This window comes from Pinus tabuliformis, chromosome 5_2 (genome assembly GCF_031772625.1).
Source record: "Pinus tabuliformis cultivar Carrire ecotype Pingquan chromosome 5_2, CPIR1, whole genome shotgun sequence".
Taxonomy (NCBI): domain Eukaryota; kingdom Viridiplantae; phylum Streptophyta; class Pinopsida; order Pinales; family Pinaceae; genus Pinus; species Pinus tabuliformis.
In genome coordinates, this window is record NC_142306.1 from 745737853 (window position 1) to 745809941 (window position 72089).

General features: G+C 37.9%; 1 protein-coding gene and 2 pseudogenes across 2 annotated transcripts; 2 read left to right on the top strand and 1 right to left on the bottom strand.

Annotated features, from left to right (window-relative positions):
- Positions 1 to 1186: 1186 nt before the first annotated feature.
- Positions 1187 to 31820, top strand: LOC149161387 (ultraviolet-B receptor UVR8-like; annotated as a pseudogene). Its single transcript, XR_016261880.1, has 6 exons — positions 1187 to 2575; positions 3322 to 3531; positions 3667 to 3777; positions 8465 to 8833; positions 30828 to 30935; positions 31045 to 31820. The product of XR_016261880.1 is annotated as an ultraviolet-B receptor UVR8-like (transcript).
- LOC149161388 (uncharacterized) lies at positions 27548 to 28313 on the top strand. Its single transcript, XM_089437610.1, has 2 exons — positions 27548 to 27693; positions 27818 to 28313. Exons 1-2 carry the CDS (start codon positions 27566 to 27568, stop codon positions 28311 to 28313), a joined length of 624 nt encoding a protein of 207 aa, XP_089293736.1. The 5' UTR covers positions 27548 to 27565.
- A 26311-nt stretch (positions 31821 to 58131) lies between the features above and the next one.
- On the bottom strand, positions 58132 to 58545 carry LOC149161389 (general transcription and DNA repair factor IIH helicase subunit XPD pseudogene; annotated as a pseudogene).
- Positions 58546 to 72089: the final 13544 nt, after the last annotated feature.

Genomic DNA, 72089 nt, shown 5'->3' on the forward strand with positions numbered 1-72089 from the left:
TTAAAACAATTAATTTGTAAAATTATATTAATATATTTAAATTATAAAATACTAAATTAAACATTTATCAAAATATTTGAGAAAAGAATCCTATTATTAATAAAAATTTAACCTTAAAATTATAATCTTAATAATAATTTAACCTTAAAATTATAATCATATATAAATAATTTAAATGAACATTAAATTTGGAATATTATACACCATATTAAATTTAAAATCAACTAAATCAACTATAATATAAAGTAAATTTAATAGTTTAAAAAATAAGATATATAGTAAATTTAATAGTTTAAAAAATAAGATATATACTAAATTTAATAGTTTAAAAAATACGATATATGAATAAGATGTATTGTGAGTCTCTTTAAACTATATTGAGTTAAATGTATTTTTTGAATTAAAATTGATTTTAAAATATAATTTGAGATGGAGTATAATACAAAAATATATTTAATAATTTGTAAGTAAAATAGATCAATAATTTAGTTGGTGGAGAAATTTCATTGAACTTTATTAAAGTTAATAGGCGGAGAAATTTCCTTGAACTTTATTACATTTTTTTTTTTGTAAGCTGGGGTGGGACTCATACATCATTACTAGCCTGCCTCGGCAGGATTTGAACCTGGGTGACGGGTGCTACAGCGCACCGCCCTCACCATTACATCGTGCACCGAAGTGCTTGAACTTTATTACATTGAGTCAAACTATTTATTGAAATTAAAGTTGATACTTAGAATTAAAATTGATAAAAAAATGAAAAAACAAATTCAACCACTTAATCTACTAATATTAAATATAACAATCACTTATATACATCTAATAACTTATAAGTTAAATATATCAATAACACTATAAAATAAATATACCAATAACTTTATAAAATAACAAAATTTTCTTAAAACTTACTTATTACAACTTATAAATTACATATATCAATAAGTATAAAATAAATATACCAATAACTTTATAAAATAACAAAATTTCCTTTAAACTTACTTATTACATCGATTAGGAAATTTCCTTGAAACTTATTTCATTGATTTCAGAAATTTCCTTGAAACTTATGACGTTGATTCAAACAACTCCCTTGAAATAGAAGTTAATAAAAGAAGGAAAAAACAAACTCACTCCCCACCAGTCAAATGCACTAACAGTAGATATAACGATCCCTTACACACACCATCTGAGGTGATTCATACAGATATGAATCGTCAGCTAAATGCTGTACTGCGTATGGTCCATTTCACAAGCACCCACGTCATTGGTAAATATTGAAGCATAACATGGACACCACAAAGGAACTTGGACTGACCAGACCGGGGTGGGTGAAAATCAGTGTGTTTTTTTGTCAGGGTAAAAGGAAAGAGAGAAATAATATACAGAGCACAGTTTGCTTAGGGTTAGTTGATTGGTGCGGAGGGAATGAATACTAAGTCCCAAGGGCGCTGGTTGCTTCTTTACTTGAAGTTGGTTGCAGCAGCTCACAAATCTCTCTTGGGCAGGAATCTTCCTTCCATTCTTATAATAGTGAGTGGCGGAAAGGTAAAGGATAGGTAAAGGATATTTGGCCGGCATTAAAGTTGCAGGATCTGATACCAATACCTACAGAGAATCAGAAAACTACTAAGGGCATGGATTTCAGCATCCTATAAATCCAACTCTGCCCAATTCATTTCGAATTCAAATCGTTTCATAATTCTGATACCTTCAAGGTACATATTGCGTCCTAATTATGTATTTTTAGAGGAGCTTCTTTCAGTTCGATGGTAAATAATAAGTTTGTAGACTTTCCTTTATATTGTTTTGGATGGAGGTTTATTCAGGTCCAAACCCCAAAAATATTTGAGGTTGGCGTCTGATCAAAGGGTTTTCAAATCTCTCTCCATGCGATTGAAATAAGTTGTTTGGGACTGGGAAATTGTTGCCCAATTATTTCTGGGTGTTGGTGTGGCTATGGCTATAGCTATGGAGCACCCAATTCAGGACATTCTCCGAATAAATAAATTGACAATGTCAATGCCGATAAGGAGTCTCTGCATTATTGGTAGTAATATCATCATTGTTTTCTGAAGTTTAGTAAAGAAGATGCTTGGTTTCTTCTCTGCCACATCTAAGTGTTAGTGTCAGGGCAAAAGTTCAAACCCAAATCCCCAAAACCAACACTAGTTGCTTAGTGGAAGTAAGGGGAATATTATAAGGTCAAGAAGAAAGCTCTATGGCTGAGGAGCGCAGGCTGCGTTCTTTGGAAGAGCTGCCAACCCATCTGCTTGAGGAGATATTGAGCAGTGGGCAACTGAGTGCTGCAGACTTGGCGAGGTTGGAGGCATCCTGCTATACGTTCCGGGCGTCATATGGGAATGGGCATGGGTTTGTGACATATAGAGGAGGATTGAAGTCCATGCCGGAGCTGGCAGCGTTTCAGTCATGTCTTGCGGATAGGATATTCTCGGCGATGCCGTTGTCTTGCCAGACCGAGCTTGTGAACCGATGCAGAGGGAATTGGAAGCTATTTTTGAGGTTTTTGCAATCTGTGCACCAAGCCTTTGCCTCGGTGGACACTCCAAAAGGCAATGTACTACTTAGCAAGCGGTTTGGTTTTGCATTTGAGTTTGCTATCACTTTGTAATATGTATTTTGGTTCAGCAGATTGTTATTCATATTTTCATAGGAGCAACTATCTCATTCTAGAGGCTAGAATTACAGTGAAATCCCTTAAAGCTGATTTTGTTTAACTGATTTTATTTATAGTAACATTGCAACGAAGTGGGTTTAGTATGGTGGTGAAGTATCAGTAAGCTGTGTTACATACTGGCTAGTTTCATTTTTTTGGTGTCAATGTAATCATTACTCCACTAGAAACCACTAGAAAACAGACCCATTTGGAATTCCAAGCCCACTCTTTAACACCTGGAGAAGTAAAATCATGGTTGCCTACTAGTAGTTTTCTAGACTCTATACAAACACTACTGTTGTAGATGAATCATTTGGTGGATTACTACTCAAGGTCAACCTTGATTTTATCTAATCCAGGTAATGAGTGGCTTCGTTTCTCAAATACGATATCCTTCGAAGGAGTGGGGTCCCATTCTAACTCTGTGAGGATGGAACTCATCCTATAACTTGTATCTTGCTGCCATTACACCTACTCAGTGTGGGACATAAGCAGCTATGAAAAGCGGATTGAAAGATAAATGAAAAAACTTAGTCTGCAAGTCTTATATCATTGCTTTGACCCTTACTTATCTGCTGTTATTTAGAAGGATCATCCTCTGTGTGTTATTACATGAGGTACTAATTGAAATAGAATTGCATGGGCAGGTCCAAGTTACCACTGGAAAATATCACACGCTTCTGGTTGAAGATGGGTCATTGTATACATGTGGATCAAGTATATGTGGAGTTCTGGGGCATGGGCCAGAAATCACTCAGTGTGGGGCATTGACTCGGGTTGAATTTCCCTTGGGTTTGAGCGTGGCTCAAGTATCAGGCTCTCATAATCATGCTGCTCTTGTGACTCAGAATGGAGAAGTTAGTAAATTTGTTGGAGAGCTTACAGTCATAACTTATTGAATGCATTTATGAATTTGAATGTGATCTGTTAAAAGTACACATTTTTTTTCAAAATTTTGGAATTTTTGACTAGTTTGTTCTGTTCCATGGCAGGTTTTTACGTGGGGAGATAACTCTTCTTTTTGTTGTGGCCATGGAGAAGTCGGGTGTGTTATTTTCAAACCTACACGTGTTGAAGCTCTCAAGGGGATCTTTTGCAAGCAGGTAGTTCCACAATTCTTAGAACTTTCTATGTTGGTAGAACTGTATTGAATTTCTCTTAGAGCACGTTTACCTGAAGTCTGGTCGTCTATAGTTGGTGGTTTGCTATATTTTAATGATTTTCCAGTCATGTCACGCATAGACATGAAATTGGCTCCGAAGTTGCATTAGAATCCCACATACCTTATAAGTTACAGCATATGTGTCATGGCTTAGGTTCATTTGTGTAAAGTTTAACTTTAAACCATGCATGGGACAACATAGTTGCTAGGCAGCAACATGACTATCAACCTCTGGTCATTGTTGGGGAGCAAGGTTGACTATCATTCAAAGGTTCCTAGATAATAGTGGCTTGCTTTCCTAGTTAAAATTTCTCAGAATTCCGACTTATGAACTATCATGCTTGCATATCTGAGACTACCACAGAGGATAGAATGGGAGCTATAAGAAAAGTTAGCCTTTGTCCTAGAACCTGCCATACCCTTGGTTGAAATGTGGGACGATATTCACATATGCCAGACATTAAGGCTGTTGGAGAATGAGTTGTGGCATTTTTAAAATTTTTCTTCTTTTCCTTTTACTTTACTGGTCTGATATATGACCTGAAGAATGAAATAAGGACTTAGATTCTCTCGAGTATTAGCTGTTTAGTACCCTTGAGAAAGGTTTTCCTTGCAGCTGTTCTTTGACTTTGGCCATGAGGTCTGTTGGGGTTTATCACAAGACTTGGCAATTCAAGGATCTAAATATTTTATTCTTTCTAGTTATCTACATTTCTTCATATAAAGACAATATATACTTGCTTATTCTCTCCATCCGTATATCCTCATCTCTTCTTCTAGTGGGCTCATCTCATGGATGCAGAAGATGTTATCCATGCAGACTTGCATGGCATAAACAGTGGGGGTCCAAACAGTTGCCCATAATGTCTTGAGAGCTTACACGGTATAACGACCAGGGTGACATTGAATAACTAATCTTTTGCATTAAGTATCAAGTCATGTTGACTGGTTGACATGGGCTATTGCATTTCCAAAATTCCACATATATAGATACCCACATACACATATATACAATGGTATTTGAGTTTGCTGTCAGAAAGATGTGACCAAGCCTGTAAGTTGAGCTTAATGTTTGCTGACTCTTCTAAAAGCCCAGTTTAGAGATGCTGGCCCTACCTTAAGAATTGCATAGACAAGAATACAAGAAGACTAAGTGTTTCAATTTGTTTGCTTTGCTGAGTAATATCCATGCTCTAACACATTGTTTTGAATGTGGAGAGTCTCGAACTTGGGTGTTAGGATTGGGCTGTGGCATGCTTGTATGCAAAGTGGCATTACTATTGCAAACACACTAATGTAACTGGAAATTGTAACAGAGATAATCTCAAAACAGCAGAAGTAAAAAGCTAAAAGCAGACATTCAAGGGGATTGCAATTTGCACTTGCAAATCCACATGTATGGAGGAAGACTTCTCCAAGAAGGAAGAAAAAAGAATTGTATTAATGTTTACATATGACCAAAATGGTCAATGGGACAAGAATGTACATATCATTGTAGCAATGTGGCAGTGCCAAAGACAAGTCCTACCTGCAAAAATAAGTAAAAATAAAAGTGAAGTGCCAATGGGGGCTTGGCTTGTGGCTTCCCTCCACTATATTTCATTTCCCCTCTAGCACATGTTTGCCCCTTTGGGTGGCTGCCATGGTCATAAAAGATCGTAGGGTTTATGTGTAAGACTTTGGGATCCTATTAAAGGATTCCATCAACTTATTTTCCTTGGTGTTGTGAGGGTGGTATTCATCAAGAGTCAAATGAAGCTTTGTAAAACAAAGAAAAGAAAAAGATAAAGACTAAAAAGGGTTTAACACAAGAGGTGAACCCTACTTATTGAAATAGAGATAGGTAAAATTTTGCATCAAGAGAAGCACTAAGGTCCACTAGAAATAAAAGAGGAATTAGTGCCATCGTCATCATGCTCAACCATTGTGTGAAGGTATTGGAATTTGGTACAACACCTAAGAATGTCCTCTAGGGAATGTCCTAGGCTAAGTGGACCAAGCTTGCTAATACTAGGTTGGGGGGTGAGGATGACAAGTGCTACCTGTAGGAACCATACCATTAGGAAAAAATAATCAATTTCATTCATGGACATTTTTCTTTTAATTGATGCTCTTCCATTAACTATGATTGCCAGATATCAACCAACTTCCATGGCCATGACAAACTATGAGTGGCTAACTTGTGCAAAAGGGAATTGAGGCTTGGGCAGGGGGATATCAACACTCTCCTTTATTAACCTGCTAGGTCCCCATTCATCATAGTTGATGTATAAGATAGCTTTAGTTTATTAATATTCTCTACGATAATCACTTTCATCTTTTGCCAACTAGGAAGGAGGTGACCAAGGGCATCAAAAGAGTATTTGAATAGGGGAAGTTGATCCATCAATATGCAAGCTGTTTGAAATTAACATGAAACATTTGAAAACTACCAGTGAACTCTCCTCATTTGGCAGGGAGGGGGGGTGAATTGGGAAATGGCCTTTGAGAATTAGAGGGTAAGATATGTTTAATAGTTTTTGTTGGCAACGAAGTCCATAAAGCTTTGGAGGTGATGCAGCAACTCAGTCAATCCAAAAAAAATCTATATTCGAAATGTTGTGTTACAAGCTGTGCCCAAATAATGGGCTAGGATGACATCCTCTTGCATTTGATGATGCGATGAAGTAATAGGGTCTAGACTCTTTGGCCTAGGTCCATTTAGACTCAAGAAGGATAAATATTAAAACCCCATACTTTTAGACCATACAGGACCATGTGTCTATTGAAGGAGTTCATGAGGTCTAAATTAGATTAGATGTCTTGGAAATGGTGTTCAAAGTGTTGTTGCTCTAGGAGGCCAACGAATCCATACTCCTTATCAACTTGGGGTTGGATAGCTGGCCCCAAGCCAACCCTAGGTCCTAAAATCTAAAACCCCAAATAAGTGTTTTGTGGTAATTGCAACCTCCACACCCTTGAATTAGAAATGAAAATATGATATAGTCTTCTTCCAATAGACGATAATAAAACCACATCATTCGCAAAGCGAAGTATAGAGATTAGGACATGGTGGGTGGAGCTAACTCTCACCTAGTTGGACATGCTCATGCAAGAATGACTCTAACTCGTCAATGTAGATCTTGAATAAGGGTGGTGACGATGGACATCCTTGCTTCACCTTGATTGTGCCCTTGATGAAATCTAACAATTCTTGTGTTGTGCGATCCTGAATAAGGTTGGTGAGGGGGCACATCCTTGCTTTACGATGGTACTTCTGATGAAATCTAACAATGCATGTGTTGTGTAGAGGTGGTCAAGGATGCCCTCTTAGAGATGCCTAATCTCAGTGATGAGAGTTTTTGAGATATCAATGTCTCTAATCCTTTAGAAGAGGGATTCCCTTGGAAGTTGGAATAAAGTCAAAATCCTTCCAAAAATATACAATGCAATATAAGACTTTCAAAGAGTAGTGCTTTGCCTCCTTAATATTGGCTTGTAGAGTGAGGATTTGGTCCATTGTTTGATACCTTGGTCTAAAATTTGCCTATCCTCTACCCCAAATATCTCTCCTCTCCATGTCCTCAAAGAATATCAAGTGAAGAGTTGTGACACAGAGCTTCAAGATAGCATGTCCTGCCATAATCGTTTTGTGGTTGTTTGTGTTAGTGCAAGGACTCAACTTATGAATTAAGTGGGTAAGATGGTGGGACCAGGTCAGTGGAAACCCTAAGTGCACAACATGATTAAATAAGTCGGTAATGTGATGTGCTAGTGAATGTATACCATTCTTGAAGAGATTTGCCTAGAACCTTGCATCATTTGTAGCCCTCAGCATTGCGTTAGCTTTAATATTGAATTTCTGATTTGTAGTCTCCTATTGGCTAATTCCATTGTAGAATCTATTAGGACTTGTCCTTTTCTCCACCTTTGTTTTGGTTTGCACATAATCTCGCTGTACCTATTGCTCAAATATGTCATTCATTGCTTTTTCTTGAATTTCTTTAGCTCTGCTGTTTTATATTTATTAAATATTTGCAATACTGGGGATAATAGGACAATTATAAATTGTTTGGACTGTTCTTTACTGCTATATCTATTGACAATTCAATTACAGTCTGGTGTACCTTGAGAAACTTATTATTAATCTATATTTTTCTTTGTTTATAGCTAGAGTGCTGAGATGTTGGTGTGACGAGAAATAAATGGGTGGGATCTCTCTCAAAATGCTTACTGTATTTCCAAGATTTCTTGAGGATCACCGAGTCAATTACCTTTAGTGTCATAGTCTAATCTGTTTATCTTAATCACTGTTTTTTTACCAAATGTCCTTCGTTATTCTTAAGTGGAGAAGTGATAAAGATGTAATTGCGCAAGTAGAAGTGCACAGATTAATTGAGGAGTTTGTCTTGAGATCTTTGGTTTTGCCAGGCTTGACATGGCATATTTTTTACGATGCAAATCTTACTTTTACTTTTCCCAGAAATAAAGTTTTCTACTGGAAATTATAAGTGAAACCTTTTGTTTTTTATTTATTTTTATCTCTAATTCAAATTTAATTGTTATTATTATAAAGGTGTGGAAGGAAGTTTATCAATACTAAATAGCATAACTGGTTATAATAGAAGGTATGCTATTTGCTTTTGCAGGTTGCAACAGGTCTCAGTTTCACTGTCATTCTTACAAGGCACGGGCAAGTTTACACATGCGGCAGCAACTCACATGGTCAGTTGGGGCATGGTGATACTCTAGAGAGACCTATTCCAAGGAAGGTTGAGAGATTCAGTAGTCTTGGTCCTGTTGTTCAAATTTCTGCAGGTGTCAGTCATACTATGGCAGTTACTGAGGATGGTACATTATATTCTTTTGGTTATGGTTCCAATTTCTGTCTTGGCCATGGCGATCCACGAGATGTGCTGCAACCACAGGCAGTTCAAGCTTTCAAAAGGAATAATATTCATGTAATTCGTGTATCTGCTGGAGATGAACATTCGGTTGCACTTGACTCTAATGGATATGTGAGTTTCCATAACTTGTCATTTCTAACATGGTTTACTTTTAACTATATCTGCGCTTTACAGTTCTTGGTTATAATTCCTTAATGGGTTCATAACATCCTTCTTGGTTAGATTTTTCATTTTTGAAGTATGCATCAATTAATCATTGCTCTTTTGGAGGTAATGATATACTTTCACACAATGTTCCACCACGTTTCTGGGATAAGGGGACACAAGAACGGGGAGTTGCACAAGGGGGATGTGTGGGAGCATCCCCAAATTTTAGGGAAATTCATTGGGAACAGGGGGACGTTGGGGTTTATATATATATAAACCCCAGCATCTGTTCCCCCTATATATGTGATTCAAATTTAATAATGGAATATAGTGTTTCATACATCATAAATGATGCAATAGTAGATACTAAAGTCTGAAGACTGGAATAGTAAATTGAAATTACTCAAAGTAAAAAATAGTAAAAAAGTGAAGAGTCAAAGACTCTGTCTAAAGTCATCAGTATCTAAAGTCAAGACTCAAAAGTTAAAACTGAAAATGAATAATGGACAATGAACTAATGTTATCAGAACTGGAATGGTCATCAAACTAGTTGACCCCAAAACTAAGAACAGGAAAAAAATCGGACTAAAAAACTGATCAACCAAAAAACACATAAATATTCAAAATTGAAAAAAATATGCAAACATTCATGTGCATCGATATGAATCCAAACCATTATACACAAATATGTAAAGTTTCTCATATATATATAGCAATGGTGCATATAACCAAAATAACATCGAGTGCAATCCATCTTTTAACCAAAATTACATCAACAAATAGACTTTAGATGGACCCTATAGTCCAAAAAAAATCACACTACAACAAATACCTACATATCGTCAAAACCATTGTCTATATTGGGATCATCATCAACAATATCACCATTTCAGCATTAAAATAAGATAGAAAAAGCTTAACATGTCAAATCGAGAATTTGTTTGAGTGGTAGTTACTATTTTATTAGGATCATTATAGAGGATTTCAATAGTCACTGCCACCAACATCGAGGTACATAGAGGGCTTGGTGCTCTTGATTAAATGCTTGTTCCATACCCTCATACATGATAGAATCCAATGGAAACGTTGCAATCCCTCCTCCATTCCTAAAATCTTGAAAACTGCGAAGTATGTTGGATTTTGAGTGGGATCTAAAATGCTATTTTCTCCATATGAAATCCAACGAGGTTGGAACCATTCTCAAACATCTCGAGTCAATTAATGGTAATGTTAAAAATTAAGTAAAAGGATGAAATTGAAAGTCACTTCAATTTCATCCTTTTACTTTAAGAATTTAACATTACCAATAATTACATAGCATAAGTAGGGGCCTAGGGTTGAATATCAAGCTTTCCCACTCATTGATTTTTGTTTTGGGAAAACTTCAGTGGGGATGCCCAACCCTTCTTGAGGGGTGATGTCCAAAAGCACTTATAGTTTTAAAACTTAGACTCGGACTCGGAATCGACCGAGGGTCAACTCCGACTCAGTATTGACTCAAACTATGGATTCCAATGACTCGGCCTTTGTAAAAAGTACATTAAATATTTTTTTTATTATGAAAAAACATATTTTTAAAGATTTTCATTAATGTTTCCAAACTCAAAGCATTAGAGTAATAGAAAGAAGACAACATATTATTAAAGTACGCTCATGAATATATCTATTATATCAAAATGGCACCCAGTGCACTGCCCAATACATGTAATATATAAATATTAGAACAAAAACACATAACCAAGGAGGCTCTAAATGGCCTCTACAACAAAACAATACAACTGCAACACCACAAGTCACTGTTAGACCAGGAGTAACTCCAGACTTGGCAGAAAAAGTGATTCCTCTATTTCATTAGGTAGCTATGGTTATATACATGAATGTGACTGATTAGTTCATCTTCTTGATGACTGTTCACATTCAAAATTCACCCAATCGCAGAGGATTAAGTGTCAACATTCCCCCCCTTAATCTGAAGGGATGTTGGTGAGTCCAAGCATTGTTCTGAATCTTTCAAGCTTTTCTCTTCCAAGCGCTTTGGTGAAGATGTCTGCAATTTGCTCATTTGTGGAACAATGACGGAGATGGATTGTTTTGGCCTCAACATGATGTCGGATCAGATGATATTTAGTATTGATGTGCTTTGTACGATCATGGAACTTTGGGTTCTAGGCCAACTTTATTGCAGAGGTGTTGTCAATCATGAGTGGAGTTGATTGTACTTGTTTTACCTGCAAATCTTCAAGAATTTTCCTGAGCCACACAATTTCTTTCGTTGCTTCAGCTGCTGCCACATATTCTGCTTCTGTTGTGGAATCTGCTGGAACTGATTGTTTGCGTGATCTCCAAGAGACAGCTCCTGATCCAAGACTCATAGCATATCCTGAAGTAGATACTCCAGTTTCTTTGTCTCCATCGAAGTCTGAATCAGAGTATCCAATCAAGCTGAAGTCGTCCACCTGTGTATACTTGATTCCAAGGTCTTGAGTTCCCTTCAAGTACCTTAGAACTCTTTTTGCAGCAGACCAATGTCCCTCACAAGGCTTTTGCATGAACCTGGAGAGGATTCCAACAGTAAATGAAATGTCTGGTCTGGTAGTAGTGAGGTAGATGAGACTTCCTACAAGCTGTCTATACCTTGTTGCATCATCAAATTCCTTTCCTTCAATAGATGTGAGCTTTAAGTTTTGTTCCATTGGAGTAACAAGAGGATTGCACTTTGTCATGCCAAATCTGTTTAACAAATCTCCAATGTATTTCTTTTGAGAAAGAAATATGGATTTTGAATGTTGGGTTACTTGAATGCCAAGATAGTAATGAACATAGCCCAAATCAGTCATTTCAAAACTTTTTCCTAATTCTTTCTTTATGGATGCAATATAGCTTTCATTGTTCCCTGTCATTAAACGATCATCTACATATACCACAAGATATACAACTGTTTTGCCAACTTTCTTGACAAATAAAGTTGCATCATCAAGATCAAAATGATTGAAGTTGAGTTTCAGAAGATGCTCAGTTAGTTTTTCATACCAGGCTCGTGGTGCTTGTTTGAGGCCATACAAGGACTTCACAAGTTTGCATACTTTATGTTCATGTCCTTTCACAGCAAATCCTTCAGGCTGGGACATAAAAACACTCTCTTTTAGATATCCATTCAAGAATGCAGTGTTTACATCCATTTGATGGACTTTCCAACCGTTCTGAGCAGCTAGTGCAAAGAGTGTCCGGATCGTGGCCCATTTTGCTGTGGGGGCAAAAGTTTCCTCATAATCAACCCCTTCCTTCTGTGCAAAGCCTTTTGCCACAAGCCTAGCTTTGTGCTTGTCAAGTGAGCCATCAGCTTTGTATTTGTTCTTGTAGACCCACCTGCAGCCAATTGGTTTGGTTCCAAATGGAGGATCAACCAGCTTCCAAGTGCCATTCTTTATGAGGGCATCATACTCCTTTTGCATCGCTTCTTTCCATTCATCATGAGAAGCAGCTTCTTTGAAGGAAGTTGGTTCAAAATCTGTAGACAAGTTCAATTCACAATCATAAGTAACATCCATATCAACAGGTGAATTAGAGTCATCTACATCACCTCCATCTTGTCGATTTGTATTTCTGGTTCCTGTTTTTCCAATTTCATCAAGATGAACACTTTCAAGTGTCTTTGTCAGCCACTTTCGGGGACCTTTCTGAGATGGTCTAGGTTGCTCTGTTGATTGAGTTGGGACCGAATCAAGATTGAATCTCCCAATTCTATCAATTACATCACTTAAAGCATCATCCGTTGTTGGAGTTTCATGCAGGGGAGATTGTTCTTCAGAAGAAGATTCCACATGTTGATCTAGTATAGGAATCCCCCCTTCAAGATGTGGAATCTGATTATCAAATTCTTGAAATGATTTTGTTTTTGAGAATCTATCCAAGCGATCAAGTTGCCGCTCAACAACATTGTCAGATTTGGATGATTCCAGAAAAATGACATCTCTAGATACAACAAACTTTTTATTTACTTCATCATAGAGGCGGTATGCTTTAGAGGTGTTTGAATACCCCAGGAAGATACACTTACGACTTCTAGCACCAAGTTTGTTTCTATGTACCTTTGGTATCAAAGCATAACAGGTGGAACCAAAGATCCTGAGATGTTTTACTGAAGGAACATGTCCATGCCACAATTCATAAGGAGTCTTGTTTCTTATAGCATTAGATGGACATCTATTCTTTATATATGCAGCACATAGAACAGCATCAGCCCAAAACATTATCTTTACATTTTTGAAAAAGAGCATGGATCGTACCATATTCAAGATTGTTCTATTCATTCTTTCAGCTACACCATTCTGTTGGGGATTATAAGGCACAATTGTTTGATGTTTAATCCCATGTTGGCGAAGATAGTGTTCAAATTCATTTGATGTATATTCTTTTCCATTATCAGTGCGAATAGACCCAATATGAGATTGTGCATCATTTTCAATCCAATTATGAAAATTCTTGAATGTTTGAAAAGCATCAGATTTGTTCTTCAATAAATAAACCCAACACATTCTGGTGTAATCATCAATAAATGTCATGACATATTTATTTCCATTTGCAGAAGGAACAGGCATTGGACCACATAAATTTGAATGAATGAGTTCAAGCTTCCTATGTGCTCTTGAATGTGAATCATGAAAAGACTGTTTGCTATGATTTCCTAGAATGCAAGCATCACATTGCTTATGTTTCCTAGGAATTGTAGGCAAACCAACAACACCATTTTTTTTCAATAAGCGGAGACTGTCATAGTTTAAATGTCCAAATCTAGCATGCCATAATAAACTTGATGGAAGTGTACCTTCTTCATGATGAGAAATATATGAGAAATGTTGTGCATGAGCAGAGGTTCCTTGCAGTTTGAGAAGCCTTTCTTCTTCTATTCCCCTCATGACAAGTGAGTGGTTAGATGCTTTTCTCAAGGCACTCTATCCTACTTACTCCAATTATCTTGAGTCTCTACAAGCAAATGGAAATCTTAAAGATATAACCTTTGATTCTCTTGTGAAAAAGTTTGCTGAAAGAGAGAAAGCCTTTGGAAAGAAGACAGTCCTTGAATCTTCTGAAGAGACTGTTTGCCTTGCTCATAAAGAAAAGCATCATGCTCAAGACTCTACAAGAGGAAGAGGTGGACGAAGAGGAAGAGAAAGATATTTCAGAGGCAGGGGGGGCAGACATTCTCAAGGAGAAAAGGCAGATTTGCATTGCATTCGCTGCAAACGAAATGGATCACGTGATGCTTCTACATGCAAGCTACCATGGGACAAAATACTATCTAGTGATCACTAGTCACGACTGCTAGACAAGGCAACATAATTTGGCTCAAACTCTGAATCGAAGTTATACCTCCTCAATGCTGCTCCAAAAACCAACTCCTATTGTTCACAAACTCCTAAAAAATGCTCAAACAAATGCAATGAGATAGTTGTGAGGAAATATGAGGGGGTTGGGTCACCTTTATAGGCGTGGGAGAGGGGTAGAGGGGCTAGGAAATAGTTTAAACAAAAAAAATGATTTCAAGTCCACCCAACCCGCCTTTTTTTTGCCGTTGCCGAGGCCGACCGATTTAAGTTGAGCTCGACCAGTCCGTTATCGAACCGGCCGAGTCAGTGACCAACTCGACCGGTTTGGTAACAGACCGACCGCTGAATTGGATAATTGACCTAGTCGGTCTGGGCAGGGGTATGGCATGGTCAACTAGGCCGAGATTGAGTCAGACAGGCCTAGTTTTAAAACATTGGAAGCACCCCTTTGGGGAAACATGCCCCCTACAATGGGGAAATATTTCCCCAAGTTTCCCCAAAAGGATGACATGGAGAAACGTTTCTCAAAACATCCCCCCCACCTTGGGAGCACAGGGAATATGGGGTGCATGCTCCCCCACCCTGGAGGATGCATCCCCATGGAACATTTCTCTTACAATATCCATTAAATTTGTTATTGTGCTCTTTTTGGCATCTATTACTCATTCAATGAACAAGTTTTCTTTCTTTTTTTTTCCATTTTGTATATATGGTTGTGAGTTATCCCCGCTAGATATTACTAAAGTGTCATCACTTTCCTTTCTCATTTCATATTCTATATTTAAAGGAAATAAGAATTTTTTTTTGAGTACTATTGTTTCATTATATATATATATACTATCATTTTCATATGCACGCTTGATTTGCTAGATAAATATTAAATATTATAATGGTCATATTAGTACTTCAAATATTTCTGATGTATATAGTTAAGTTTGATATAATTGGCATAGATCTATCTTAAATCTTTTGTTAAGAATCGAGAAGAATCAAATTGAAATGGAGATGCAAATCTCTTAGTGATTAAAAGATCTCGAGTTAAGATGGATCTACATTGATGTGTTTGTGCTGTTAGTTTTTTCTAAGCCTAGCAAAATATTTAATGTGCCATTAAATTTTTATACTCGGAATTTATTTTTACTGAAAATCTAGAAAACTCAAATATGAAATCTATGCACAATTAACACAACTGAGCTTCTAACAAATTATGTACAACATAAACAAGAAATCCAAGCTCATAAACTTTTACACAAATTTGAACTTGGAAAACCCCAGTGGGGGAAAAACCAACAAAGAGGAATTTTATTAGGCTTCAAAGAATAAATTAGGAAAATATTACAACAATAGTTCCAAAGAATTTACCACCAAGAATAGCCCTAGCAAACGACCCATCTCCTGTGGACAGTTTGTTGGCCTCTCCCTCTGTAGCATACGACCCCTTTCTCTTCAACAAACTCGGCCCAAGACATGACCTCTCCTCCAATAGAGAACTTAGCCTTAAGGAATCCACCTCTCTCTCTCTTGCAACTCGTCTTAGGCATGGCTCCTCTCTTCAGCGGATGACGGCTTGAACACCTCTCTCTCTCTCTCTCTCTCTCTCTGCGAACTCGATCTCTTCTCCTCAACTACTTGACCTTCCTTCTTCTCCCCCAAATCGGTCCTCTTCTCTCTCACTCGATGTGATCTCCAAATCGTGTCCTTCACCCACTCATTCCAACAATTTATCTCTCATAACCCTGTTTCCTTCTTGAGATCTTCAAAGAAAAGATCAAGTGCCGAAATTCGATCTTATCACTTTCTTTTGATTTGGTCAAAAAAGAAATATTAATTGCGAAAGTCATAAACTTTAGAAATTTGAGTTACAAAGCCAATGATAACTAATTAAATTAAATATCATGCTTTTCCTAAGTTTAAACTTAGAAAATTATTGCTGAAATAAGTAATTATTAAGGTATCATATGCATGCTTGGACACAAGGCCTATGTAGAGACACATGTCCGAGCTACAATTTTAACACTCTCTCTTAGGGAGGAAGGTGTTTTGCACCACCTCCAACTTGTCCTTGAAGAAGATGAGCTTGCCTTTCATCAAGGCCTTTGTGAGGATGTATACAACCTGCTCATATGTAGGTACATATTGTAGCCAGAGATATTGTGGCCCTTGGCTTCCATCTCCATATGGTGAAAAATAAAGATGGAAGATGCTACTACTGCTACCAACTACCAAATTGCATCTTCCATCTCTATTTTTCACCATAAAATCAACATTAGGAGCCATATGTTCAACCTTTATGCCCCCATGGACATGTGGGGGAAACTGGTATGGTAGGAGAACCTTCTAAAACACAAGGAAAGGAGGGAAGGACAACATTGGATGGTGGCAGGGGTGTCAACACAATCATGTCCCTTAATGAGGAAAAAAGTGGAATCTACAGAAGGGCTGTCCACCATAAAAGCAACATTATGAGCCATATATTCGACATTTATGTTCCCATTGACGTGGGGAAAAGTGGTATGGCAGGAGAACCTTCAAAAACATAGCGATAGGAGGGAAGGCCAACACCCATGGTAGTTTTGGGGGGGGGGGGGGTTGGGTGAAGTTATCGAGAAAAAAGTGGAATTTAGAGAAGTGATTATAGAGGGTTTAGTAGAGAATCTGATTTTGGAAATTTTGTTTTGGTATATATTTTCCCCACAAAATGGGCTCTTTACATGGAATAGTAAGCAAGGAGGTAAGAACTGGATAACATAAACATTGGATTGGTTCTTTGTGATGACTAGTTATTTAATGAAACTTATTTCATTTAAAAAAAATGTGTTTCACATATCTGCATTTCAAATGTAGAAAGTTGGTAGTGTAATTGTGCATCTCAAGGTAGATTTAGGATGTCTGATCTCCTGCAAAATTTAAAAGGCTTGAAACCAAACTTGAAGATTTGGAATAAATTAATGTTTTGGAATGTTCTCTAGTGTAAGCAATTGTTGGAAGAGGACATGAAAAGGCAATGATGCAGGAGGGTTTGACTTTTTGGAGGCATGGAGAAGGGTTGCTTTCCCAATATATGAATGCAGAAGAATAATAGGAGGAATGTTTTGGAAGCAAAATCATGCATTTGCTAGCTCCAAGAAGGGAATCACTGCACAACTTTTTTCCAATAGGCTACAATGCTTAATAGGATCATAAACAAAATTACTAGCTTAAGGTAAACTTTAGGTGAGGTGGTTGAGTCCCTAGATGGGATTGAACATTATCTACTGGATTTTTCAATATTTCATTGACCAAACCAAATGGGAATAAGAAGGAAGCAATACGATAAATCTGTGGTAATATTTTGAATCTGATTTCTCAAGAGCAAAACCCATCCTTAATGCAAGTAATAACGAAAGAAGTTCACACATTGTTTTGGCATGGGAAAATGGTAGACACTAGGGCCTGATGGGTTCCCAACAGAATCTTTTCATGAATATTGTGATTTGGTGGTGAAAGACATTTGGAAGGTGGTGGAGAAATCTCGATCAAAGGGTACTTTGCTGAAATTCCTCAATGCAAATTTCATAACTCTTGTTTTGAAGGATGAGGATGCTAGGACAGTTGATAAATTTCAGACAATATTCCTTCGTAATTCCATCTCAAATATAAATTATAATCTCAAAAAGTATAGCAAATAGGTTCAAACTTTTGTTGGGTGGATCATATCTAGGGAGCAAAGAGGCATTGCTGGGGGCAAACAGATCTTAGATGAGGTAATACTGGCTGAAGGATCTAATACACCATAAAGAACAATAATAGAATAAGACGATGTTTAAGTTTTCTTTGTCATAGGCTTTGGATAGATTGAATTGGGTTTAGTGATAATTGGATTAAGTTTGTAATGAGCTGTATTTTGCGAGCTCTTTTCATCTTTTTAGTCAATGAAACACTAGCCCCTCTCTTCCACCCAATTATGGGTATTCACCAAAGGGATTCTTTGTCACTTTATTTGTTCATCTTGATGGTAGAAGGCTTAGGAAGATCTTTGAATTCAGTAAAATCCAATGGGTCTTCTAGAGGCATCAATATACCATTAGACATGGAACCAATCTTATGTTCGCAATTTGTAGATGATACAATGCTAGTGGGTGCTACTTCGATGAGAAAGTTATTACTTCTTGCTTCTTGCTTCAAGTGGCCTTATGAATGGGAACAAATTAAAGATATTCTTTGAATGAGGATGGATGTTCAACAAAGAGTAGACTGGATTTTGAAATCCCAAAAAAGCTTTCTTTCTTCCAAATATCTAGGGATCCCATTGGTGGAAAACTCAAGCAAGAATCGCCTCCAAGAAGAGGTGATCAATATAACAAGAAATAAATTGAAAAACTAGACCTTTAGAGCCTTGTCATTCATTAGTAGAACCTTTTTCATAAAATCACAATTGTTGAGGCTATTTTGATATACATATATATTTCAATTCTAGCGGCACCATAGAAAGTGCTAAAGGAATTGCAAAAATTGCAGGAGTTTCTGTAGGGAGGAACTACGATGGAATGAAGATGCATCCTTATCTCTTGGAAAGACATTTGTCAACCAAAAGTATGAGCAAGAGGAAGAGGAATCCACAACCTTTTCATCATGAATAAATCCATATGTGGCAAGGTTATATGGGGATGTTTAAAGATTCACTAGCATTATGGGCTGCTATATGGAGAACAAAATACAATGTTAGGGTGGATCTAGATAAATCTCATTCAATTTTAAATGTAAAGAAATCCTTCACTGAAACAATGTTAAGAATAGGAATCCACAACCCATTTATCATGAATAAATCCATAGGTGGCAAGGTTATTTGGGGATGTTTAAAGATTCACAAGCATTATGGGCCACTATATGGAGAACAAAATATAACATTAGGGTAGATCTAGATAAATCTCATTCGATTTGAAATGTAAAGCAATCCTTCACTTGAAACAATGTTAAAAAAGGAGCTATATTAGTCTAGTCATTGAGCTTTTGGAAAGTGAATGATAATCAATTGACTTTATTTTAGGAAGATTCCTGAGATAAAGATACTTCTTGTGAATCTTCATTTTACCTAGGATATTAGAAACAAATTTTAGGAGGTTGGTTGGAGCTTTGTTCACTGATACTAGTCTCAAGAGATTCGGCCAAATCATGAAGGTTCGTTAATAAGAGTGTGGACATCTTTGAGTTCTTGGCTTGCCCATATCGTAGAAGAGGACAAGAGGAGATTATGGGAGCAATGGGAGATGAGAGTTATACCCATTAAGGAAGGTCCAAATTGTTTGAATTGGGGCTTTTTAGGAGATGGAGAATTCTCGATCAAATAAGCCTTTGATTTTTTTAAGTTTTTTCTAAGCTAAGGTAATCTCAATAGGAAGGATAACATGTGGAATAAGATATGGGGCTTAGGGACTTGGCGAAGGGTGGCAACCTTTCCCTAGTGACATCAATGGGAAAGAATATTAATATAGGAAAATATGCAAAAATGTGGCTTTCAAGTCTCCTTTTGGTGCATGGGTTGTTATCTGGTTGAAGAGTTCATTGACCATCCATTCATCTTCTCCCCTTTAGCAAAGAAGGCTTTGGACTTGTAGTAGGGCAACAAATGGCAACGAATTAATTATGTGTTGGCCTAAAGGAAACTTTTAGAGTAACCTCACAAACTTTGTTTGGGATCTCATTCCATGTTTCTTTCATTGTAACTTATGAAAAGAGAAGAACTAGACTCTAGAAGTTGTTCTAAAACAAGGCAAGAGAATCTTAATGATTATGAAACAAATGGAGTAAAATATTAGGGAGACAATCTTTTCCAATTCTTGGAAGGTAGAGGAATATATGCTGAATAGGGAGAGAGGAACATAAGTAGGGCATGGGGCATTGGCTCAAATCATTTCGAGGCATACTTTGTTTCCCAAAAACCTTATGACCAAAGCTTGGCCCAGTGGCTGCCTTTGAGGCACCCTTGTTTTGAGTATTTTAAAGGCTTTCAAGGTCTTTTGATGGTTATATTTGCATCCAATATCTGGATGGGCATTGCCGATTCAGTTGAGATTTAGCCAACAAAATATGGTCTTTGGTTTGCTATCCATTGAGGTTTTAGGCACCTAGAAGTGGTGGGAGAATCGTTGATAACAGTCAACCTTCTCAAGAAACTTATTGTTTCTTCTTCCAACGACTCCCTAGGATCCACTGGTGATGCCAACCAAGTATTAATAAGATGGGGAAAAACCTTGACATCTTTTGAACATTTAAGCTTCCATCATTTTTGTTAGGGTGGAAATTGAGTGGTGGATTTCCTCCCAAACTTTGGGGTGGAAACACGTTTGTGTAAGATTTGTTTTTCCATCACTTGGGAAGACTCTTTAGAGCATGTTTTAAAGCAGACAGTTGGAGATGTAAAATATGAGGATTGGAGGGAGTATGAGAAGCAGAGGGCCCTGGATATCCACTGTGAATGCCCAAGGGGAAGCTCCTTTGATTGCGGACTTAGGTTTTAGTTCTTCAAGGCACGAGTCAACTGAGCTTGGGGAGGGTCTCTATGCGGGCAATCCACTTCGATATCAAGAACAATTCTGGCATATCATCTTTTGTGAGAAATTTCACAAAAGTGTTGGTTTGAACTAGCAATGCTCTGAGGTTATATTGTTTACAAGTATCATCACGTTTTTCATCTTCTTTATTTTTTGTAAGTGTTTTGATTCTTGAAAGGCCTCAGATCCTGGAGTTTGTCTGAGAAGAGATCCTTGGCCACGACAAAAGTAGAGGGTATAATTATTGTACCCTTCTTCATGGATTCGTCCACAGTCTTCCATATGCCTTTGCCTAGCCAATCCAAACTTTCCTGAAAAATTCTATTGGAAAGCCAGCTGGTCATATTGCCGTGTCCTTTGGTAAATAGAAGACTACCTGCCAAACTTCTTTCTTGGAGACTGCTTGGGTCAGGTTAAGGTTCTGCTCAAGTAATCAGTTTGGGCGTTGAGTCTGTTGGTGTAAATTTGGTCTTTAGCAACACTTCTCTACCTGTTAGACTCATAGACTAGACTCAGAAGGTATTCCCAAAGTTCTTTTCAATTTCTGCTGGCGTTATAAACAACTTACCTGAGCCTGATTTCAATCTGGTTATTCTGTTTATACTTTGATTCCTCAGTGTCACACAGTGGAAAAACTTTTTGCCCCCTTTCCTGGAGTCATTGTGTTTGAGACTTATGTCTCCAAGAATCTCTCCCCACTGTTGCTGCTTCTATATTTGATGCGAGGGCCGTTTTTCGTGATCCTCAAATCCTGGAGATAGACTCTAGTCCAACATTCTTATTTGGACTGCCCTCATGCTCTCTTCCAATTGCTATTTTGATGGAAGATATTTCCAAAAATCTTTTGATTCCATCTCTTCAAGATTCTGTTTTAGAATCTTTTGATGCGAGTACAACATCTTTTTGGGGAGTGTCTATAAAAAATCTCCACACTGTTGTTTCTTCTACATTTGATGTGAGGGTCTTTTTTTATCCTCCAATCCTGGAGATAGACCAGTGCCCATCATTCTTTCTTGGACTGTCGTCGGCTCTCTTCCAATTGCTATTTTGATGGAAGATATTTCCAAAGATAGTTTGACTACATCTCTTCAAGATTCTGTTTTAGAATTTTAGCTTTTGCTGAAGTATAACATCTTAAACATTTCTTGAGTTGGGATAGTAGCCCACCATCATTGTTAGTCAATTTAAAATCTGGATGTGAACAAGCAGATGGGGACATTCCTGGGTTTTGAAAAATTTGAAGCTGGAACACTATTGGCCAATGATCAGAGCCATCTCCTGGCAAATTAAGGACCTCGACTACAGTGTCTCTACCAAGGATTGGCTCATCGTAGAGAAACTGATCTAGCCTTTTTTGCAATCAGATTTGTGCTGCCCCTTCTATTATTCCATATAAAACTCTGGGGGAGTATATCTACCAAGCACATTTCCTGTATTAGCATTCTCAACCTTTTGCATGCTTCATCATTCCTGTGGGTTCCTCCTTTTTTCTCTAACAGGGATGTGATTGTGTTAAAATTCTCCACCCACACCCGGCTTCCTTCTCCTCTGTTGTCCAACGTGGCTAGACCATCCCAGCGTTGTAGTTATCTGGGAGGTATAGTGGGGGCATAGAGATTTGTCAAAATTCCTGATGGGTTACTCATTATATCATTGTAAGGTCCAGATAGCCACCATTTGATGGTTTTCAAAGTCTAAAATCTCTGTTCTTGGGTTTGGTGAGTGCTCTTCTTTCTTCATGTGAATCCATATCGACCACCTTCTCCTGCTCAATATAAATGATATGGGGACAACCCCCCATGAGGTGGGCAAGTTCGTGGCACTGCCTAGAATGGAATGGCACCTGCTCATAATCCCATGGCTGGGTCGATTCCCAGTCTTGATAATCCAGTTAAGTGTATTCTGGGAGTGGATATGAAATATTCATGTAAACGCAAATCTGGGCACTGGAGGTATATTTCAGTCTTTGTAGCTTCCAAAGCCTTGACATAAATGCCAAGCATATAACAGTGTTCGACGGGGACGCGTCTCCCAAGGTTGGGTGTGCGCACCCCTCGCACCCTACGCACCCGGGACGGGGGGATGTCTAGGGAAACATTTCCCCACGTCCCCCTTTTGGGGAGACACAGGGAGACGCAGGGGGGACATTTTCCCAGTGTGGGGGACGTGACTCCCCAAAAGGGGGACGCCCCCTCAAAATAGGCTATGCGTCCCCCCTTAAATTTGCTTGTAAATAATGATTTATGACAGGGAAAACCTAGTATTTGACCATATTTCCCTACTAATGCTATGCAATTCATGGTAATGTTAAATTCTAATGTAAAAGTGACATTCTCCTTTATCTTTCATTTTCATCATTTTACTTAAATTTTTAAAGTGACTCAGAATGTTTGAGAGTGTTCTGACCTCATTGGATTTCATATGGAGAAAGTGGAATTTTAGATCTCACTCAAAATTCAGCAGACTTAACAGTTTTTCAGGAATTCAAGATTCGATGGATTGCAATGTTTCCAATACATTTTGTCATGTACAAGGGTATGGAATTAGTATTTAATCAAGAGCACCAAGCCCTTTGTGTACTTTAGAGTGACTTTTAGACTCATCACTCCATTGTTTTTGAGTTTTAGTTATATCAATTTACTATTCTAGTCTTTAGACTTCAGTATCTATTATAGTCTATTTTGCTTAGTACTAAATAGATTCTAGAATGATAAATGATGAATTTTAATTTTAAATCAATTTAGAATCTAGAATGATGAATTTAATTTTTAAATCAATGTAGATTCTAGAATGGTGAATAATGAATAATGAATATGGATCAGAGTATTTCATTATTGAATCTCGTGGTTTATGGATGAATCATGTATGTATTAGTAAGGATGATGAGTATGGATCAATGTATTTCATTATTTAATTCAATTATGTATGTATCATTCTATTTATGTTTTCATTATTGAATATGAATTTGAAATATATATATATATATATATATATATATATATATTAAAATGGAAAAAAAAAATATACCCCGACGTCCCCCCGTCCCCCCTAAATTTCCCTAAAATTTGAGGGTACTCCCACACGTCCCCCTTGTGCGTCTCCCCGTCCCAGAGTCTTGGTGGAACATTGGCCTATAATGAATGCCTTCCAAATCCTCTTCTCTTCAGAAGTGCAATGGGAGTGAGTAACACGCCCAAACATCAGCCTCTTTTTAAGTCCTTTCTATCTGGATCAAAGTGCTCATGCCAAAAGCACATATACAGTATGGAAGAATTGAAAAATATGAACCACCTTCAAAAATTTGGTCGCGATCCTTTTTCACAGAGAAGATCCACTATGACAAATCCTTGGCAGAGCTGTTTTGCTCAGTGGAGCTCTTCAACTTCCAAGTCATGTTAATCTGTTGTCACACTGCTCGTTCTGTTGGCCAAAAACCTGGAATCTGCAAATAATCACATGCTCTTGGAGGTATTGAATGTATCCTCCAATCTCTGGAGAAACAATCTGCAGGCAGGTTTTCTACTGCGTTCTCCAGGCATTGACATACTTTTCTCCTAGGCAACCTCTGCCCTTGCCAGAATCTGTTGCAGAAAAAGGCTGCTTCCATCTTGCAACTGCCAATGCATCTTTGAGTGAGGGAGGGGCCGATGGCTATCACCCCTAATCCTCCCTGAGCTGGAAGCCATTTTTCCAGCAGGAACCAAAAGCGCTAACCCTTATCAGTGGGGCTCATTCTGCCTTTTGCATATAATCATGCTATAATTAAATTATGTAATAATGTCACTAATTGGGTGTTAGGTGTTGGGGAGCTAAGTGACATTTTTGGCCTATATCTCCCACCTCACAAATTTGATTATGTGTTACATCATCACCTCATGGAATAATCATTGATCCAAGTCTCTTTTCTGTATCCTTTCTGCTGTGTAATTTCGTCCTTTTGTATATAGATATATCTCTGACACAATTGGCTCTCTCTTTATATAATTTTTTCTTAGATACGTATGATAATGCTTAACCCTTGAACCTGGAATCACTCTGTTCAGCTTCACATTTGTCTTTCTTATTTTATGACTGAAAGGGAAGAAACTTTAATCTGGTTAATTCAGATGATGAATGATCCCAATCTTTCCTGTAATAGAGAGAGAGAGATTCATGAAGTTACTCTTAGCCCTGTTGCCTGGATTTTATCCAATTTCTAGCATTTTCAATGATGAGTTACTTTAAGAATTGATCTGATCCATTTTGCACACAGTCTATTCATTGTACTTTTCAATAGATAAGATGAGATAGTTTTACTAATGTCTGACAAAGTGTGTTGTTAAAATCGCGATAAAATCGCGATTTTATCGTAAACTCGTGATTTTTTCACTTAGCCGATTCAAATCGCGATTTTTATACATAAAAATCGCCCTTTTTTTTATAACGATTTTTGTCGAAAAAAATCGCGACTTTTTGAAAAAATCGCGATTTTTAGTGAAAAAATCGTGGGGGGCGTGGGCAGCGGGGTTTTATATGGGAAAATCGATTTTTTTTTAATTCATTCAGCAGTCCGCGTGGAGGAGAAGGAGAAGAAGTGAGGGAGAGGGTTGCCGTCGGTTGTGGGAGCGAATCGAAGCGATTTTAGGAGGAATCCAAGCCAAGATCACCAATTTGTCCATAAACCAGGTATGTAGATTAATTTTTTTTTGTTTTGGTTCTATAAAAACTTTGTTTTTCATTGTTTTTAAAGAATTTTTGGAAATTTTTCATTGATTTGGGATGGGTTATTTGTTATGACTATGAGAACCAATTTTTTATTTTTATTTTCTCATTTTCTTTAAACATTGTTTATTTTTTTTGATTTTTCATTGTTTTTTGGCATTTGGTTGGGTAACTTGGGTTTAGAAATTGGGATTTTGGAAATAATTAGCTTGTAATTTTGCAAATGCTAAATTGTAATTTGTATTTACTATTATCATTTATGTAATCCTAAATTCCTATTTCCTAATCCTTATTTTTCCATAGGTTTGCAAATTCAAAATTCAAAAACAAACATGCCAAGGAAATTGGATCCTTTCTGGGAATATGGTGACCCTAAAACTCCGAATGATAGACAAAACTTGTATTGCAAGTTGTGTGGAAAGGAAATATTCGGGGGGGTGTACAGGTTGAAGTTCCACCTTGCACAAATCCCTGGACGTGATGTGGGGCCCTGTCTAAAGACAAATGCTGAAATTATCCAAAAAGCCATGAGAGCATTGGGAGAATTAGAGCACACTAGAGACGCCAAAGAAGAACTCAAAAGGCAACTAAAAAGGTCAGCTGAAGGAAGTGGGCCAAGTGGCACAGGTTCTACTGCAGCGTCAGTCAATCCGGTAGCTGCATCATCATATTTTGTTCCTCGAACCACACCTGGTTCACAACCAACTATTGGTTCAATGCTAAAAAGAACTGAAAAAGAAAAAGCTGACAAGTTGATGACAAAATTTCTCCTCTGGAGTGATATTCCTTTCAGCATTATAAGGAATAATCCATTTTTCCAACCTACTGTTGATGCTATTGCCAGTGTTGGCCTGGGGTACAAACTCCCTTCTCTTCATGATTTCAGAGGCCGGCTTCTTCAAGATGAAAAGCGTGACTGCACCCAAAGATTGGAGGATTTTAGGGCATCATGGGCACAAACAGGATGCACTGTTATGTCAGATGGTTGGACTGACCAAAAGGGGAGAACCCTTATAAACTTCTTGGTTAGTTGTCCCTTGGGGACTATGTTTATCAAATCTGTTGATGCAACTCATCAAATCAAAGATGCAAAAACTTTATGTGATTTGCTGGATGTGTTTATTTTGGAGGTGGGTGCAGAAAATGTTGTCCAAGTCATAACGGACAATGCTGCAAATTATGTTGCTGCTGGTAGAATGCTTATGGACAGGCATCCTGCTTTATTTTGGACACCTTGTGCTGCCCATTGTATTGATTTGATGTTAGAGGACATTGGGAAAATTCCCTTTGTCAAAGAGGTTGTTGACTCATCAAAAAGCATCACAAAATTTATTTACAATCACACATCTGTGCTTAGCTTGATGAGAAAATGCACCAACAACAAAGAGTTGGTGCGCCCCGCCATTACACGGTTGGCGACGAGTTTCATATCTCTTCAATCCCTCTTGAATTCTATGTGGGATTTGAAGAGAATGTTTCTTTCAGAGGAGTGGCGTGCTTCGTCAATGAGCCGCAAACCAGAAGGAGAGGCCGTCTGCAGACTAGTTTCATACCAGGAAGACTTCTGGGCGGGAGTGCAGGAGGTGTGCGCTGTTACAGAACCTTTGGTAAAGGTTCTTCGGTTGGTTGATGCTGAGAAGCCCGCAATGGGCTATTTGTATGAAGCCATGGACAGGGCCAAAGAAGCCATTCGGTCCTACTATGATGACAAGGGAGATGATGGGTTCCAGAGACAACTCCTTCTATGGAACGTCATTGATGAGCGATGGAACAACACACTCCATCGTCCCATTCATGCTGCTGGGCTTTTCCTGAACCCTGCATTTTCTTATGCATGTGGGTTTAATTTTGATGTTGAGGTCGTGGAAGGATTATTAACCTGTGTCCAGAAGATGGTGAGAACTCCAGAAGAACGTATGGAGGTCTCTAGACAAATTGAGCAATATAAGTTGTCAGGTGGCACATTTGGCTTTGAGATGGCTGTCATTGATAGGACGGTTAAAATGCCAGGTATTTTTTAGTTTGTAGTATGTACTTTGTAACTTTGTTTCAAATTTCATTGTTTCTTCAAATTCCATTTTTTTCTTATGTTTATTTAAAATTTTCTTTGTAATTTTGTTGTAGACGCATGGTGGAAGATGTATGGTGGCAGAGTACCCCTTTTGCAAAATCTTGCCGTACGCATCCTCAGCCAAACATGCAGCTCCTCGGGATGTGAGCGCAATTGGAGTGTATTTGAAAAAATACACAACAAGAAGCGCAATAGGTTAACACTTAAACATTTAAAATATTGCAAATTTCCAAATAAATTTTTGAATTCATTAAAGTTTTAAACAATATTTTTTTTATAATATTAATTATTAATTTATTATTTCATGAACTTTGTACAGGTTGGAGTCCCATAGACTTAATGACATGGTCTATGTCTACTACAATCTTCGATTGTGGGTGAAACAACTAGAGAAGACACCTGATACGGAAGCCATCTCATTGGATGGGATTGACACCACTGCTGAATGGAGGGTTGAGACCGAGAGGCCTCTCATGGATCCCACTGAGGATTGGTTAGTGCAGGATGAGGGGGAGGAGGAGGGGGAGGAGGAGGAGGAGGAGGAGCAGGAGCAGGAGCAGGAGCAGGAGGAGTTGGAGGAGCAGGAGGAGGAGGTGACACCGCCTACCCGGGCTACCCGGGCTACCACTACCACCAGTAGAGGACGTGGTCTCCGTCCACCTCAGCCTCTTGTAGCTGCTACTACTAGTTCTTCAGCTTCTAGAGCACGTCAGACTCCACTGCCATTTCCACCACCACAGGCACCAGCTTCTACATCTAGAGGGAAAGAGAAAGTTGTGCCATTTTCTCGCAAGAGGGGCAGAGGAAATCAATAGGATTAGATTTTCATTTTATTGTATATGACATTATGACATGATGAGATACATTATCATATTTTTTGTTGATATTTTGAGGCTGAGTTGGACTTGGGACTCAGGACTTACTATTCAGGACATGATTCAATGTTATGTGTGATTTTAGCGCTAGAAATGATATTAAACATCTTATATATTAGTTTTTTTATCATATTTATGTGTCAATGTATTTATTTTATGTTGTAGATGGTTTAGATATTAAAAAAATTGAAAAAAATTGAAAAAAAATGAATATTTTTGTGCCAAACGATTTTTTCCCGCTTTTTTCCGATTTTTTCCCGATTTTAACGATTTTTTCCGCTTTTTTCCCGGCGCCGATTAAATCTCGATCGCGATGTGTGCAACACTGTGACAAACGACCACATAAGCAGGGCAATAGGACTAAAAGGTGCATCCAGTAACAAAAGGTGCAATGTGGGAGTGTGAAAGTTGTTAAAAAATTAGAAAGGCAGAAAGATTTTCTTATCTTGACAATTACTTGTCATGTATTTGATTTCTTATTAGCTTCTTTTATCTTCGAACAACTATCAAAAACCAAAAGCATGAAGATCAAGACAACAAGTGACAGTATGTAGGCTCTCAGCCAGGGAAAAACCCCCTCTTCTAGGGGAAAATCCAAAAATTTTTCTTCTTCTTCAAGAACCAAATCAAATGAGACAACCAAAACCTTTTGACCAACAATAAGACCTCCTCCAATCCACCAAGTCAGCCTCCCAAGATGACTAGTCAAACTCTAGTTAAGATCTCCAAAAGTCAACACAAGTCAACTTCCTTCAAGTTTAGTCAAACTTCAGATTTCGGCTTCCTGCATCAGAATTTCAGCCTCTACTGCAGACTTGCAACCTTCGGCCCTCCTGCAACTCAGAAATCTCACAGATGCGAGGGAAAACAAGAGAAAAATGAGGTTCTCTCCTTCGCTAGGGTTCCTCCTTTCTTCGCTAGGGTTTTTCTTCCTTCTTTAAGCCTTTTTCACCTCCTTTTCTTGCCTTTGCACTTCCTTGTAATTGCAGATCGAACTTCACTTGGATGTATGCACAATAGGTCGAATGCACTGCTTATTGATAGGCTCTTGTGTGAGGTCAAGTTCCCTTCATGAGGCCGTCTTGATGGAAGTTGAGGCCGACTTGGTGGAGGAGGGCAAACTTACATTTTTGCCACAAATACAAATTTCTTTCTTGATACAAAAGCCCAATAAGGGTCTAGAACATAAGGACATTGACAATGACTCATGACTCGACCCTAGAAGCATACAATGGGTGTTTTGACCTATAACCCAGTGAAACATGAATCTTCGATCACTCACGATTAATCACGAGTCAAACTCTGCTCTTCCCTCAAATGATCCGATTCAACTTTGGGTGAGTCAAACTCGTGTTGACCAAGTTTGCCTCGTGGTCAACATGAGTTTGACTTGTGACTCACCGATTAATTGCAATTTAGGCGACTGAGGCGATTTTCAACCCTCAACTCGGCGAGCATAGGTTTTAACTTTTAGGGTTCCTGCATTTTTCGCTGTGTGGTTTAGTTAGGTGAAAAATTAAACATTAGTCTGTAACTGACTTCTCACTGCTCAGGCCTGCAACTCATACGTTGAGAAGGTAATAGAGGCATGGTTTCAGTTTCAATTTACTCTGCATAATAGAGTCATAGTGTAATAGAGGCATAGTGTGCAGTGTGCTCCAGTGTAGCTTCAATGTGTGCTCTGTCAGAAATTTCAGTAGCAAACCATTATTGTATCATTTCAGCATCAATCAAGAGATTTCAGTTACTGTTTTTTTTATTGATTAATATGCAGTACTTTATAAACTTTCAGAAGCAGATGCTTCTGGTTCTATGTAGTCACTGGTTAGGAGTCAGGACTCAGTACTTTGGATCATGTTTGGACTCATAATATATACGAGATACTTATTCATTCATGATATTTTGGACATCTATTGATATTTTGCATTGTTTGGACATGGCTTTATTGAATATCAAAGAAAAATGTTGTTGTTGTTGTTTTTTTTAAATTCAATATATGTGTATATCTTTATTTGTTGAATTCACCGATTTTTCTCTGATCCGATTAAAACTCTTTGCTCTTTTGCCTCGTCGATTTATTGCCGATTCCGATTCTGGTAACATTGCTATAACCATAATAAATAGAGCATGAAATCCATGCTTACAAAAATAATTTTTCTTTGATCTTTACAATAGTTTTTCTTTTTCTTCTCTTTACAAATACATGAGATAAGAATAACATCATGTCATAAACAACAATTATGAAGACCGATACTAGTTACATTTTCAACAAAAGTGACTCCTTGAAAGATGCCAAAATCAGGAAATTTAAACATAAGACTCTGACTAAGCATCTAGCTAATCAAGCTAATAAATATAGTAAGAAAGAGCATAAAAACATAGACCAACAGTACTAATGTGTACTAATTTATATTGCCAGAGTGGTTTTTTTGATGGAATTGTTAATGTCAATAGGTGCATACATGGGGGAAAGGTTATTGTGGAGCCTTGGGGCATGGTGATGAGAATGATAAGACGGTTCCAGAATTGGTGGCCATTCTTAAGGAGCATCGGGCAGTGCAGGTAAATCTGTGGATTTGGCTGTTCGGATCATTTCTTTTGTGTGATCACGTTTAATCTATAAAGCTATAAGTTGTATTGAAAAATAATGGTGCAGTTTTTACTTCTTTAGGTTTGTGCCAGGAAGAGGAAGACCTTTGTTCTCTCCGATGACGGGTTGGTATTTTCTTTTGGATGGATGGCTTTTGGAAGTTTGGGATTTGTAAATAGAGTTATTATGCACAAAGTTGTAAGTTTACAAGTGCTTGACACACTAAAGGGTTATTATGTTTCTCAAGTAAGCATAGGGTTGTATAACACAATTGTGGTTACAAACATGGGTTGGTTTTTGGTTTTGGAGACAATGAGAGGGCACAACTTGGGCAAGGTTCCTTGAGGTAATGCCTGGAATCAAGAGAGATTAAGATGAGGGATATACTGGAAGAGGAATCTGGGACAGATATTGTAACTGTTTAAACATCGGAAATGGCAGGTGCTTATGGAAATATCTCTTGCCTCATACTTCTAAGAAATTCCACATTTCCAAACACAAAACACATAATGTTCAGTGTGTTCTAAAAGGAGCTCATCATGTTGAGCTCCTCATATAGTGTAAATTAAAATGGATATTTTCATTGGATAAACTGTGGGAGAAGGTTCTGGGGTGTTATCGGGGGAAAGCTTCTAACAGAGTAAGCATAATGTATCTGCAAGTTCTGACAATTCAGATCCTATTTTAGAATGTTGCAGAGCTTTGGGTAGATTCAAGTGAAAGGTATTGCCAATTGTCAATTATCCAGATAAAATTGTCCGTTTCAAGTTACTGGGAATGCATCAGGTTGTATCCATGCATCTTGTGGAGGTGGCAATTTTCTTCAGCATTAAAATATAGATAATCTATTATTTCCAGTCCATGCAGCATGAAAATAGAGAATGTGGTCCTGATATTTTGGATTGTATATAATTTTGCTCCAAAATCGGGATGGAAAGAATGTAGTATTTGTTTGCATTCCTTGTAATATTGCAAAATGTTCTATTTTTTTTTTCCATAAAAAATAGACCACATAATACGTATGTTTGCAACAAGATATAAAAATTAGACCAAATAGTACTATGTTTTCAATAAAAGGGCTGCATCATTTATTTAACTTTTTTAGCAAGAGCTTTAGGATATTAGGATGCTATCCAACTGTCCTGCTTATGGCCTTTTCTCCACCAATGTGACAATAGGTTGTTTGATTCCAATGGCAACTGAAATAAGATGTTACTCTTTTCATTGAAGACTTGACTCTTACCTATAGAGAACTGGGTATCAGTCAGCTGGGTAGCTTCTTTTCCTGTGCTTGCTTGCTAAAGGATCACTTCTCCTATGCTATCCTGCCAGACTTTTAGTTGAATCCCATAGTTCTTTAACTTTTTATTGTGATCAGTATTTGGTTCACTTCTCTTTAGTTGTCCAGCAATCCTTATAATTGAATCATAATTTGTCGTTCTTTATTCAATATTCGAAAACTGATGTATTATCCAGTATATCTCGGATTTGTTGTATTCATTATTGATCTCCGTTTTTAGACTACATCTTAAAAAATGAGCTGCAATCTGTGTAGATATCTGGAAAATGCCTACACGCAAGGAGAACCAAAATAAAACACTTTAAAAAGGTGCATGAATGAATTTTTGTTGTTGTTTGTGTGAATTTGGATTTTTTTAACACAAATTATATATGCACTCGTTTGCTATTTTACAGTACAAGTGTTAAAATTGACGTCATTAGTTAGTTTGCTGTAACGTGCAAATAGTTTGTTCTGACAATCATGTTGACAAAGGAAGGATGTACCACAACATGGCGAGTTTTCAATGAAAAATTCAAATTATCTTCACCCCATTGCTATATTTCATGCATGGCGTGCTAATATTTTATGTTAATTCATGTTAATGATGTACATACCTTCGTGTTGCGAGGATTGGGTTTAAATTAGTACTCCTTGTGTATGGAAGAACATTAATAATTAGATGTATGATGAATAAAGGGACATGAGTGGAGTTCCAGTCAACCTGATAATGAGTAGATAAATGAATGAAGTTAACTCTATTGGATGGAAATGAAAAAAATACCTTACCAGTGTTGCACAGCTGGGAAGATTAAATGTCAAGGTTAGGTATCCTTTTGATATTTGTCCAGGATTCTCATCTCAAAGAATTGGAAGGCTGAAGTGGATAAAGTCTGTTTCACTGTAAGGTCTCTGCAAATTTAGCAATAGGTTGACAACAAAGTGACAAATTCCAATAAAAAATCACTATTTTTGTAATGTTATATGTGCATATATCAGTAAAATTGGGAATTTGTTTTTAAAGATTATGTCCTCAAGAAGTTACTACTTTCTTTCCAAATATTTGGAGGATTACCTGCGCTTTATAATTGCTGAAAGCTATTAAAATTAAGGACCACTCCATACTATATATTGAATATTACTCTGTTATGCAACTCATTGTATGGTATTTAGTAAGGATAATGAGATGAATAAGATAGCTTCATCGAATGATAGTTACATGTTGGAAATGGTTATGTTAACAAAACATTGATGAAAACTAGTAAATTAGAAGTCAAGGCTGGGCAATACAAATGGTTCTGTTATCAGACAGGCTTATCTGAAAGCAAAATTCAAAATTTGCAGTGGGACTGAACTAACGGTTGATATTGGCCCTATGATATCTGTTGTCAATCTCATCAATCAAGTAGCTCATAATCATGTTGATATGGTTCTAGTTATTGGTTTTGCCCTTGGCTTGTAAGTATCTGCTTAGAGCAGGCATTTCAGTATGCTGCCTTTAACATTATTCCTCTAATGGCCAAACCCATTCCTTAACCTTGGAATTGATTTGGGCTTCTCCATTTGTAATTTTTACCCTATTGCTCCTTGCCATTGTACTTGGTGCACTAATGATTTTGCAGTGTGTTCTACAGGGGCCAAAATGTTTGCTTCTAATTATATTGCTTACATAATAGCCCTCTAAACAAAAAAAGGCTCCAATGGAATTATATACCGTGTTAAAATTGCTTGGCAATGTCTTTCTATTGTCAATGAATTAAGATTCACCTTTGGCTGTCTTATTTTGATCGCACAAAAATATGGCGATGAAAGTTGGTGATGGTGTTTTATTTTTTCCGAGTCCCAATCAACTGTTGATCGAGATTACTCACATCTTGCTCGAGAGTCTTTATTTTTCTCTAAGTTGTGTGTGCTCTAATTTCTAACCAAATACAGATGTTCTGAACTCCATATATTTTCTTTTAAGGTGTTTTCCTTTCCCATAGTCTTAAGAAAGTGGCTGGTATGTGGTCTGTTACTCTGATTTCTTGCATAAAGGGTTTACAAAGATGGCTCCTAAATATTCTGTCGAGGGCTGTTAAGTTTTCTTGTCTTTTCTATGATTTCATTTATTATGACTATGACACCTCAACCTTGGTTAAATTGTACCTTCACAATTGCATGTTTTCTGTGAATGCCTAATGGAAGATTTCCATGCAAGAATAAGGCTCTGGTTATCCAAATGTCGTTTCTTAATTATAGACATGAATGGTTATAACTTATATCTTTATCAATGAGAATAACATGCCTCGGTGATACCGAAAAGGTGGATGGCACAAACTGAGTGAGGATTTCAAATATTGCGTCAGAGTGTGCAAACACTCACTGAATTGATAAAAAATGTCTCTTTAGGGATTAAAATATTTTTGCTATTGAAGCAATAGGAATTCTGATAGAGAAATTGAGGACAAAAAATATAGTGCATACATGAATTATTCAGGCTTTAATTTGGAAGATCCCTTAAATGCCGCAGATGATTTAGTTTTCGAACCCAGGGCCTTGTCTCTCGCTGCTTCCTGTTGTTCTACGTGTGTTTTCGGGTTTTTCCTTATTTTGGATTTGGGGCCCTCTGGCACCAAAGTAGAGATTCAAATGAGAGACGAGTAATATTGGCAATCCGACTTGGAGATGGTGATCTTATAACGACATGGGATTCTCTCACGGTAGGTCTTGTGACTTGTGATTTTTGTTTTGGTTTGTTGCTTGATTTAGGGTCGGATGATGTTTTGTAAACAGCTCATTTTCTCTTTTCAATATTTCCTTTTTGAGTTGTCTTTAGTGTGATTTTTTGGAAGTTTTTACGGTCTAAATTCTCTAAAATCCGGCAGGAATTTATTGAAATCACAAGCTTTATGGGTAACTCATGCACAATCGAAGTGCCATAGGGTTTTTTCAGGGTGTTGATCCATATATACAATCAAAAAACCAGTTTAAATAACACAAATCAAGATTTCAGCTCAAATTTTCTGCTAGATTTTGTCACCGAAAATTCCAAACCTTTTCCACTATTAATGTATTGGGGTTGAATAATTAAGGTTAAATACTTGGTTACAAATAGGGTTTGCAATGTCCTCAAGGAGTAAATATTTTAAGAAATGAGGCTTTGAGTGGTTCTATTGGTGCATTGGGGTTAAATACTTCCTTACTAGAAAGGCAACCCTTGATGGATAAATACTTCAATAAATAAGGCTTTAAAAGACCTAAATAGGTAGGATCTAAGTCAACCCTCCATCTCCTTGTTAAATCTTATAGGCAGTGAAGGAAATTTGACAACCCTTGATGGATAAATACTTAAATAAATAAAGCTTGAAAATACCTAAACAGGTAGGATCTAAGTCAACCCTCCATCTCCTTATTAAATTTTATAGGCAGTGAAGGAAATTTGACAAACCTTGATATCCTTTGAAACTCTTATCTAGGAAACAGGGATTGAGTCATTAGGGGTGACTACTTTGTTCTAGCAAGGCATTGAAAGACCTTATTGGGCATTTGGGTAAATAGTTTATCACACTAAGGGTTCACAAGGCATAGGTAAATATGTTTTGTTTGTTTGTTTGTTTGTTTGTATAGTAAGAATTTCAATCACTATCAAAGGATAAATTCTTCCAGAAATAAAGCCTTGAAAGGACTAATCTTAAGGAAACTCTTGATCTCCCTATCAACACTCGTTAACAAATTAAAAAAGTTGACCTTCCACCCCCTTAGAAAGCCTTAGCTAATGAAGAGGTGTCATGCTATTTGTGGTGAATACTTTGTTCCATTTCAAAAGACATAAAAAAGGTCCTCTTTGGGCATTACCATAAACATTGACACCACAACTTTGCAAGGTCGGGTATAGTATGACTTTGTAAGGTCCATGTTACCACCCAAATTGTATGCGTGTAATATAAGCCCCAATCCACAATGCACAATCTGATGAGAATCTTCGGGAAGGTCACCCATTATCACCTCAACAACTTGTCCTCTTGGTTTAGGATGACTCTCCAGTAACGTAAGGGAGGTTTCCCTACTAGGATCACCGAGGCATAGTCAATTAGGCACAAGGTGATGTCAATGGTAGCCCCTAATGAAACACTTTTTTTGGATATTTTTATGAGCTTTTCTATTTGAAAAAAAAGAAAAAAGGGTGATAAAAGGATATGAAGATCAATGCCAATATCTTATTAGGGCATGGAGTCAAGAGGAATCAAGTGGCAAGGTGAGATTAAGATGAAAATCCTCTTAAGTCAGTCACCTAGTGTTTGTGGACTAGGTCAAGAGGTTCGAACCTGATAGACCCTTGGCTAATCAAGGAAAATTATGAAGTCACAACCCCACTAAAAGGGATCTCTCCAAGGGGAAAGCCTCCAACCACAAAATTGACTGTAATTAAGTGGAATCAAAACCCTTACTAAGGAACTTGAGAGTATCACCTAGCAAGAAGAGTTAAAACTTACTCTAAATTGGCGAAGGAGAGTGTGTGAGAAGAGCCTCTAGATGCCCTCCCTCCAAGTGATAAAGTTTCCCTTCAAATGTATCGATTTTTGAATCTTTATGGTAGTCTTGAACAATCATAATGGTGCCTTTAAGGATGTAGAATTATAAGCAAGAACGAAAAGCTTCTAAGTAAAAGATGTTCACCACATATAAGCCATTAAGACCGAAATCTGATAATATTATTTCTATTAAGCTCCAAGGAGTAGAATTTCCATGAAATTATGATTTGCTAATAATAACAATATGAAAAACACTTTCTTTTCTTATAAACACAAAATTTGTCTACTCAATTTGTAGCGGAATTAGGAACATAAATAAAACACAGTGACACAATTTAAGACAATTTTTTTATTTTATTTTATTTTATTTAAATTTATACTAGGGAATCCAACTGGGAAAACCCTCTGCCTGATGAGATTTTTATTGATAGCAAAACCTGAGCAATTGATCTCCTACAAAATCCAACCGTTTCAATATGAAAGACACACTTGTCTTTCTTGCTTGTTCTAAGCTCGAAACCCTTGCAAGACCGCTGATCTCTATTGCCATCTACCAACTTGTGCACAAGCTTCTCTTGCACACTCTTCCTCTCACAAGCTCCACTCACAAAATTTGCTCCCTATTGCTTAGTCTCACCAACTTGTGCTCACCAAAACAATGATTAAACTTGTGTTTTCGTTCCTCCTTTAAAAGGCAATTCAAATGGTTAAAATTAGTGAATTTTCTAATTAAGGAATTGAACTAGAGCTTTTCTAGTTAACAAAAGTCAACAAAACTAGTTAAATGGATCCTCCTAAAATTTAGGAGGCTAACTCCACTTAAGTTTTCAGTTCTCAATTTAACTCACACTAGAAGATCAAAACTCAACCTTCAACTTCAACACATTAGTTAACTACCTCATGCACTCTTAATTTTTAGGGAAACTCCTAAGGATGCACAAGAAGGAACTACACTTGGATCTGTCCCCAACACTACCAAGTTCTCCGTTGTTGCAGTTGTTCCCTTTGAACTAGAAGAATTCCCTGCTTTCTTCTGCAGAACTTGCTTTGAAGACCAATTCTTTCCCACCATGGTCTGTGAGTCCACTTCTTAAGTCATAAGTGCCATGTACTTTGTGTACCTTTTTGTCTGCTTCTTGATGCTTGAAGACTCCACTCTCTTCTGATCTCCCTTAACCAACTCCTCTGCCCACTTGGCTTGCACTTTCACTATACTGGAAGTCTCTAACTGAATGGCTACCTCCACTCGCCTTGGGATATGCTCCTCATCATCTTGTTGGTCAGCCCAACTGCCAACTAGCGTAACTTGAAATTGAGATACTCGCTGAGGCCCCATCTTGTGATCTCTATCCCGCTCTAGCTGAACCACCACTTCTCTATCCTGTGAACTCCCTACCTTGTTGCTCAAGGTTGCACCTATCCTTACCTACAACTTGTAGAGATTTTTCACCCTCACACTTATCTTCTTCTTACATTTAGAAGCTAAGTGCTGGAGGTACACCTTATCTTTGTTGGAGATGACATCATATCCCTTGTCCTCAAGTGTAGCTACCAAAACAAGATTCTACATCAATCTTGGAACATAAAGAACATCTCTGAGATGAAGGGAATTGTCTGACTCCCTTTGAAAGCTAACCATACCAACTCCTCTAGTTGCATGCTGACCATCATCTCCTAGCGGAATTTGAACCTGCATGTCCTTCTCTTTCAGGTGGCTGAAACTCTTCTTGTTCTCGGTTATGTGGAAGGAAGCTCCTGAATCAATATACCACATATTGTTATCTGTTGAGATTGCCATGCAATCTATCAACGAGAAATCCTTCTCGAACTGGGCAGAAAAGTCATCTACCTCCGTTGATGTAGCAACATGATCCTTCCCGACCCCCCTTCTTCTTACCAGGACACTTAGAAGCATAGTGTCCAAACTCATGGCAATGGAAGCACTTGATCTTACTTAGATCCTTCTTCTTGCCCTTCTCATTGGACCCAACCTCTCCTTGGCCCTTCTTTCCCTTAGCCTTGCTACTCTTGCCTGCTAGGGCACAATTCTCCTCGTCCTCTATCATAATTGATCTCCCTTCTATGTTCCTCTTCGAATCTCTTCTTGTATGCAGTTAGTCCAAAACCTTTCCCACTTTGGGAAGTTCTCTCTTCCACTAACAACATCCTAGAACCCTTTCCATGACCTGTGAAGTCCAAGTAAGGCAAAACTCATAAGATCATGATCAGATACAACTTCACCCACCCCACCTAGTTCATCTCATACCAGAGTGAACCTTGACAAATATGGGACGATGGGCTCATCCTTTCTCATCCAGATACTCCTCAACTTCTCCTTAAGTGCAAGCTTCTTGGTATCATTGGTACTTTGATACAACTTCAGGTTTGTATCGTACATCTCATACATTGTCTTCTTCTCATGGATGTGAGGCACTATATGATCTTTGACCCTTTCTAGAATGATCCTCTTTGCCTTGATATCATTCTTATTATGCTGGGCCAATTGCTGGGGCTCTTGAGGTGGTGCTATTGCTTGCTTGATGTACTCTCCCACCCATTATCTTCTAGCACTATCACGATCCTCCCTTTCCAAGCTATGAAGTTCGATGCTCCCTCTAGACAATGATAAGCTCTCAACCCTTGGTAAGCCATATCGCCTCCCTTAAGATCTCTCTACGAACTTGTCCACTAACAATCTTGTATTCTTTCACAAGAACTGTACTTAGGGTCTCTAAAACTGCCTCTCCTAACAAACCAAATGTCCTTCTTGTTGAAGAATGTAACTAGATTCTGTCTTCATAATTGTATTTGAGTCATTTGGAAATGTACTTATCAAAAGAATTAAAAAGAAAACATTTATTATTATTACAATGACTTATTAAAGCATGGGTTTCATGCTTGGGTCATCATTTTATGGGTCAAAGTCCCCATTGAGGACTCCTAGGATTTATATTGAGTCATTAGAGTCATTGTACATTTTATGAGACCCTTCTTGGGCTTTTGAATCATGTAAACGGAATTATTTTTGAGTCAAATATGTAATTTGTCACCTCCACACCAAGTCAGCCCTTGCCTGATGAAATCGGCCTACATGAGAGCAATTAGACTCACAAGAAGGCTATATATAGAAGTTCAGTTCGATCTATTTGCTCGTCCACCCAACAAGTTCGATATACACAAGAAGAAGTGCAGTAAACGTGCAAAGTTCAAGGAGAAGGAGAATTTCAGGATCAAAGTTTTGGGCTCTCTTTCTCTCCCTCTCTTTTCTATGAAGTTACTGGGAAATTGTAGGGATTGAAGTTCTACAGTTGCTGGGGTCAAAGTTGCAGGGGTCTGAGTTGCAAAAGTCAAAGTTGATGGGGTCAAAGTGTTGCTGCTGCATAGATCGAAGTTTTACTGTTGCAAGGTCGAAGGTCTAGATCAAAGCTGCTGGGAGGAAGCACTAACTTGGTGATTGGAGGAAGTTTGTGTCTAGGTCGAAGATTGAAGGAAGAGGTTTCACTGGGTTTTCCCTTAGATAGGGGTTTTCCCCTGATTGCGTGTCTATATCTTGTGTCTCTAGTTTTTGTGATCTTCATATACATAATTTGGTAATTGCTTGGTGAAAGACAACATAATAAAGAAATAAAAGAATCCAACATAATTCATAAGTAATTATCAAGAAAGAGAAATCAAACCCTAATTCTACTAGCATTGATTTCTCAACATGGTATTAGAGCTAAGGTCAAGGAAGATTGGAGATCACTATGTTGGCTCGAAAGAAATAGTTACTCCCTCTATGATAAGATACTTGAAAATGGGATTCAATATTGCAGGAAGTTGGATCAAAAGAATCATCTACAATTGATTCAATAAGGTCAAAAGAAAAGGGTTCTTGGCTACACTCACGGGTTCACTCAATAATGATAATGCATGGATTATTGATAGTGGAGCATCAAAACCCATGACATGGGAAAGTAAACAACTTCACACTCTATCAAAGGAACCACCTTCTCATGCAATGGAATTGGGAGACAACAAAAGTTACGTTGTTAAAGATCTGGGATCAACTTCTTTGAAGCTGGAAAATGGAGCAAAGCTGCGTCTCAACAATATACTTTATGTTCCAGGTTTGAAAAAGAATTTACTTTCAATTTCTTTCTTAGAAGATAAATGAGATAGAGTTGCTTTTGTTGATGGAAAAGTTCTAGTTTGGGGAAAAGATTCAAGCATCAATCAAACTAGGGTTATTGGAGTTCGTGAAGGAAGTCTATATAGAGTCATAACACCATCTCCTCAAGCCTTAGTTCACATGGAAATCAATCCCATTGAGCTATGGCATAGAAGATATGGACATCTACACTACAAGGTCATTCCCTATCTCAATGAATTAGTAAATGGCATCCTCAATATCAAAGAAGACCGTGAAGGAATTTGCAAAGGATGTGCTTTGGGAAAGAATACAAGGGAACCCTTTTACAAACAATGAAACAAGGTCTAAATAAATATTATACCTCATTCATTCACATGTTTGTGGGCCCATGTCTAATAAATCACTTGGAGATCATCTTTATTATGTGATCTTCATTGATGATCACTCTAGAAAGACATGGCTCTATCTTCTCAAGAAAAAGGATGAAGTATTTGAGAAATTCAAGGAGTTTAGATCTGAAGTGGAGACCCTAACCGAAAGAAGAATAAAGACTTTGAGATTCGAAAATTGTGGGGAATACACTTCCAAAGAATTGATTGCATATTGTAAAGAAGCAGGAATTAAGAGGAAGCTCATTGTTCCCTATAGTCTCGAGTAAAATGAAGTAGCTGAAAGGAAAAATAACACAATTGAAGAAGGTATACGAACGATGATCTTTGATCAAGACTTACCAAAATTTCTATGGGGAGAAGCAGTAATGACAACAATATATATACAAAATAGAAGCCCTCATAGAATTCTTGAGAACATGACACCTGATGAAGCATTCACAAGAAAGAAGCCAAGTGTGGACCAAATCTAAATCTTTGGGTGTCTCGCCTATATCCACGTTCCAAAGGACAAGCAAAAGAAGCTAGATTCTACAAGCACTAAAGGATCTTCATTGGCTACAATCTTTCTTCAAAGGCATATAGAATCTACATCAAGGAAGGAATATATATTGAAGTAAGCAGGGAAATTATATTTGATGAAAATCATGCTTACACAAGATCCAAATATATTCCTATTGATTCCGATGATGAAGGCATACCACTGTTCGAAGAAGAAGAGCACCACGACAATCCTACTACAATTGAAGAAGACGACGAAGGACCATGTGAGCCTATTCAACTTGTAATTGTACTCAACACAAGGAAGAGGCCAAATTGGTTCAAAGCTACTCTTGAAGATGGGAAGGACATGGAGCTGCAAAATGAACCTTTAGAGAAAGAAAAAGACCAAAAATATATTATGGATATGTTGCATACATGGAAAAACAAATAGAAACTGAAACAACTACATTTGAAGAAGTTGCTCATCAAGAAGTATGGAAGAAGGCAATGCAAAAAGAATATCAATCCATCATGAAGAATGGGGTTTGGGAAATCGTTCCTAGACCAAGTGAAAAATCAATTGTCACTTTTAAATGGATCTACAAGATCAAGCACGTTGTTGATGGAAGCATAGACAAGTACAAAGCTAGATTCGTTGCAAGGGGTTTTTCTCAAAAGGAAGACATATATTATGAAAAAACCTTTGCACCTACTGCAAGATATACTACTATAAGATCCTTGGTTTCATTCGCTGCTACAATGGGATGGAATATCCATCGAATGGATGTAAAATCAACATTTTTGAATGGAACCACTGGTGAAGAAGTATATATTGGGCAACCTGAAGGTTTTGGAATAAATAGCAAATACACTCATGTTTGTAGACTCAAGAAGGTCCTATATGGTTTGAAGCAAGCTCCTAGGGCATGGTATGTAAGAATGGATGCATACCTTCTAAGAATTGGGTTCGTTATAAACACTGTTGATCCAAACCTATACATCAAAGTTGTGGGTAATGAGCCAGTCATTATTCTACTATATGTGGATGATCTATTCATTACAAGTGTGGAGAGAAGGATACAAGAATGTAAGAAGATGCTGGCAATTGAGTTTGAGATGAAGGATCTGGGACTGATACGTTATTACTTGGGTCTAGAAGTATGGAAGACACCTAGGGAAATATATCTGGGGTAAAGAAAGTATATAATTAAGTTGTTGTAGAAATTCAGGATGATGGATTCCAAGCCCATGACTATTCCCATGATCAACAATCTTAAGAAGTTGAGAAGCTCTGACTTGTTAGTTTTTGTAGCATTAGATGTGTTCTAGCCATGAAACTTTGTGGAGAGGCTAAGATACATGAGATCTCCAAGACCCATAAATTGTTTTTGGAAATTCCGCATAGAAGTGACTTAATTAGATTATTAACCATTTTTTAAATGTTTTCTAAGTCTAAACTTAGGAAAAATTATTAATTAATCAATATTAATTAAGTCAAGGTGAGAATCATCTAGAAACTCACACGGATCGATTCCAAGATGATTCCAGCCATCGATTAAGTTTTAATCTTGGCCATTGGAGCTCCAACAATGGATTATAAGAGGAAGTTGATGGGCACTTGGAGAACACACTTGAGAACTTGAGCAATTCAATTTCTTGGCAGATCGATTTCCTGAGTAGCAGCAGTAAGTTGCCAGAGAGAGCCATATATTGAAGAAGTGAGTCAGGGGCAGGGAAAGTGATCCAAAGGAAGTTTTTCCAGACCTGGAGAGGTAGTGACAAGAGGATTGAGTTATCCTAGAGAGGCATTACAAAGCTTTGTGCAGTAGCTTCAGAGAGGGCAGTTCGATTTGATAAGAGGGGAAGACGTCTTCAATTCCATAGGTCGTGAAGGAGTCTCAGAGTGCCAGAGAATAAATTTCCTAGCCAGTAGAAGGCATAATGACTTCATCAGAGACCGGTCAGAGGCTTGACGTTTAGCAGACTGCACAATGCAGTAAAGAGGCTGACACAAAGGGTTAGAGGGTCAAGTTTTCTGAAGGCAAGTTGTGTCGGAGATTGCCTGTGGAGGAAGGGAAATCCCCTTCAATAATTTTGCCTAGATTTTTCTTGCTGTGGATTGCTAGTTTCAACATCCAGATTGTACTCAGATTTTCATTGCTACTTAATAATAAAAACCCTCACTGCTGCACCAGCTTTCCCAAGTTGGGTTTTTCTGGGGACTTTTGTCCAAAAATAATTGTGTTATATTTTTTTGTGTGTGCTATCATTTCTTAGCTTCCAACGTTTTATTTTTCTGCAAAATTTATTTGTGAAGGTTGCAAGGAGTTTATTTAGATATTTGCTGTAGCAAATAAATTGTTAAATTAATTAAATTATACCAGTTGCTACAATAGGATTTCAGATTTGAAATTTTCACATTGTATCAAAGTGCGGTTGATCAGCTGGAGAGCTCAAAAATGAAGGAAAGGAATTTTTCTGCTCAACAAGGGCAGCAAGACGAAATTCCCAAGAACAATGTAGTCTTTCTATCAGGAGGTTGAGTTGCTTGAGGAAGTTTGATTTTTCTGAGGGGCAGAAAAATTTGATTCTTCCAGGTTGAGTGATTCCAGAGGCAGAGGGAGAAGCTCAGTGCTTTCGTTGGGAAAATCTCTAGCTGGACATAGAGGGTTTTTGCAGCAGATCACTAGAGCATAACCAACGTCGGGGTGTGTTGACAGTGCTGGCCCCGCCAACATTCAGGGGACCTCCCCGATATGAAGTCCCAATTAAACCTCACACCATTTGCTGTAGGAGTCCCATCCAGTATAATGGCCCAATCATCAAATACTTAAATATTTTCCTTCGCTCTCGCTGTTAGCACAAGAGAGTGATGTAATGGTATCTTCGAAGTAAGGTGAGTGTGCAACACAACTGTGTCTAGGTTCTCTTACTGTAAAGGGGGGGAGAAAAGTGAGCCTCTAAGTGAGAGGTAATAGTACCACCAAGGAAGAGACACACATGAACCAGAAAGACCCATCTGATATCCAACGAAATAGTCCACAGTGGATGCGACAATTGTTACAACCAATGAACAAGGGAAGATCCCTCTAACATCTAGTGGAATAGTCCACAATGGATATGACGGTCGTTATAACTGATAAGCAAATAAAGGTCTATCTAGTATCCCGTGGAATATTCCACTGGGATGAGACAACAATGACAACCATTACAACACATTCCCAACAAGATAAGCACTAAAATAACTGAAATAGTTCAACTATCTTAGTACATGTGAAAGCAGACATGAAATAAAAATGTTCACAAAATAGTCTTACAAACATTCATAAGTCATGCATGAAGAATGTGCTGAACTTAAAAGGCTTCTCAAAGAACTAGCTGATCTATCTAATGCCTTGTAGGAGAAGCCAAGGTGAGAAGTCCTTTTCTCATACAATGAGGGGGTATATATAAGCAAGGGGTGATGCTTATCCCTTGCGACTTTTTGACTACCCTCATGATTGTTCAACTTCCTATGACTTTTCAACTTACATGACTCTTCATATTCATGTGGGTCCATTGGACTTCCACTTTAAAATATATTTGATTTACAATATACATGGCCCACAATAGTGATGTAACATATGACAACTCATGACATGACTTGACATGACACTGCTGACATGGACTGGCTTGATGATGTGGCAATGTTAAGCCACTGTTGCTGCTAAGTGATAGATGTGTTTTTGGATATTATGCTTTCTCTTCTCCTCCACATAACTTGATGATGCAGGGTCTTCAATGATCTTTGGTCTTGGGAGGTGGTTACACACTTGTGTTCCTTTTTCTTGCTCTTGGTAGGTTCATTCATCCGTTCAACTACAAGTGAGTCTTTAGGCATGCTTCCTCCTTCTCTTTCTTCATCATCTCACCATGATTTGACAATGTACTTGTTCCTGCAATTCACCCATGATTGGAAGACATCAATCTGAAAAATCCCTAGTCTAAGATGATGCATTATTATCCATGAATTGAGCCAGGACCAATGACAGATTAGGAGAGAGGGCCCAGTAGCTGTGCATTGCAGTTCCAAGTGACAAGGAGAAGGGTTGATCACTCAGACTGCACAGAGTGCAGCCCAGGCTTGACTGAGGAACTTTTGAGCACAATCCTCATTGAGGAGAAAAATTGCATAGTGGCCACTAAGAGTCAGGATTGTGCAGTTTAGGAAGACAATGGCTGATGTGGGATGAGACCTTGGGAGGCAGATCTGCGCAGTTCTCAGAGGCAAGGGGGACTGGGTAGCAGAGAGACCTCGAGGACAAATCTGCACAGTTATTGAGGTTAGTGAGCTCCGACTGAGGGAGGACACTAGGAGACACATCTGCGTAGTTTTGGAGGCCAAGAGAGGTTGTGTTCTCTGCACATTGTAGGGTTCCAATAGGCAAGGGGAAAATCTTGAGGACTGAAAGTGCAAAGTGCGCAATTCAAATAAGGCTGGGAGGAACTGCTATGCAATTCTGGGGATCAAAGAAGGTTGCTGAGCTCTGGAATTTTGTAATGCAACTGCCCTGGAGGACAGTGACTGTGCACTGTGCAGTTCCAGGCAGCAAGGTCACATCATTGAGGGTTGAGACTGCACAATGCGCAATTTAGTCGGGGTCTGGTGAAAGCTGAGTTTCCCGGTTGGGAAGATTTTAGGAAAAATGGCTAAGTGCGGGAGGAAGATGGAATCATGAAGAACTTGAAATTGTGATCACACACTTAGCATACTTCGACGACATGAAAACATAGACCACCAGAACAACAAGACAAAGGATTACCCTCTGTGTGAATGTCTCATAACTAGAAGCAACAAGTGCGACACTTGAGATAGAATTTAGGATGACAGTGATGACACTTGTGTGACAGTGCTCAAAATTTTGTGTATGAGTGCGACGAGTGTTTACATAGCTAGGACAACTCGTATACCCAAAGAAAAACCTTTGAAACCTCCAGAAAAGGTCCGCAGGCATGGAAAAGCAGTCAAACATGCCAAAAGACGACAAATGATCCAACAAGCAAAAGGGGTCAAAGAACTTTGGGAAAGCTCGTAAAATGAGCTTGAGTGTTTTCAAAAATCAAGGGAAAGACCAAGGAAGGCTCTAAAATTTGAGTGCAATCCAAAATTTTGGAGGGTGTTGTAGCCACTACAACAGGGTGGAAGAGACAAGAGCACACAGAGGGAAAATTTCTCTCAGGGAACTTCTAGTCTCAAGAAGTTTGAGTTTTTCTTTGCAGACGGACAATAGTTGTGAGAATATTCTCTCACTCCAGAAGGGAGTGTGAGGAGCATATCTGTATTCGAAGCAAAAATAAAGGCGGAATTTTCGACAGTTCATTGAGATAGCCACTGCAAGGCTTCATGATTAGGAAAGGTTGGATGGAGCTTCCAACTGCATCATCTGGAAGGTTAGGATGTCTTTCTTCTGGATGAATTTGGCCTGAAAGCATACATTGATAATGTAGTGGCAGTTCCCCAAGATGCAGATAAACTGAAGGAGTATATAAAGGAGATGGCGCAGGCGAAGCGATTGATCCTATATGGAGTATGGGATCATATAGTCTCACATATAGCTGGAAAAAAATATTGCCAAGCAGATGTAGGATGCTTTCGCCACGTTATATCAGGGTACTTCCAAGCAACGAAAGATGTGACTAGAGGAGAAGTTAAGGCTCATCTGGATGCAGAAAGGGGAAGGCATAGATCCCTACCTCACCAGTATTCAAGAGTTCTGAAATCAGTTGTCAACTATTGGTGCAATGCCTCAACCCATGGAGCTAGTGAGATTAACACTTAACAATGTCTCCGAGGATTGGCAAGTCTTTATCTAAAGCATATTGGGCAGAGACAAGCTACCAGAGTGGGACATTATGTGGGATGACTTACAACAAGGCAAATTGAGGCGAGCTCTGCTAAAGAGCTTCATCAATGGCGGAAACAACAAAAGACTGAAGATGGTGAAGGAGGAGGAGAATGTGGTCCTTGCATCTAAGGGTCCCAGTCAGGGGTAAGGGGAGCAAAGAAAGAAGAAGGACCTGTCAAAGGTCAAATGCTTTAGGTGTGGTGTGCTTGGTCACCAAAGTACCCAATGTCCTCTCAGGAAGAAGGACAAAGAGGAGAAGTAGGCAGCTTCAGCAGAGATTGACAGGCTTTCCTCCAGGTTGGAGGAAGAGTTCGCTATGATTACCCATATACCTCCAGGAGTGAGGTGGGGTGACTTGGAGTTATAGCCCCAGAGAGCTATAGATGTACAGGGTCCTTGAGGAGTCCACCTCATGGAACAATACCTGGATATGGGGGCCCAAAGGATTCATTAGCAAGATGGACCAGTGGCAGTTGATGCAGTCAGATGCCAGAGTTACAATTGCAGACTAGTAGCAGTCAGATGTTGGGAAGCGCAGTGCAGAGTTGGAAACAATGTAGATAGCACAATGCAGATTCAACAACAATGTAGAGTCTTCAGTAGATAGAGCAGTAGCTAGTAGCAGTTAGGGCTTAGGTGACAGATGCACCATACTGAACATAGTTGATTAAATATTTTGGATGTTTTTCAGTTGTAGATGTTGCAGTAGCAACATCAAAAAAATTGCAGTGTAGATGTAGTGTTGGAAACAATACAACATGGTCAGTGGTAGCACAGATGCAACATATATCAAAGTTTCACAATCGTTGGTGGGCAACGATAAACATACATCAACAACGTGACATGAGCTGATGCAAAGACATGGTGTTGTGACAGGGTGTGCATCACTAGAACACATTCTTTGCTAAGAGGGAATGTTAGTTTTTGTAGCATCGGATGTGTTCTATCCACTAAACTTTGTGGAGAGGCTAGAATACATGAGATCTCCAAGACCGAGAAATCGCTTTTGGAAATTCCGCCTAGAAGTGACTTAACGTTTCCTAGCTCTAAACTTAGGAAAATTAGTTAATTAATGAGTATTAACTAAGTCAAGGTGAGAATCATCTAGAAACTCACACGGATCGATTTCAAGATGATCCTAGCCATCAATTAAGTTTCAATCTTGGCCGTTGGAGATCCAACAATGGATTATAAGAGGAAGTCGATGGACACATGGAGAACATACTCGAGAACTTGAGCAATTTGATTTCTTGGCAGATCGATTCCTTGAGTAGCAGCAGTCAGTTGCTGAAGAGAGCCAGATATTTAAGCAGTGAATGAGGGGCAGGGACATTGATCCGGAGGAAGTTTTTCCAGATATAGAGAGGTAGCATCAAGAGGTCAAGTTATCCAAGAGAGGCAGTGCAAAGCTCTATGTAGTAGCTCCAGAGAGGGTAGTTTGATTTTCTGAGAGGGGAAGCCTTCTTCAATTCCAGAGTCCCAGAGTGTCGGAGAAGAATTTTCCCAGCCAACAAAAGGCAAAACAAATTCATCCAAGACCAGTGAGAGGCTTGATGTCTAGTAGACTACGTAGTGCAGCGCAAAGGCTGACACAAAGGGTTAGAGGGACGAGTTTTCTAAAGGCAAGTTGTGTCGAGGATTGCTTGTGGAGGAAGGAAAATTCCCTTCAATAATTTTGTCCAAAGTCGAGTTTTCTGAAGGCAAGTTGTGCCGGGGATTGCCTATGGAGGAAGGGAAATTCCCTTCAATAATTTTGTCTAGATTTTTTGTTGTTGTGGATTGCCAGTTTTAGGCATCCAGATTGTACTTAGATTTCCACAGATGCTTAATAATAAAAACTCCACTGCTGCACTGACTTTCCCAAGTTGGGTTTTTTGGGAACTTTTGTCCAAAAATAATTGTGTTATATTTTATGTGTGTGTGCTAACATTTCTCAGCATCTAGCGTTTTATTTTTCCACAAAACTTATTTGTGAAGGTTGCAGTGTGTTTATTTCAATATTTATTGTAGCGAATAAATTGTTAAATTAATTAATAAATTAGGAGAAATAATACCAATTGCTGCAATATGATTTCATATTTGAAATTTTCACACAACTCAAGTCTTGTAGATCCTACCTCCTATCGTAAGTTGGTGGGTTTTCTGATGTATGTGGTAAATACTATACCAAATATATGTTTTGTTGTGAACATTCCTAGTCAATTTTAGTTGGAGCCTCGTCATGATAATTGGATAGCTGCCAAGCATATATTAAGATATCTACGTGGCACTATACATCAATGCCTAAAATACGATAGCAAGGAAGTCAAGTTGACAGGTTTCACAGATTCTGATTGTGGTGGCCGTGAGACCGATGGAAGAAGCACTACAAGTGGATGTTTTAGCTTGGGATCTGCTATGATCTCATGGATGAGTAGAAAGAAAGACCCCGTTGCTTTGAGTAGTGCTGAAGCAGATTATGTGGCTGCATGTGAAGTAGGAAATGAGGTTGTATGGTTGAGAAAACTTCTATCATATTTGTTTGGAAAGCCTCTAAGGCCTATTGTGATAAATTGTGACAATCAAAGCTGCATCAAGATGTATGAAGATCCTGTGTTCCATGCTAGGACGAAGCATATCAAAAATAAATTCCACTACACTAGGAGCTTGGTGTAGGATGGGATCGTGAAGCTATAGTATGTCTCGACTGACGATCATGTAACAAAATCTCTTCCTAATAAGAAGTTTGAATATCATAGAAGCATGCTTGGTTTAGTTGATATTGTTGATAATGATAAATGTTTGGAAGAGATTTGTTGAGGCTTTGCATGTGATACACATTGCTTGGGAGGACATTTGGCCGACACTATGTGTTGATGTCTAGTTCCTGAAGTAGGGAGGGTAGAGTTGGTCATAGAGCTCTGACCTTGCATTACACACCTGAATCCCTGGGTTGATGGTTAGCAAGTAAGCCTGATGGTACCTAGAGTGACTGAAAGCTTTAGTCCATCTTAGTCCCACACGGATAGATTTCCTTGGTCAACAATCTAGTCAGTGGCACCGTGAGTGCCTAAACTGTTCAAGGACCTGGATAGATGCCCTCGTCAGGAATCTAGTCCATGGCATCATAGTGCCTAAACTCTTCATGGTTCATGTGTTTTGAGATATTCCTTTTACTTGTATATGTCATTATGAATACTTCCCTAGTTCAGAGGGAATGTTGAAGAATGTAACTAGGTTCGGTCTTCATAATTGTATTTGAGTCATTATGAAATGTACTTATCAAAATAATAAAAAGAATATTTTTATTGTTATTACAATGAATTTTTAAAGCACGGGTTTTATGCTTGGGTCATCATTTTATAGGTCAAAGTCCCTGTTGAGGACTCCTAGGATTTATATCGAGTCAGTAGAGTCATTGTACATTTTATGAGACCCTTCATGGGCTTTTGAATCATGTAAAAAGAATTATTTTTGAGTAAAATATGTAATTTGTCACCTCCACACCAAGGCAGCTCTTGCTTGATGAAGTTAGCCTACATGAGAGAAATTTGACCCACAAGAAGGCTATATATAGAAGTGTAGTTCGATCTATTTTCTCATCCACTCAACAAGTTCGATATACACAAGAAGCAATGCAGTAAAAGTGTGAAGTTCAAGGAGAAGAAGGAGAATTGCAGGATCAAAGTTTTGGGCTATCTCTCTCTCTCTTTTCTACGAAGTTACTGGGTAGTTGCAAGGATCGAAGTTCTGCAGTTGTTGGGGTTGAAGTTGCAGAATTCGAAGTTGTTGGGGTCGAAGTGCCGCTATTGCATAGATCGAAGTTTTATTGTTGCAAGGTCGAAGGTATAGATTGAAGCTGTTGGAAGGAAGCGCCGACTTGGTGATTGGAGGAAGTTTATGTCTAGGTCGAAGAGTCTTGGATTATCTTATGAAAACTATTGAAGGAAGAGATTTGACTGGGTTTTCCCCTAGATAGGGGTTTTTCCCTGACTGAGTGCCTATATCTTGTGTCCCTTGTTTTTGTAATCTTCATACACACATAATTTGGTAATTTCTTAATGAAAGATAATATAATAAAAAAGTAAAATAAGCCAACATAATTCACATGTAACTATCAAGAAAGATGAATCAAACCCTAATTCTACTAGCATTTATTTCTCAACACTTCTCTAATCTGCAATTAGGCCTCAATTAGGCCTCCTTTTGACACCTACTATCAGCCCTCCTCACTGCTCTTAAGATGCCAAAAAAATCTTTGTCCAACATGGACTCTATCCTCTAGCAATAAATCATCATAAAAACATCAACATCATACCTTTTCTCACTCCTAGATGTAGGGTTTGTAGTCTGGTTAGGGTTGATTATTAGCAATGTTGCGAAAATTGTTATCGGAATTAAATTGGCGAAAGGAAAAAATCAGAAAAATCAGGAAATAATCGGGAAAAAAAATCATACAATACAAAAATATTCATTTTTTTTCAAAATTTTTAATATCTAAAGTATCTACAACATAAAATAAATACATTGACACATAAATATGATAAAAGAACTAATATATAAGATGTGTAATATCATTTCTAGTGCTACATCACACATAAGTTATAATAGTGAATTCTGTCCTGAATAGTAAGTCCTGACTCCTGCGTCCCAACTCAGCGTCAAAATATCAACAAAAAATATAATAATGTATCCCATATCATGAGTCATAATTTCATATACAATGAAATGAACCAAATAACTAATGTTATTGATTTCCTCTGTCCCTCTTGCGAGAAAATGCAATAACTTTCCCTTTCCCTCTAGATGTATATGCCGATGGAGTTGGTAGTGGACTCTGCTTTGCTCTAGAAACTGAAGAAGTAGGAGCTAGAGGAGGTAGACCATGTCCTCTACTAGTGGCAGGGGTAGCCTGGGTAGGTGGTGTCACCTCCCCCCCCCCCCCCTCCGGTTGATCCTCCTCCTCCTCCTCCTCCTCTACGCCTTCCACTACCTGTTGCTCTAACCAATCATTAGTAGACTCCATAAGAGGCCTCTTGGTCTCAACCCTCCATGCAACAGTGGTGTCAATCCCATCTAATGAGATGGCATCCATATTTGGTATCTTCTCAAGTTGCCTCACCCACAATCGAAGATTGTAGTAGACGTAGACCATGTCATTAAGTTGTTGGGACTCCAACCTATACAAAGATCATAAAATAATAATTATAAAAAAAAATATTATTTAATGAATTCAAAAAATTAATTGGAAATTTGGAATATTTTATGTTTTAAGTTTAACCTGTTGCGCTTCTTGTTGTGTATTTTTTCAAATACACTCCATTTGTGCTCGCATCCTGAGGAGCTGCATGTTTGGATGAGGATTCGAATGGCAAGTTTTTGCAGATAGGGTACTATGGCACCATAGCGAGTCCACCATGCATCTACAACAAAATTACAAATAAGATAAACATAAGAAAAAAAATGAAATTTGAAAGTTGAAGCAAAGTATGAAGTTATGAACTTGAAGAGACAATGAAATTTGAAACAAACTAAAAAATACCTGGCATTTGAGTCTTCCTATCAACCACAACCATCTCAAAGCCAAATGTGCCACCTGCCATCCTGTATATCTCCATTTCTTTGGAGATTTCTACACGTTCTACTGGAGATCGCACCATCCTCTGAACACAGGTTAAGAATCCATCCATGATCTTAGCATCAAATAAGAACCCACATGGGTAAGAAAATGTGGGGTTCAGGTAAATCCTTGTAGCATGAATGAGACGATGGAGTGTGTTGTTCCATCGTTCATCAATCACTTCCCATAGGAGGAGTTGTTTCTGAAACCCCTCATCTCCCTTATCATCATAGTAGGCCCGAATGGATTCTTTGGCCTTGTCCATGACCTCATACAAATAGCCCATTGCGGGCTTCTCACCATCAACTAATCGAAGAACCTTTACCAAAGGTTCAGTAACTGTGCACACCTCCTGCACTCTCGCCCAAAAGTTTTCATGGTATTAAACTAATCTGCATATGGCCTCTCCTTCTGGTTTGCGGCTAAATGTTAAAGCACGTTGCTTCTCTAAAATAAACATTCTTTTCACATCCCACATAGAATTCAAGAGGGATTGAAGAGATATGAAACTGGTGGAAAACCGTGTAATGGCAGGGTGCACCAACTCCTTGTTGTTGGTGAATTTTCTTATCAAGCTAAAGCACAGATGTATGATTATATATAAATTTTGTAATGTTTTTTGATGAGTCAACAATATCTTTGACAAAGGAAATTTTTCCTATGTCCTTTAACATCAAATCAATACAATGTGCAGCATAAAGTGTCCAAAATAAAGTAGGATGCCTCTCCATAAGCATCTTGCCAACAACAACATAATTTGTAGCATTGTCCGTTATGACTTGGACAACATGTTCTGCACCCACCTCCAAAATAAACACATCCAACAAATCACATAAAATTTTGCATCTTTGATATGTGAAGATGCATCAACAGATTTCATAAACATTGTCCCCTTGGGACAACTAACCAAGAAGTTTATAAGGGTTCTCCCCTTTTGGTCGGTCCAACCATCTGACATCACAGTGCATCCTGTTCGTGCCCATGATTCCCTAAAATCCTTCAATCTTTTGGTGCAGTCAACCTTTTCATCTTGAAGAATGCGACCTCTAGAGTCATCATAATAAGGGATTTTGTGCCTTGGGCCAACAACTACAATAGCATCAAAAACAGGCTGGAAAAATGGATTATTCCTTGCAATACTGAAAGGAATATCACTCCAAAGGAGAAACTTGCCCAACAACTTGTCAACTTGTTCTTTTTCATTTTTTTTAAGCATTGAAGTGATAGATGGTTGTAAACTAGGCATGGTTCTAGGAACAAAAAACGATGAGGAAGCTACAAGGTTGGTTGTAGACATTGATGCTGAAGTAGAACCAGTGCCACTTCCTTATTCACCTCCTAACACTTTCCCTGCTAGTTGTTTCTTAGATCTGCTTTGGTCACTTTCTCTTGCTCTAATTCTTCCAATGATCTCATGGCTCTTCGGATGATTTCCGCATTTGTATTTTTGCAAGGCCCTACATCATGTCCAGGGATTTGTACAAGGTGATACTTCAATCTATAAACCCCCCCTGACATATGCTGCCTACACAACTTGCAAGACAAGTTCAATCTATCAAACTCTCCATCAGGTTCACCAAATTCCCACAGAGGGTCCAATTTCCTTGGCATGTTTGTAACTTGGTTGAACTCTTGAGTTTTAATGTAAGATGAAGTTTGAAGTTGAACCTATGGCACAATAAGAATTGCAAGTTACAAAAATTAAAAAAAAAATTACATACATGACATAACACAATGAATTTTTGACAAACAAATAAAAAAACCTCAACTCAATCCAAAATGAATTCTCTTCACTCTATGCAACAAAAATGAAAAAAAAACCATCAAATCCACTCAAAAATCATTGATAATCAATGGGTTATAGAAACCCAAGAAAAAACAAGAAAAAAACCAAAACAAAATGGCCAAATTTGGTGCCCATCTCTGGAAACTGCACTTTGTCGAAGAAATTTGATCAAAAGATGAAGTTCTCTTGCTTGGGATGCTAAAATCTCCAGGCTTCCTCTTCCTCTACCCTAGTAGACACCTTCCAGGATTCCTCTCCTCCTCAACCCTCAAACCACGCTGCTATTTGTTCAAAATGACAAAAAAAATCATTTTTTCCGTTATAAAATGCGCTGTCCGGGAGCCTGACGATTTTTACCCTTCGAATTGCGATTATTTTGAAAAAATTGATATTTTTTCAGCGATTTTTTGGAAAAACTCTAGATTTTTTTGGAAAAAATCGTGATTTTATTGGGGAAATGGAAAACTTCTGATTTTTTGATGTTATCGCGATTATATCGCGGTTTTCACAACACTGCTTATTAGTCCTCATCCCTATCAAACTGCTCCAAAATTCCCTTCTAAAGTTGAGACCTTCTTTCCTCTCCATGCTCCCTGCCTTTGCTGGTTACTGGGTTCCTTCCAACATTGTTTTAGGGCTTACAACCCCCTATAATCCTGAGGTACAAGGCTTGACCCTCTCCAAAACAATCATAGATAATGTAGTCTAAATCTAAGGTCAATACCACACTTGTTCAACACAAAAATCAACCCAGAAATAATCCTTTTCAACTCGGCCTTGCTGTTTATCTATTCAACCCTCAAGAAACTCAAAAGAAGCACTAAGAAAAGTCCTCCTTCCCTTCACTTGCGCTGCGCTTGATTTGTGGCCTACTTCAGATGCTTTCCTTATAAATTGTTGCACACAAATGTGCTATATTTATTTTGATCCACGCTCCGATACCATGTAGAATTTCCATGAAATTCTAATATGTTGATAAGAACAATATGAAAAACACTTTATTTTCTTACAAACACATAATTTCTCTACATAATTTGCGGCGGAATTAGAAACAGAAATAAAACACGGTAACATAATTCAAGACACCTTTTTTTACTAGGGAACCCAACTAGGAAAGCCCTCTACTTGATGAGAACTTTGTTGATAGCAAAAACTGAGAAATTGATCTCTTACAAAATCCAACCATTTCAATCTGAAAGACACACTTGTCTTTCCTACTTGTTCTAAGGTTGAAACCCTTGCAAGATTGTTGATCTCTGCTACGCTCTACCAACTTGTGCACAAGCTTCTCTTGCACACTCTTTCGCTCACAATATCCATGCACAAACTTGTGCTTCCTATTGCTTGGTCTCACCAACTTGTGCTCACCAAAAGAACTTGTGTTTTTTTCTTCTTTTTAAAGGAAATTTGAATGGTTAAAATTAGTGAGTTTTCTAATTAAGGATTTGAACTGTAGCTTTTCTGGTTAACAAAAGTCAGTAGAACTAGTTAACTAGATCCTCCTAAAATTTAGGAGGCTAATTCTAGTTAAGCATTTAGTTCCCAATTTAACTCACACTAGAAGACCAAAACTCGGCCTTCAACTTCAACACATCAATTAACTGGCTCATACACTCTTAATTTTTAAAGAAACTCCTAAATTTTAGGAACTCGAGCATGCACAAGAAGGAACTCGAGTTTGACTCCTTTAATTAAGGCACAAATCAAGGAATCAATTTCTTACTGTCATTTTCAACAAGGAGTGCTCTCACAATCCAACCATGGGTACAAATGAGAAGGCTCTCTATTTATATAGTGATATCTACTTCCACTACAATAAAATATCATTATTTGGTTTAATTCCTTAAGATCTAGTGGAGAAAAACTAAATCTAACTCACTCCAAAAATTAAGTTAACTAACACAACAAAAAAAAATAAAGTGGTCAAGCCACATGTACAGTGATTTGATGAGTAAAACCCTAAAAAGAGGGCTCAATCCACCCAAGAAGTGAAGAAATGGGCCAAGATGCCAACACATAGCCTCCAAAGGCTCCTTCACTATTGCAAGTGGTCAATGTTTGCTTGAAGGTGCCTCAAGAATGGTCCAAAGTTGATGTAGATGGTCCACAATCAATGTTCAAAGCATGGTGAAGTCACTTCCAAGTGAAAAGATTCCAACAACCTCCCCCTTTTAATGACCTCATGAAATTGTGGCAATATTCTATCAAGGGGGTGGCAACGTGGCAACATGTTGACAATTCTAAAAATTAAGTGAAATAATGGCCAAACACCTCCAATGAATGTTCCAAATGAGGGCCTAAGGTCATACCTTTGGTTAAGGTAGCTCCAGGATGCATGCAAATGAGATTTTAAGTCAAAATTTCTATCATAAAATCCCACATAAATAAATTGGTGGAAAATTAAAAAGAGATTAATCTTCTTTCCACATCTCTATTCTTCAAGATATCTTTCTCCAGCAACATCCACATCATCCCAAGCACATTGAGAGAGTGACATGCCATCCAAATAGCCCTTCCAAGTCAACAAAGCTGCAATAATGTCCCACAATTGCTATGTGAACTAATAGTCTCTTAAAATAAGCACAAATTACCTCACAAAGTGATAAATAGGACAATGCTTTGTTGGACACCTAATCCTCTATGGGTTAGTGTGGAAGCCGAATAGACAAAAGGAGTTTAAGAGACCTTGGGATGTGGAACCCAATGGTCACATAATGCACTATAAATGTATATCTCTTGTTAATAAAAATTGTACTCTCATGTTTTATCTTTCATATTTCTCTTGCTGCCTATGTGTGTTTAACATGGTATTAGAGCGGGCGATTACTGGTCCTGCTCCAATGTGAGCCACTTGTTTTGTGGTCTCTATATATATGTCAGTTCTACCTTTCTCCTAATCAGAGTTGATCAGAATTGCCACCTTATAAAGCGTTTTACTGTGTGCATTAAAAACGCTCCTTGCTCAGACCTGCCATTTCTGCCCATTACCTGTAACGCTCCATTAATTCATTGTCTGCTAGAAATCCGCTGCCTCTCCTACCTGACCTCTGGCACTGTATACGCTGCACCTGACTCTGGCTATTTTAAGACTCTCTTCTGCGTTACCTGACCTCTGGCACTGTATACGCTATCTCTGACTGACAACGCTGTTTCATAGCCAGCGCCCTGACCCAGGACGCCGTTAGTTTCCTACAACCCGCGTCGACGCTCTCCCTGGAATTGGCACTACGGACTTTTTCATTGATGCAGAGGTTTTTCCTCGAACTAAGCCCTAATGCTAGGATTTTAGCTATGCTTCCGAGTTCTTTTTGCTGGTAATCGTTCAGAAGGCGAAGTTCGGCTAAGACTTTCTCCATTTCGTGGACCGTGCGAGTGCAGTAGATGAGTTTCCCCACGCTGGGATCTGAGAACTGGTAGCTGGTAATGAGGGAGAGAAGGGTTATTGTTTTGCCTGTTCCGGTGGGCATTTCAAGCAAGCAATGGCCCTTGGCGTCCTGGGCACGCTTCAACTCCATCATATACTGGTATTGCTCTGGGCAGAGGTGCTCGTAAGGGAAGTTAAAGAGCAGGGTATTCACTTGTATGACGTTTCGAACAATCAACATCTAATTTGGTGCGTGAAATATGTAACTTGATGTTATCATCCGCGCATTGGTACATTCTGGAATAGAATGGAATGAATGACAGGCAGTAGAAAGGCGTGATTCGATTCATAGTATGCTATTCGATTTATGGTGTATATGAATGGTGCGATTCAGTTCATAGTGTAAATGTTCGATTCATAGTATGTGATTCACTGTGTGTTGAAGTCCATGTTTGTGGGTTGATATAAAAGGTCTCCATGTATTGATTAATTATTGGAATGAAGCGTTGAACTTCCGTTGATCCTAAATCATTTGAGAAACTGTTAAAAATGTGTTGAAGGTTATGTAACGTTTGCTTTGAGGCTTGTTCCATTGACATATGTCATAAACCATTGTTGAGACGGTCGTTCTAGATACGATGGCTCCACATTAAGAGGAAATCAGGCTATGCAGGAAGATGAATGGTTGTCCATAAATGAAAATAAGTTTTTTGTGAATATGCGTTGAATCTCCTTTAAGCGTCATTGTTGTCTGCAAACTTGGGATCTGAAAACAGACGAAAAGTTAACATTTTTACCATCTAGAACTATAATGATACAAGAGGTTCCAAAGAAGTAATTGTAGGTGTTGGAGACTTCTCAACGTCGACAGTGACAAAAGCTTCAGATTATTGGCCTATTTTTCTAAAACGTATTCTGCTAGCACATGATGCGACTTCTCTTGGACTTAGTGGAAGAAACAGTTTCCAAATTTCTGGAACTAGAGCGTATCACACTGGAAATGGATTTCACATCTTGAACCAACCACAAGTCGAGTACAAGGACTTGATCCTTTACTTGGAAGATTAGTTGGTATCAAAAAAATAATAACTTCAGAAGAAAGCTTCTCTATTTCTGTGTTTTGTTCTTCTAGTTGAATTTCCAATAGATATTTTGGTTATCAAGGTGTGGTGAGGCGATTTTGTCGATTTCTGCATGGAGATTTAAAGCTTTAACTCAGCATGCAATTCTGCTCCTAGAATCAAGCGCTGTAATTCCCAGTTTGCGCATGCAGTCCTGCTTGGTTTGTATGCCAGCGCAGAGGAGTGGGCTCGACACAAACTCAAACATACTTTTCTTCAAACAGACTGACACCAAGTGTGGGGAGAGGCCCAGAGAATCTATATTAACAGTGAAGTTCGAATCTGCCGTGGTGCATTGAATGTTTATGTGGAAGCATTGATTCAGTCTCCCTCTCTGAAGCTTAAATTCCAGTTTAAGCTACATACATATATTTCAGAGATCACATATTCATTGTGCATCAGTAGTTGTGTCTGTACAGTTTAGTGTTTGTTTGTTCAAAATTTTGAGTCAGGAGGTCTTGAAACACACGACTGTAAGGTTTCTGGAAGTGTGCATATATTCATCAAAGATTCGAGACAAAGGATTTGATTCGAGGAGCTGAAATTTAGCATGGAGGTTTTGATTCCATTGCTAATTTTTTTTCATTTTTGGATATAATTAGTCTGTGCAATCTTTGAAGATGGTGGTAAAAGATACACGAATCGTGAAGAAGTGTTGAAGAAAATTGCAGACAAGTTGTATAACGGTTTGGTCTCTTTATAGAGACATCGCCTCATTGCTGCAGATTTTTTTAGAAGACTTATATGCAAGCCACTCTATTAATTTCCATTTTTTCTCTAGCTTACAAAAATCACAGCTGCTTTAGTACTCTTTTGTCATAAGTCAAAATGGATTTAATTTATGATGTATTAGATTTATTAAATACTTTGATACAGTCCAATGACGATGGGATGGTAAACATCAACAAAGACACTCTCTGTGACATTCAGACCTGCCTGCATAATGCACAGGAAAAGATCGATTTTTTGCAGCTTGAATCACAACTACAACAAGAAGAGCTACATCAAAATAGACATCATTCTGAACCTGTTTTTGTTCAGAACATTGAGACAACCACCCATCAGCAGCAAGTCAATAATGTTACAGTTCATTCAGATTTAGTACCCAATAAAGCAACAGTTGTACATGCAGATGCAGAAGTTCAGTCTGCACTTGCCAAGCCCATCATCAGACCTTGGGAACAGCTTGTCCACAACAAGCACAGAACTAGTCTTGGATATGACAAGGACTTGTCCTTTCATATTCCACAATACTCCAAACCAATCCAATTTCAAAGTGCCGGATTCATTCATGATAGTCACCTGCTCCTCATGACAGTTTACCGTCCGCTATTCCAAATTCTACCCCTCTTCCACAACAGCAACAACAACAACATATTGTGAAATGCCAACACTGTGACCGAGTTGGCCATTTGAAAGATCGCTATTTCGATCTTCATCCATGTAAGCATTGTCATAAAACCACCCATTTATCACACATATGCTTCAGAAATAAACATCCTGCAAGAACAAAGATTTATCTTGGATGGATCGCTTCTTGGCAATGGGCATCAACAGCCAAGATGATATTCCAATCACATGTCAGAAATTGTTCCAGAGTATTGAACAATCTTGCAGTTGAGTTTTCTCCATCATCTCACCTTATATCTGACAGGGGGGAAATGATGGTCATCTACAAGCTTCAAAGTCACATCAAGCGAGCCTGAGCCACAACCCACCACACCAGTTTCAGAGTTGTAGCCAGAAACAAAGATGCCCCTGAGCATGCCTTTAGTTGGTAATATGGGACACTTCCTCTAGCAGAAGACTTCAGCTTCTTGCCAGTTTCGGAAGAATTCCAGGAATAGAATTGGGGACACTTCCTCTAGCAGAAGACACCAGCTTCTTGCCAGTTTTGGAAGATTTCCAGGAATTGCATTAAGCATTCTAGAGTTGTTGGTCATCCTTAAACCATCACAGGTTGAGACTTCCATTTTTCAGGTTGAAGTTCTCCCTTTTATGTGGGGTGAGACCTCCCTTTATTGGTTGAAGGTTTCCCTCTTCAAAACAATAGGAGCACTTCCTCTAGCAGAAGACTTCAACTTCTTGCCAGTTTTGGAAGAGTTCCAGGAACTGCACTAAGTGTTCCAGTGTTGGTGGTCATCCTTAAACCACCTCCCTTTATACCAACATTTCAGAGAGCACATTCAGCCTAGTGCTGCCATGCATTTTTGCACATTTTGTATTACAGCTCTCTTCTTGGACTCGTACATAACCCTTCAGATTAAGGGGGGGAATGTTGGACACCTAATCCTCTATGGGTTAGTGTGGAAGCAGAATAGACAAAAGGAGTCTAAGAGACCTTGGGATGTGGAACCCAACGGTCACATAATGTACTATAAATGTATATCTCTTGTTAATAAAAATTGTACTCTCATGTTTTATCTTTCATATTTCTCTTATTGCCCATGTGTGTTTAACATGCTTAAAGATCTTCCACGCGGCATGCCTAGGAGGTGTCCAAGCATCCGAAAACAATCCCATAATTTCTTCGACATATGTGAAGTGCCTCAAACAACATTAACTGCCTTGGGAAACATGGAAGTATCCTAAATCAAAATGCAACTAGCCCATCAAGCGGGGCCACACTATGTCACCAATTTTCCCTTCTCATTAGAAAACAAGTGATAACACAAAAAAATTGTTATGGGTAAAACCTACTAAAAAGAGGGGTAATAGCTAACTCCAATTGTGCGGTACATGCTCTTCTTGGGGGCATGAGAAATCTTAGAATCTCATCACTTTACAAGTAAATTCCACATCACACATCAAAGGAAAACTGTTACCCTATTGTCCAAGTGGACTTATTCCACTTTCTATTACACTGAAGCATGTTCTTTCCTGAAGGGGCTGCGAGGTAAAGTGGGTGATCCAATGCAGCCAATTCATAATCTCCAAGGTACATTGACCTCCACCCTTGTGTCAGATCCTCATGTCAAACAATGAAACATTGAAAACCAAATGTTTGTGGGCTGACCTCTTCATCATTGCTAGCCCTAAAGTGACCCAAGGTACCTGCAAATAAAATATATATTTCATAGGCAAATAGGAGCTTCTACATAATCTGTCATGTACTCCTGAAGGGGTTGTCTGTGTGAGCTTTTTGAGGAGGAAAGGTTTCACAAAAGAATGAATTTCTTACTCCAAATCCATAACAACATAATCAACATAGAAAAAATCTGAATATGGTTTAAATTGTTAGTGGGTGGTACTTTGACCATGAGATCTTGTATACGAAAAACCATTCATTCATAGTTGCTCACACAAAAAGTTTCAATTCTGTAGTTTTTCTTTGGCTGCTATCATACACGTTCAAAACCCTATCTCCACCATCCAGTATCATCTCGAAATAGAGTTTTGTTTGGGGCACCCTTGGTCCTATATCGCTGTTCTACTTTTGGGTCTCTTTTGCCGCGTTGATAACCCAAGTTTTATTTTTTAAACTTTCAAACAAAGAATGGGGACATTAAGCGCACTTGCTATCCAGAGAATTCTTTATAAACCTGGTCGTGTATTTTCTGTGGAATGGAAAAAAGGGAAACATTGCCTTTTCCAGCAATTACATCATTTGCCTCTGCTTGCTTCAAGCGACAGATTTCGCTTGAAATGCTGTTTAATTAGATAGGAACCACCATTTGTATTGTGCAGGCTCCACAGTCTTCCTCCATCATTATTTAGGAGAAACCTCTCGATCTCAATCCCTTCCGTGAATGCTCAAAAGTCGAACTTAGTAGAGTTTGTGTTCTAGCTATTCGGATGCCAACTACGCTTGGAATTTCATGTGCAATTTGTTAATGGTGTATAGGTTCTCGATCTCTCAGAGGGTTCAATCTTCTATGCTTGAGGAAGTGGACCTATCATTAGCCTTATGCTCGCTGGGTTTGTAGGATGACTCGGATAGTATTGAGGATAAACCACACTAGCTCGATAATGTGATTGGGTAGTCGGTTTAAGGATCAATGGCCTTTGATAATGGATTTTGACCCTATTTGAAGGCATACTGGTGCCATTGAATTCTGAGTGAGTGACCATGTTGCTTCTATTAACCTTGGCGCCAGGGATCTGGTTTATCTCGAGCTCATGTTGCATGGTAATAAATCCTTCTTGAGTATCATCTTTGTGCTGATGATAACTGTGCATAATATGTAACTCTTCTCTGTAAATCCCAACATGTAAGGGACTTGCCATTCACCTTAGTTTCGAAATCGACTATGGGTGCAAAGATATGTTTGCCGGTATCCAACATCCGCAGTGTCATCAACCCTAGGCTCAACATACTAGTCAAAAATAGGTAACCCATCAGACCACGTGAAGTATGATCTACACCTGTCATTGTTGTGTTCGAACTCCAGCAATCATTCTGAACTTTTGGGTATGTTATCACATTGGGCCTATGGTTTTATCAACCTTTGTTCGAATTACATCAGTGCAATATGTATAGCCCCCTTTTACATCATAATTTTGACCAGGGTTTCCATTAACGTCCAGGGTTTATTGATCTATAAGGACAATGCTATTCTGTCTCAATTCTGGGTGCAGTTCATGATCCCAAACGTGGATACCAGGGTTTGAAACAAAGATAGATTTTTACTTTGGGTTTATAGAATCTTCTTCAATCACTGCACTATTATTTTCATCATATTTTCCCTTTGATTGCTCTTCGATAGGAACGATGAGTCCTTCATGCCAACCTTTTTCATCTAAAACCTCCCTGAGGATTGAAATATATGACCAGATTTTGTACAAGGTTACTGAGCTTTCATTATTTTCTAGAATTACAATAGTTTGATACATATCATCATTCCCATGACTAAGGCTGGAAATTCTCTCTTCTCTAGTTTCCTCTTGAAACCCAGGCCTGCAAGGATACTCTTCAAAGCTTGAATCTAAAATTGGCAACTAATCGCTTAAATCTAAGTTGGAATTGGCTTTTTTTAATTCATTACAGGAGCTCAAAACTATGTCATCTTCCGTGTTCTCATCCATCCTGAAAGAAACATCAAACCATAGTCTTTTGTGTTCAAAAATAGGGCACCAAAATTTTCTTCAAGACTAAAGTAGAATTTTCAACAACATGATCATAGTTGGCTTGTTCTTCAAAATCTAGAAAAATATTTTCCTCATCAGTATTGCAAAACTTTTCTTTAAGGGCTACCTGTTCTGCACTTTTAAGGCTAGAACATCCTTCCTTAATAGGCTGACCAGGGCCCTCTTCAATGAGGTTCTGAGCAACAAACAGTTCCGTGATTTTCTCAACCATAGGCTACCATTCAAAGCCATCATTCCACCACTGATAGAATGCCCTTAGAAAAATTGAAAAAAACATGAATGTTCCCTAGCCAATGTTGATAATTAGTCTCTTGTGCATTTTTTCAAGTTTAGGGAAAAAAATTCAATCACTATGTCTTCATGGGTTATACATGGAGTAAGCTCCATTTTTCTTCACTTTAAAGTAAGGCTGAAAATCGGAAATCTACAGTGAATGCTGATCACACCCTACAAAATGCCATGATTGAGTTGCCAAGATCAGCTTGCTTAGGTCTTTTGGGCAACCAAGAAAGGCTTACCAATTTGGGCAACCAAGAGTATGACAGATCTACAGATAAAGTCAAGCAAATATGGGATATGATATGATGAAAAGATACTTGTGATGATTACATGATGCAGTTAGAATTTCTTCCTAGCTGAGAGGGGGTGTTAATATTTGGAAACTTAGGGATAAATTCCCTCCATTTGGATCACCAATGGATGCGGCCCTCAAATAGCTCTGATACCATGTAGGAATTTACAGGGTAAGTTCCTCAGAGAGAACAACAAAGGACACCACTCACAAACAGATCACAGATCAATACACCAGTATTGTTGACATGGTTAAAACCCTCAAAGAGGGAAACAATCCATGGCTTGAGCCAACGTGGCCACTTCAAGTAATTTATTAATACAAGAATAAAAATTTACATAAGATTCTCTCTTGAACGGTTACCCTACAAATGACCCTCCATTCTCTTTAAATAGAGATCATGGACCAATCGGGTGTTAAGCCACAGATCAAGCGTCGGTAATACCGAGGAGAGAATGAACCATCTAATCACTACATATCGTGACCATCAGATTGTAAGTTACAAAAGTACATAGTAAAGAAACACACTTTACCTAACTCTACACTAGACCATGTTATACTTAACTATTTCCTATGTGTCGGAATATCCTAACATCAACCACACCCATCTTGGGCATAAGATTTTAGTTTTTGTATCCTGTAAACTCAACCACACCCATAGGCCTTATTCCGCGTAGTTGGGAAGCTTATAACCGCACCCTTAAGACTTTCTCCCAACGGTTAGGGCTTGGACTAAGAGAAACCTCTGCACAAATCAGAACTTGCCAAAATTTCTTCGACAACATCAGATGGTTATTTATGTCTAGAATCTTTCCTTCAACAGTCAAGTGTCTTCTTTTAGAATAATATTAGGTGACAAAATCTCATGAAGAGTTTCTCCCTCTGAATGAGAAGCCTCTTCATTAGAGGAAATTTCAACCTAAAAGTACCCATGAAATTTTCACGTAATTTCCATGTCATAATATGTAAACCAATTAAAATCCTTTAAATTTAAAAAGAAGTACATGTCCTAAATAATTTTAAATTGTTTCATTTGGGTATCTGAGAAATATTTTATTATTAATTTTGGTACATGTGAAATATTTTACTATTAATCTGGGTATTCGTGAAATATTTTATTAATGTTATTTACCTACCTTAACCATATGAATTAGAATATCAAAAAAATTATTAATGGGATGTAAATCTTTTTTTTTTTTTTTTGTAAGCTGGGGTGGGACTCATACATCATTACTCGCCTGCCTCGGCAGGATTTGAACCTGGGTGGGGGGTGCTACAGCGCACCGCCCTCACCATTACATCGTGCACGGAAGTGCAATGGGATGTAAATCTTGATATTAGTAAAAAACTATAAATTAAAAATGCGGGCCCATTTGACTTTAATAACCATGCCCAAAAAACACCAAAAAAATAGTTAAATATAAAATATAAATATTGATAATTATATTTAAATATAAAATAGTTAAAAATAAAATATGTTGATGTTGATGATTAACGTCCACTAAGACCAATGTGGTCTATCAGACCTCAAGAAAAGAGAGTCTAATTGTCATTCTTCAAAATCTTGTTTTTGTGATCAAGGAGCAGGGAAAGAAGCGTTCCAAGATCGCTATAGTTGGGATGGCCTAATAAGTCAAGAAGATTGGAGGTGTGGTTGATGATAGGGAATTGAGAGCGGATATGGGTAAGAGATGGACAATCTAAAAGGAAGCGCTTTTCATCTTCCACCTTCTCAATACCACAAATATGACAGATTTTATCGTCCCAGGGAGTCTTGGGAGTAGACCACCACCCGGTCTCACTCCGAAGCTCATGAGAGTTAGTTCTAATCCTAGTGATGTTTATTTTCTTCTTAGTGCTAGTCAACATAGAGAGATAATTCTGGTTATCAAGGGTGAGGTTGATCACCTCCATATGGTACCTTAGCTTCCTTTTACCCTTTAGCTCCTTAGCATCCCACATCTTGTCCTAAAATTTACTGGAGGTAATAGTATCTTTGATACTGTCCTTGCTTCCCATGATGATCTCCTCCTTAATCCCCCAAAGGTTGAGCCAAGACTGAGCATCCTGATGCCACCCGCGCTTGAGGTGCAGGTGGGGGTTTTGACTAAAGTTAGAAGCAATTTTTGGGAGCCTCTTGGATTCCATATTGTGAAGCTTCTTCTTATACATCAGATATCTAAACATAGCCACACTTTCAATGGGGGACAAGCCAACTTCGATCAAGAGGATAGGATAGGGAGTATTTCCCTTGATCTTGAGGTTATAGGTTATGAATTGCTTTTGGATCATCTCAATCTTTCTCCATGACTCCCTAGATATACTGCACCCCCAAACTTCACATCCGTATAAGATAACAGGGGTGACAAGAGTCTCAAAGAGGAACCTTTTTTTAACTCCAAATGTAAAGATCGATTGACTTACAATTGTTTTCAAGCTCATAATAAGCTTTCCAACCTCCAATAATTCTTTTCTCGATGCTATAATTCTAGTTGAGCTGATGAGGAAAGTCAATACCCAAATATTTATAAGAAGAAACCTGCTCTAGACAATGGTTATCATAGATGAAACTACCATGGGTAATCTAAGTTTTGGATTTAATGATCATGACTTTAATCTTGTCGCTATTAACTGTCATACCCATCTTGGAGCAGTAGACATGAAGATCCTTAAGCTGTTTGTCTAGGTCATCATGGCTCCTTGCAAGAAGAACACCATCGTCAGGATAAAGGAGAAGAGTAATGATAATACCAGTGAGCTTGATGCCTTTGCAACCTGAAGTTTCCAGACACTCCTCTAGCTTATCGATGTAAATACCAAAAACGATAGGGGAAGGGGACAACCTTGCTTAACCCCGATATTGCATTTAATATCTTTATACCGCCCTTTGTTGATCTTAAGATTGGAAATGATAGTGTCGTAGAGGCAGATCACAACAATCCTCAGTTCAGGAGGAACCATGATCTCTTCAAGCCTTTCCCATAGCTTATCTAGAGGGGCAATGTTGAAAGATTTTCTAAAGTCCACAAAACAACAGAAGAGATCGGTTTTACTATTGCGACACTCCTCTGTGATGATCCTAAGAGTGACAAGGTTGTCAATAGTCGAGTGATGTCTCCTAAAACTAGCTTTCCCTTTAGCTCTTTTACCTTGGTTCTCAAGCCAAAGGCTAAGATTTTTTTCCAGAATGAGCCCATAAAGCTTGGCTAGGATGTGGCTAATCATAATGGTCCTGTAGTTAGAGGGAACAATTTTGTCCCCATTTTTGAAGATATGCACAATAAGGCTTTGCGTCCAAAGCTTAGGTAAGCCATGCTTTACAACCAAATTTAGAAGCTTGTGGAGATGAGGAATGAGGATAAATCTTCCCATTTTAAAGATCTTAGCTTGGTAACCTTCAATATCTTTTACCTTCCCATTAGCGAGCTTATTAATTTTAGACTCAACGTTTTCCAGAGAAAAAATATCATCCTTAATAGGAGTGTTTAAGATGGTGCCCATGGTATCCGGAGAATCATACGACTTCTTAAGATAGTTATTCCAATGTTCTAGGGGGGTATAATGATTATCTTTAGTTTTACGAACAAGCACATTCCACCAAAACTTTCTGGGCACAACTTTAGAAACGTGGAGAAGATGCTTTTGTCTCTTATTAATATATGACCTCTTCTTCCTCTTGATGAGAGCTGTGTATATACTTATATTCTGGAGCTTAATGCTTTCATTAGCGGTGTCTCTGATTGCTTTCTTGGCAATTTTATAGTCTTTGTCATACCATGGGTTGGAAGTTCTATTATTTTTCTTATACGAAATCTTATTAGAGAATAATGCTAATGGTGGTGGAAAGGGTAGTAGTAAAATGGTAATAGATTTGATCAATGCTTTTATTATAAGTCAAGGAGCCCAAATCCCTTAAGAAATGGTCGACATTACTTCTATTAAAGTGAATGTGACTTTTGCTTTCACTATTCTCCTGCATGTGGGTGGTATGCATAGCAAGATTGGGGGATAAAGGCAAAGGTTTGTTGTCAGATTCATGATCTTACCCGTTAAGAAGCTCAAAGTTTGTAATATGGTTGAGGACATGGATGTTAGAAATCACTTAATCCACGACGCTGCTACCCAGCCCATGGAAATAGGTCATTTGATTGGAGAGAGGCCATTTATTAATACCATTACATATGATTAGGTCTTGGGAACTGAAAAGTTTGAGGAGCTCGGTGTCGAATAATTTCTTGATTATGTCTTCAGATTTTCTCTTGAATCCATTAGTTAAGTTATCATCCTTATCAAGCCACAAGGGGTTGGGGTTAGAGTTGTTGCTTAACATAATAGCTTGATTAGTAGCAGTTTGAGCATTAAAGTCCCCAAGCAAAAGGATATTGCCTTCATTCTTAGGTTGTAGATGTCTTTTTCTAAGGTATTGAAAGGACAATTCTTATCCATATTGTTTTTCTTATAGGATGTAGAGTTGATAGGGGTGAAATAATAGATTGCAAGAAAGATCCTATTGGTTGTAGAATCAGAGATCTCGATCCAAATGTATTTATTGAAGGGGTTTGTTTTATGAAGTCGAATGTGAGAGGAAACAATGTTCCTAATATAACATGCTATACCACAAAAAACTCTCCTAGACGATTTCTTATTCTAGGCAGATCAAAGAGTGAATCCGTCAAGGTGAGGGACCCTAGATTCTTCATGCTCCCAAGCATGGAAAATTTTAGGGGCTAATATTCGCCCAGTGGGCTAATTTTCCTTGATTTTTCCAAAAAAAGATTCGCCAATTACCAATTTTTATAAAAGACGATTCGCCCAAATTTTAGAATATAAAATTATTTTACCTCAAAAATCGCCAACATTATATAGAGACTATATATAAAATCATTATAGATTTGAATAATTTTATAAATATATCAATACACATTTTATAGTTTGCATATTAGGGATTAGTGAGATTCGCCAATGTTTTTAAACTTCAAGGAAATTTTCCATCCTTAAAATTTTCCTTGCTCCCAAGTTTCAACTAAAAGAACAAGATCAATATCACTCGGGATCCAACTTAACATAGGACCTTTACACCATGGAAAACCACGACAATTCTAGAAGAGGATCCAGAGTGATGCCATTCCCTATTTATCACTTGCGTTTGAGACTCTATCTCTAATAATAGCTTTTCTATTCCTAATGATTGCTCATTTCATTTCTTTTATTGCCTCCTTGACCTTTTGTACTTCTTTCCTAAGTTCAACTTGGTATTCTAAAATGAGATCTTCATTTATAAAGATTCTTGTTCCTTTCAGGGTTGGCGATTTCCTAAGTATATCTAATTTATGGTCATTGCAATTGACCTTGACACAGATTAGTCTATGTTAAAAAATAGTTAAATATAAAATTAAAATACAAAATAGTTAAAAATAAAAATTTATAGCTATCGTTAAATATAAAATAGTTAAATAATAAAAATGTATTCCACAAAGGACAAATTACCGAATTTTAGCCAAAAATATAAAATATATAGTTAAATATAAATTACTTAAATAGTTAAAAATAGTTAAATATAAAATAGATAAAAAATGTAATTCAAAAAGGACAAATTACCAAATTACGTCCCAAAATATAATATATAGTTAAATATAATTAAATATAAAATAGTTAAATAGTTAAAAATATATATTCTAGAAAGGACAAATTACTAGATTCAAGCCAAAAAATATATTTGGGGTCAACGCCATTAAAAAAACAAAAAAAATAGTTGAATATAAAATATATATATACACAATTAAATATAAAATATAAATATAGACAGTTAAATTTAAATATAAAAAATATATAAACAATTATTTTAATAAAAGTGCCATATATTGAGGGATTTCGATAAAAGTAAAAAATTAGAAATAATATATTAATTTTTTATTATTAAATCTCGTGCTAATAAATATTGTGGAAAATAGATAAAAGTAAAATAATATTAAAATTTGTCTACATGGCATTTTTTTTTAATTTCTTGATTTTTCCTTAGGAGACCATTTTTAGGTTGAAATTTCCTCTAATGCAATCATCATCATTCACGACATCAAGTTGTCTATCATAATATTGTCATTCTACAACAAAATCGTTAGATCAAAAACTATACCAGGTTCTCAGACATATATCATAACAAGTCATCATTAGTTGTTCCATCATCACATATGAACATGTCATCAAACATTCATAAAGGGTTAGTGTCATATAAGTGTATCTTCATATTTCAAGGATCATAATCACAACATTAAGTTACGACATCAAATTTTACCACTTGTCAGATTTACTATGCTTAACAAAGTATTACCAAGATCAACAAGAGTATCGATCTTATTGTCACACTTTTATCATGCTTATCGCAAGTATTAACAATAGTATCAAGTTAACATATATCAAAATAAATGTATCTAACCTTCTTTATGAGATCATGAAATCCACCATGTCTAAAATGCAAGATGCTTGCCAGATATAAAGAGCACCAATATATCACATGTACCAGAAATCAAACTTACTTTCATATGCATGCATGAGGATGATATTCTTGTCACACCTCAAGGCTTACCTTGCCATCCAATATTGTAGGTATAATACTGAAATAATTTACTATACATACCTTGTAATGTTCATGTACCTTTTCAGCTTGTGACACTTATATGTCATTGGCAGCTGTAGCACTAGGTCAACTTTCCACAACTCCTCTTCCTTCATTATCTTTCGTTTCTTGCAACTTATTTGATTCTTAAGAAGGATATGCTTATCACATCTCATCTAGAGGTTATAAGAATCCACATACTCAAACATGCAGTAAGCAATAATTAAATCAATAATCCTAAACAAGAATAGAATCATAAAGAAGTAATATAAATCTAAAAGGTACTTATCTTTAATGAGAGG

Coding starts and splice junctions, on each gene's coding strand:
- LOC149161388 (XM_089437610.1), top strand. CDS start 27,566: ATGTATGGTGGCAGAGTACCCCTTTTGCAAAATCTTGCCGTACGCATC. Junction 27,694..27,817: donor CACAACAAGAAGCGCAATAG/GTTAACACTTAA, acceptor AACTTTGTACAG/GTTGGAGTCCCATAGACTTA.